Source organism: Xenopus laevis, chromosome 5L, assembly GCF_017654675.1.
Source record: "Xenopus laevis strain J_2021 chromosome 5L, Xenopus_laevis_v10.1, whole genome shotgun sequence".
NCBI lineage: Eukaryota > Metazoa > Chordata > Amphibia > Anura > Pipidae > Xenopus > Xenopus laevis.
In genome coordinates, this window is record NC_054379.1 from 126,262,617 (window position 1) to 126,326,299 (window position 63,683).

At 37.4% G+C, this 63,683-nt stretch overlaps 2 protein-coding genes across 2 annotated transcripts; both read left to right on the top strand.

The window, feature by feature from the left end:
• The first annotated feature begins 18,459 nt into the window (after nt 1-18,459).
• Nucleotides 18,460-25,305, top strand: clrn1.L (clarin 1 L homeolog). Its single transcript, XM_018263799.2, has 3 exons — nt 18,460-19,118; nt 21,936-22,115; nt 24,278-25,305. Exons 1-3 carry the CDS (start codon nt 18,866-18,868, stop codon nt 24,541-24,543), a joined length of 699 nt encoding a protein of 232 aa, XP_018119288.1. The 5' UTR covers nt 18,460-18,865; the 3' UTR covers nt 24,544-25,305.
• A 10,878-nt stretch (nt 25,306-36,183) lies between these two features.
• LOC108717059 (inactive ubiquitin carboxyl-terminal hydrolase MINDY-4B) lies at nt 36,184-60,420 on the top strand. The gene is made up of 13 exons (XM_018263800.2): nt 36,184-36,392; nt 40,624-40,736; nt 40,848-40,875; nt 45,445-45,612; nt 47,355-47,474; nt 48,130-48,224; nt 49,812-49,977; nt 52,164-52,229; nt 53,072-53,142; nt 56,002-56,074; nt 58,577-58,747; nt 58,831-59,011; nt 59,843-60,420. Exons 2-13 carry the CDS (start codon nt 40,624-40,626, stop codon nt 59,983-59,985), a joined length of 1,395 nt encoding a protein of 464 aa, XP_018119289.1. The 5' UTR covers nt 36,184-36,392; the 3' UTR covers nt 59,986-60,420.
• Nucleotides 60,421-63,683: the final 3,263 nt, after the last annotated feature.

The following is a 63,683-nucleotide window of genomic DNA, read 5'->3' on the forward strand; positions in this document are numbered from 1 at the left end:
ATAAAGCACATCTCTATGGGTTTCTAAACTGATATATTTTTTTGGCTTTTGCATGTTGGGGTTTTAGAAACAATGTTAAAGAATGTAACCATTTCCTGGCATAATCATTAGCTGTATAAATATGTTTCCAAACTGTAACAATTTTAGCTAAATCAAATCACTCGTCAACTGGGTGAATTTACAGGAAAGCTGTTACATTGATATCTACATTAAGGGCCTTAGGGTAAGTCCACACTGGGCGTTTTGGGGAGATTTTGTCGCCTGGCGACTAATTGCCTCGTCTTTGCGGCGACCAATCTCCCCAAACGCCTTCCCTCACTCTGCGCCGACTTAAATGAAAAAACGCCGGCACTAATCACACACGGCGATTCATTTTCCGAAGTCGCCTCACGAGTAAACTTCGGATGACTTTGGAAAACGAACCGCCGCGTGTGATTAGCGCCAATGTTTTTTTCATTTTAACCGGCGCAGAGTGAGGGAAGGCATTTGGGTCGCCACAAAGACGAGGCAATTAGTCGCCAGTCGACCAAATCTCCCCAAAACGCCCAGTGTGGACTTACCCTTAGGTGCAGATGTTTCTAACCTACGTATCCATTGTTTCTAAAACCCCAACATACAAAAGCGAAAATAATATAGCCATCAGTTTAGAAACCCATAGAGATGTGCTTTATTTGTAATTTTAAGATGTTTTAATGCGTAGTAATAAGATAACAGAGTCGAGTTGCCGTGGAGACATATGCGATCCGAAACCAGGAAGCACACTTGCGCAAGAGAGACTCTAAAGCCTTGAGAAAGTCTTGCGAGACGAAACGCATCGGCTGTGACGTCATCCAAGGGAGCCCAGCATCGCACGCACACAACGCCGGCTACTACCATCGACTTTTGCGAAGCGAAAACATTGGAGCTGGAAACACCCATGGACTGACTTTTACACGCTAATTTCAAGCATATTTATGTGAGTGCAATTTTCTCTTTTAAATTATTTTTAAGGTTTTTTATACAACGTTGAACACATCTTTTTACAAATCGATGGATGTTAACAACGCTTTAAAAAGGGGACAACAACTATTTACTACGCAAGCAATACTCCTAAACGTCTGTAAGTACAAAATCTCAAAACACAGACGGTGCCACTTAAAGGAATAGTTCAGTGTGAAAATAAAAAGTGGGTAAATAGATAGGCTGTGCAAAATAAAAAATGTTTCTAATATAGTTAGTTAGCCAAAAATATAATATATAAAGGCTGGAGTGATGTCTAATAAAACAGCCAGAATCCAACTTCCTGCTTTTCAGCTCTATAACTCTGAGCTAGTCAGCGACTTGAAGGGGGGCCACATGGTACATTTCTTTTAAGTGAGTTTGTAATTGATCCTCAGCATTCAGCTCAGATTCAAAAGCAACAGATATGACCCATGTGGCCCCCCCTAAAGTCTCTGATTGGTTACTGTCTGGTTGCCAGGGTAACCAGTCAGTGTAAACCAAGAGAGCTGAAAAGCAGGAAGTAGTGTTCTGACTGACATATTATACATCAAATCACTCCAGCCTTTATACATTACAATTTTGGCTAACTAACTATATTAGAAACATTTTTTATTTTGCACAGCCCATCTATTTACCCAGTTTTTATTTTTACACTGAACAATTCCTTTAAAGTTTGGTTAAAGGGCAAGCTGATCCCACAGGTAAAGGGAAATAGACACTTTGCCTAATGATAATTAACCCCAACCTCACTGCAGGTGTAACAATTAATTAAGAAATACTATACTATATATATCATCATTTCTCTGTCTATCCCGAGCTTATAGCGATGGTTGATCTACACTCATTTTACTGCTGTTTATCCGAAGGAGAACGGATCATCCGAACCGGCAAAGGGAGTGAACTACAAAAACCTTGGATTTTCTTTCCTTATTTTTTAATAGATAGTAGCAGAAAGCCTGAACCTCACTATAATAACAGAGGCTCAGGCAGAATTAACCTCTACTCCTTCCCATTATCTTTCAGTTTGTTTTCTTCATGGTGTCATGGCTCAGGGAAATTCCAGGCAGATATAGCATTGTTATAAACATCCAGTTATTAAAAGTCTGAAGGAATATGAAATGTGTTAAAGGTGTATATGTGGGTATTAATAATTGCTGGTTGTACTGGTGTTAAGAAAGACTGATGGAACCACTGATGGGTTTTGTCAAATGGGGGCCAAGGAAGTTGCAATAATTCCCCGCATTTCAGCCATGTAAAAATCTTAGCCCAATGAATAAATTAATTATCTGTCTAAATATATAAATCAAGTTAAAAATACAACAGAAAACATTCTGGAATTTGCTACATGTAACTACAATCCAGGGGTGGACTTTTCTAAAGAAATGTAGAATTTAAGCCCAGTAGGACATCAGTAGGATATCAGAATCAAAGCATGCAAGGTCCCAAATATTTATACTTTTAAACTGTTTCCGTTTGAGCTCTGCTGCCCCCACATAACTGTAAGTGAAGTATCTGATTCCTAAGTACCATGTTATTTGGAAAATGTTACCAGAGCTGAGTTAAGAAAGAAAACAGCAAGCTCAAAATCTGACCTTGTTTTAAACGACTTTAGGACCTTTATGAGCTTCAATATCAGTGTGAAAAAGAACATTTGCCTAATATGGTGCTACTATAATGATGAAGAACAGATGTGATACAGTGCACAGAATGGAAGCATGAATTTTCTAGCAAGAGACACAATGATACTACACACGGATCTTTATAAGAAGTGTCTGATTTACAATACAGACCTTGGCATGTGACAGAGTGGAGCTATACTGGCTGTATTTCATAGAAGCCAAAGATCCCAGTGACATTTGCACACTTACAGCAAGACAAAAAAAGCTCCCAGATAAAGCAAAGAAACCCATATTTTAACTTTTACAGAGTTGGAATGGGAGTTGGAGTACATGCATCATCAAGTTACAGAGGTGGTGTCTACCTTAACTGCTGAGACAATCAGGGCTGTAATGCTATTCACCTTACTGCTACATAACAGGGGTTATTTACTAAACCACAAAGTTATCTGGTCAGACTTTTTGGGACAAAAACTCACAAGGACTAAGTATTTCATTGCTACATAACGCAAAACTAACAAAAACTAAGCTGATCACCTTGCCCAAACCTGTCCCTACTACCCCTTTTACTATTACCACTGATGATAGGATCATTAACCCTGTTAACTCAGCATGCTACCTGAGGGTCTTTTCTTCTCTCTTTTTCTCTGAAAAGACTGGACGAGGATATTCTTCTGTGGAATTCAGAGTCAAAATTCCATAATAAAAGAGTGCATCGGATATAAGGATGTGTAAGCTGTTGCTTGCCAATCTTAAGGCTACAGCATTTGGCTAAAGCTGTCCATAGACATCTAGATATATCCTTATACATCCTTATTTCCGATGCACTCCTTCACCAAACCAAACTTAAAGCAAAACTATACCCCCAAACAATGGAGTTCTCTATAAAATTCCTTGTTCCTTGAAATTCCTTGTTGCTTAGCAACCCTTCTAAGCTATTTTCAAATCAGCCAAACCTCTGTGTTAGCTGCTGTACAGTAGTGCTGCCACTTGCTGGAAGTTAGTGTGTGCCCTTCATTTGCATAATAACATCACCAGCAGGGCACAAGATAGGGAAATCTTCTGATACTTCTAGTGGAGGAGTTTACTAAAACAAGGCATTCTGGGTAGAATACTCAAAGCAGTGTTACAATCTGAGCATGCTCCTGAAATTTGCATATTATAGTCTTTGTTATAGTCTCAGTATGGCCTCCCTCAGTGAAAGAACCCATTTGACAAAGTAAGGGATTTTTTAAAACCTGCAGTTTTTTTCAAAAAACTATATATGTAGTTTGATTAAACGTGTTTATGTTGTACTGGTCAGATTGTTAATATGTGTTTGATTTTGGCTGTGATAGGTGCCCTTTAAGTACTGTAAATAGACATTTGTATTGCATACTCTGTTCTAACACATATTATAAGCCACAACTAGACAAGGGGCTCTACATACAGTATTATAAGCTACAACAAAATTTTTCACAGACTATGAAAAACAAAGGAAACTTCATTAGGGAGTACATGATTTTCCACAATTTGTTTTTCGCAGTTCATTATTTGGATATGGATGAAATAAGAGTAAAACCCACACACACCTATTCCCATGATTTGAGGCAACATTCCCTCCAAACTTTATTTTGGAGGAAAACAGGAAAGACTAAAGGCTAAAGAGTCTTAAGCAGTACCAAGAAGATGTCCATCTGATGAAAGGAATAAACATTGTTCCTCTTGTCACACTCTGAGGCTGACAATAAATACATGAAGCACCCGGCATCTTATGAGTGTGGGACTCCTTTTGTGTAGTCTTTCTCACAAGTATATGGCTTATATCCCTCCAGTCATCCAAAGAGAATAGGAACCACTTAAGTAAGATATAACATCTGGTTATATCACTCCTACAGACATAATAGCATAATTTTTATTAAAGTGGAGGTCAAGGAACAGCTGCATTTTTAATATACTTAAAAACATTCATATTTTTAAACCTTGGAAATGTATGAAATACTGTATGTATTTAAATGCTTATTGGGAAACTGATGCTGACATAGGGTGCTAGGGCACAACTCACATTCAATTTAACAAAGTAGCATGGAAACCAAAGTTATATTTAAATTAATTTCTGGATATTTCCAAACAAGTATCAGGAAAACATCTATTGACACTCTTTTCCTTATAATTTTCTTTTCCTCTGTACAAATCATGATTCTGCTACAAATTATGAGGGTGTATTGATCCTTTGAGAACTTATTTAACTGAGTCATCTGTTGAAAATTAGAATACGGTCTTAAACAGATTTGGGTCATTTTCTGCTGATGATACAGTCTCTGAGAATATCTGAGTTGGGATTTCAGGTGTATCTAAGAGATCAAATATAAATAATAGCAGATCTCACCCTAACTTGCATTCAAGGATGGTATTCTATCCTAAATCTGTTCCCCGCCTCATGCCCTGGAAACTGGAATCTTCAGAGCTAATATCCAACTGGAAAGATTTGGGAGGTGAGTACTTATTTACTGTCCTGGTTATTTCTGTAGCAAGGTAAATGTTTTATCTGTGGCCTTGCTATGAGTCAAAGTGGTCCAACCCTATCTTGGACCACAAATGGGGCTTGAATCTCAAAAGTCTGAAAGCATCTGCCCTAAGAAACACATGTTGTTGTTTATAAAGTGATCGGCAAAGTCATATGTGTCTATACGAAACACACGTTAAGACAAGGGAAGGGCAACAGGTGGAATGCCCGTGTGCCACATCCCACTCTCTCCCCACATATATACATGCTAGGAAATACATATATACACAACAAGTGGGACTATACTCCCCGCCCATGTGACCCCCAACTACTCAATTATACATGAATGCTTCAAATATGTAAAAGGCAATATTTATTGTTCAACACTATGCCATATCTCAAAATAAAAACAATTAAAACCAAACTAAGCAGCGCTGCATGTACAAAGGGATCCCTTGTAAATATTCCCTAAGTGTGACCCAGCATGGGTAATGGTTGATATGCTGTAATGTAGAAGTGGCGTATCTGGAGCCAACTGTAGCGCTCCGATCCTGTGCCACAATCTTAGGCAATTGAAGAAAATGAAAAGTTCCAAAACATCCGATGCTGGTATTTGATTAAATATAATCAAAGTATGATGCTGAAATGTCCCCAGGTCTCAAAAGTGCCAAAGTCAACAAATATCAATGAGGCACCCCTCCAGCGTAAGTCTCCTCAAGGTGACAACCCCGTTCAGTATTCAAGGGGGAGGAGGAGGTTTTGTGCACCTGCCGTGCGGCTAGAACCCTGTGGGTAAGTGCAAATGTGTGGAATAGCCAAAGGACGCCTCCGTGGGGTGTCTACAGGTATAGATGTTTCCCACCGCAGCCCCGCTCAATTAAGGTAAAAAATATATTACCGACCATGCGGAAGTCCGTGAGTGACTGTGAGTCCTTGAAGAGACGTATAACAACGTCTCCGTTGCGGTTCCGTGATAAGCGGTGTTCGGCAGTCCTGGCGCTTGTGGACCTGTATGGAGGGATCCTCACTTGTACAGCGCGCGCTGCACCTAGGAAATACATCAGATGTGGGGTTGGCAGGAGGAAACCTGTGTGCTAAGTAACCCAGGTTATGCCTGTTGCAAGATAGATTGATATTGGAAGCCATGTAAAGTGAAGCATGGTGATTTAATAAAAGAAATTATCAATTATTAGTAATAAAAAGTAAATACCAAAACAAAGTGGAATGCAGTGGCAAGACCAAAAACAACCAGTGGTTAAGCAGGAAGGTAAACTGTAGCAAGTCCTTAGGCAGGCGAGAGGTCTGGGGCAAGCAGAGTTCAATTGTAGTTGGGGACAGGCCAAGGTCAGAGGCAAGCGGAGTTCAATCATAGTTGGGGACGGGCAATGGTCAGAGGCAGGCAGGATTCAATCATCCGGGAATTTCTTTTCAGAAGTCAGTAGTAGCATAGCAACAAAGGAACATGAGCACAGCTTCAGGGTGGAGGCTGGAGCCAGAACAAGAAGGGGCAAGACCACCAAACAAATTTAATGATCCAACACCACAAGGCAAGAAGGGACTGGCATAAATAGGCCCATAATTACCGAATTATTAAGACCTGGTGTGACTGAGGGTGGAGACTGAAAAATTAGCAGAGGCAGCAGGTGTCTATGTGGAAAGCTGGGACCTGTGAAGGCTCAGAAGGATACTATATCTGCTGCAAACCATGAAGGCCAGCATCTGAATCCCCATGAGTCCTGCCAAAATAGTACTTCTGAACACAGAAATCTGTGTATTAATGGGGGGTGGAGCGCAGGTCAACCTTGGTGCAGAATGTCAAGTGCAAAACATGAATTATTGTGCTTTTTTATCCCCTGTTCATAATTACTGTCCCCATTGATTTAGAAGTCATGGGTGAAGCATATTACCCTTCAGTATCCAGTGCTTTTGCCATGTGTCATTATCAGAAGCCAAAATCCAGCTAGGACAGACTTTTGGCACATATCATCTGGAAATGTATAAACAGTGCTGACCTTTCCTTCTTGATGAGAGGATTAATGAGGACAAGCACAATACACTATACTTAATGCTCATTTATGTTCTCTTTAGCCTTTTCTCTCCATGAACCTTATACGAAGATATTAAAGATGATTGTTTATTTATTTGTGACAAACTCTTTTGGCCAGAAATCCATATTTCCCATGGTTTAAGATTTTATAAAAAGAAATATTTGCTCATTTTCTCATTGGATTTTCCCACATTAAAATGATCAACTTTGTGGGCACAATTTTTTTCTCTACTTTCTCAGTGACCTGGCATGTAGTTGATCAATGCACATCCCCTGGTCCAATTTTACTAGTAATTTGTTATCTATGCAAGAGTGTATACTTTCAAAAGCAGGGGTTTATAGTTACAAAATTACAATCATAAAACTGACAAGCCACAATACCACGTCAAGGTAAATCCCATATGGTGGTCCTTAACTGTTCATTTTTCATTGGCTGGAACTTCCCTTCATGGTAGCATTTCTTGGGTTAAGTGTCTCCTGACTAAAGGACTGCTGTCACACGGCTTAATGCTTTCCCGCCACTAGCTTTTAAAGGAGAGATACACTGCCATGACCAAAACACAGGCTTTGCCTCCCCCACTTGCTGCTTTTAAGTGAGAGGACTGCTTAGATTATTGCCCATTTTTAAAGGCATAACCACAAGGAAATTTGGCCATTTGTCCTGCAGTAGCACTCCAAGGCTAAGTACAATGGAAGTGCGACTGATCTGGCCAAGTTAGCTACAAACTACAAAAGAGAGGGATTTGATCAATGCACATTCCCTGGTCCCCTGTTTCACTAGTAATTTGGAAACTATACAAGTGTGTGTCTATTTTCAAAAACAGAGGTTTTTAGTTCCAAAATTATGACAAGCCACCATACAGGGAGATACCAGCCTTTGAATACTATGACTGGAGGTAAATATTTAGGACCACCATATGGGGTTTACCTTGATGTGGTATGGCGGCTTGTTAAGTTTACGATTATCAACTTTGTAACTAAAAATTCCAGTAATAATCCTGCTCACTTTCATACCTATTGCCTATGTAGGGTTATGTGAAATGTGGCCCTTGTATAAGACTATTCACATCACACAGCCTTTACATCTATAAGAACATTGAAGCAGGCTTAAAAATTTTTGACTGAGTGACACCTACTGATCACATATGTAAATTGCATGTTGAGATTTTCAATAGATATTGCATTGCTTTGTTTAAATTAACTTTATTAGGTTAAATATTGCCTATTTTACATCATTGTGGTGCCATTTTCACATGGATTTATGGGTATTTAAGTTTTGCAAAGTGACTGTTATCTTTGATTAATGTCCAAATTGTAAGGACCAAATTGTATGTGATTGAATAAAGAGTTTTGTTTCTCATTCCCACTGGCCCCGTAAACAGATGTATTTATTTTACTGACTGCACCTCAAAAAAAGAAAACGTGGTAAGAGTGCAGACACTTTACAAGGCAGTTTCACCTATATTTTTGGACACCTACCGTAAGTGGTCCTTTGATCTATGCAGGCAGCTTTTTCCTGGGTCCCTTGTAAGTTAATCTAGTTATGGCTTGCCCTGCAAGTGGCAGGGTTTAAAAGTATAAAAAGGTATATCACATAGACCTCGAAAAGAAAATAGACGGCACTCCGAATGTACTGGAATATACTTTTATTCCAGGTTAAAACAAGGATCCAACGCCCTACGCGTTTCGGGAATCACTCCCTTAATCATAGGCATCCATCCTGATCCAAACAGACAGGTTATATACAAAATGTAAATAGCGACCCCTACTGGGCGCAATATAGTAATTCAATTAAGACAATCATATTTTATTAATGTAGTAAAACCAATTAACCAAAGGTAAAAAACCTCGTTTTCATATAAAAACCTTTCTATAATCAGAACAAAAATCCTTGCATAGATGTGTGAATCTAACTTAAAATGTTGGAGAATAAGTAACTAGTAATTGATTTATTAATAGTTGGTAACTAGCTACCTGGGATAGACCTTGGTTCAAATATAAATAGATGAATAAATATAGATCTTCAATTATTCAAACATACAAATGTAAATATAAATATGTTTAAAAGAGTAGAAAAATATGGAAAATTGTAGAAAAATAGTAAATTGAGAATCCTCAAAAATTCTATATGAATCAAATAAGGTAAAATGAGGGACAATGAGATAGAGATTGAGGGAAGATAGAAGGGAAAGCCGGGCTTCTATTGAACATAACTCATTTTAAGGCCCTTACTAGCTAATATAGATATAACAAGTCATGCCTGGTATTCAGGCCACTGGGTATCCTAGTCTCCAATTTTAGGATCCAGAACGCCTCTCTCAAATTTAGTAAACATTCTGCATCCCCACCCCTAAGGGGCAACCTCACCTGTTCGATGACTTTCACCAACAAGTCTCGGACCCCTCTTTTTGAGCATAAAGTAAAATGTTTGCCCATGGGAGTCCCCTCATCCCTATTCTCAATCGATCTTAGATGTTCCCGTATTCTTTCTTTTAGACAACGAGTAGTTCGACCCACATATTGCTTATTACAAACTGAGCATTCCAACAGATACACCACATTCCTGGTGTTACAATTGTAAAAACCACTATTTTGGAACACCCTGCCCGTGGCACTGGATCTGAAGGTTGCCCCTGTAGAGATGACTTTGCAAGTCTTGCAAATGTTGGCCCCACATCTATAGCTCCCCTTAGTGGACAACCAGTTGTCCCTGTGTCTCTCACTAACTGTGCCCACTAAACTTGGCGCCAGCATTTTCCCCAAAGTGGGTGCTTTCCTCGAGACACATTTAACATTTGTAGCTGATAAAACTCCTGATAGTTTTTCATCATTGTACAGTACTGGGAGATATCTTCTAATGACATTGCATATTTTTCCATACTCCTCGCTATACTCTGTGATGAAAAATATATCATTATTCTTATTAGTACTTACATCTCTACCTGAACCTTCAAAAGTATTGGATCGCCCATTGGTGCGGTTTCTACTAGCTTTCCCACATGACATTTCTATCATTTCCTTAGTATATCCACGCTTCAATAGTCTTTGTCCCAGGAGCCCTGATTGCTCCTTAAAAGTGTTATCCCTGCTGCAGTTTCTCCTATACCTGACAAATTGACTGTAAGGTATACCTCGTATAGTATGCTTTGGGTGACAACTGTTGGCCCTTAAAATAGTGTTCCCCGCAGTGGGTTTTCTAAAAATATTCGATTCAATTTTACCTGTGAGTAAATCCCCTTCCAAAGTGAGATCTAAAAAATTGATAACCGATTTATTGTGGTCAAGTGAGAATTGAAGGTTACAACGATTCGTGTTTAGGTATTCGTGAAAGTCATTTATCCGTTCCTCTGGTCCATTCCAAATGAACAGAAGGTCGTCTATATAGCGACCATACCAGATAATGTGCTCACGGTAAGGATTTTTACATCCATAGATGTTGGACCGCTCCCACCAACCCATATAGAGGTTGGCATAGGTGGGGGCAAAGGATGCCCCCATCGCGGTCCCCCGTCTCTGGAGGTAAAAATCCCCATCGAAAAAGAAAAAATTGTGCGTGAGAAGAAATTCCAACACCAAAAGGATGTAGTAAGTTAAATCCCTTGTGAAAAGTTGTGTGTCCTCCAGAATCTCCGAAATCGCGTGCGTGCCCAAATCATGTGATATGGTTGTGTACAATGATTTGACATCCATAGATATCCATCTATAGGTGTCAAGCCATGTTAACCCAGACAGTCTGTCCAGTAAGTGCCCCGAGTCCCGGATATAAGAATCCAGTCGGGGGACAAGGGGTTTAAGGCATGTGTCAACCCAATCAGCAAGGCCCTCATTGATGGACCCTATACTCGCAACTATTGGCCTACCTTCAGGGGAGGTGCAGGATTTGTGAATTTTCGGGAGGTGGTGGAAGATCGGGACCACCGGCTGGTGTCTGACTAAATAGTCAGAGTCCCGAGGATCCACCACCCCCAGAGACACCCCATGGGTGACCAATCTCTCGATTGCTTTATTGTATTCCGATTGTGGATTCGAAGGTAATTTGAAATATGTCTCTTGATCATTCAACTGTCTTCTGGCCTCGCGTAGGTAATCGGTGGTGTCCATCACCACCACACATCCACCCTTATCCGCCTGCCTGATCGTTAACCCAGTATTTTCTCTAAGTGTGTTGAGAGCTTGCCTCTCCTCCTTGGACACATTTCCGGGACCCCTAAGAAGGTATATCACCATGTGCTCAGGGTCTTCCCTGGGGCCTCACCTCTCTGGGAAGTTGTTACAGGCCCAGGGTTACAGCTATGTTAAATTATAGATAAGGTTAGTCGTGGTGCGTCAGTTTCTAGTGCAGGGATTTACAGATACAAGACCCCAGACTGAGGATCCCAAAAAACATTTAAACTGCTTTTAGGGAGGAGTTGCCTCAGGATTGTGATAACTTATACTATGTCTAGAGGTTGACTTATTTTATTAATATTTATTGAAATTGTATATGAATTAAGGCCTTATGGGCCCCCTATACCTCCTGGGGCCCCCTGCAGTCGAATAGTCTGCTTCCTCTGTAGTTACACCCCTGCTCTGGGTCTATATATTACAGTGGTTTTAAGTAACACCAAATTGTGTTTATTGGTTCAAAAACCCAACATTTCGTTCGCAGACCTTTCCCGAGGGAATAAAAACAATAATTTTTTTGGTTTGTTCCCTTGAGAAAGGTCACAGTCCGCATCCAAAACATTTGGCTTTATAGGATCTATTGTCAAGGTTTCTTAGGACCTGAGGTTTTTTTTAAAGGGTCTTCGAATAATTTTGATCACTATACCTTAAGTCTGCTATAAAATATTAAAACATTAAATAAACCCATTATGATTTTTTGCCACTAATATGGGTTCATGCAGTTTGTCACCATCAAGTACAATGTACTGTTTTATTATTACAGAGAAAAAACAAAATATGGAATGATGTTGTGATGGCTGATTCTGTTAATACCTTTTAAGAGGAGCTTGGATGATTTCTTGGACAGACATAATATCGAAGGCTATTGTGATACTAAACTCTATAGTTAGTATAGATATGGGTATATATACTGTAGTTTATGTGAAGGTATGGAGGCCTCAGTGTGTATATGTATGGATGCTGGGTTTCATTTGGAGGGGTTGAATTTGATGGACTTTGGTCTTTTTTCAACCCGATTTAACTATGTAACTATATTTTATAGAAATTAACTCTATATGGGAGATGGCCTTCCTGTAAATTGAAATTACAGGTTTCTGGAGAGGGGGTGCTATATTTGTGATGCCATATCGCATGTATCTTATCCCTTATATCCCATCCAAAACGTTCCTACCGACAGTGTCTAACTAACTAACAGGCCTATAGTTTTCAAGCTGAGAACGAGATCCCTTTTTGAAAAGTGGCACCACATTAGCAATTTGCAAATCTCTCAGCACAATGACAAATATGAAATAAACCTAGAAATAAAGTGAGCGCAATCTTAGAGCTGAGCTCTTCTATTTCCCTGGGCTGAATACCTTCAGGTCCTGGACATATGTTCATTTTCACATGTTCTGTTCTTTAGTCTTTAAAACTTCTTCAGCCATCAAGTAGTTAAATTATTAACATTGCACAAAGGCAGCAGTGTTTCAAGGGCTGCTGCCACCTGTGGGGGTTAATGCTTGAAGGGGCTTAGAGGGCCTCAGAGATGGCAGCTCCAATGGGCCCTGGACATTGCAGTCCAACACGGAAGAGCACCATTATAACTCAGTTATTATATGCTATTTTTCTAATTCTTCATTATCTAATCCTTTTGCCAGTACCGAAAACTACACAGACACTTTTGTCCCCTTTTACCATACTTGAGTAAACAGCTCTAGACACTGTCTCTGTTTTTTTAGGATAGAAGCTGCCATATAAACTTGGTGTGACATCACTTCCTGCCTGAGTCTCTCCCTGCTCACTTACAGCTCTAAACTCAGATTACAGCATGGATGGGAGGAGGGAGGGGGAGAGGAGCACACTGAGCATGCTCAAGCCCTGCCCTGGAGGCTTATGCTGAAAACAGGAAGTCTGATACAGAAGTCCATGTGTGCACAATAAAAGGAAAGAAATGTGGTGTTTCTTTTGACAGGACTCAGAACAGCATTACTTTGAGGGTTTACTGGTGTATTGATATAGACCTTTCTGATAAAGCTTACTTAATTTTAGCCTTTCCTTCTCCTTTAATTTGCGTTTCTCGATTCCTGTACTGTTTGGCTACTCCACTTTATTCTTTAATAACATAACACACATACTTGCATCCTGGATGGTATTATTGTTTCTATGAAATTGTCTGCATCCGTAGCCTCTCTGTTTGGCCACTCACCCAGGACTGATTTCCCTCACTTACTGTGACATTTTATCCCTTCTATACCATACTATACCATTTTTATTAGAAGACTGTAGATCATTTACGCTTCTCAGCATTAATAGAAATATTGTTCTCCCATATTAGCCCCTATACTAGGTCAAAGTTAGAAGAAGTGTTGCCATGATTCTCTTTTATCAGTTGCTACCAGTCTCTTTAAACATTCAAAATCTCTAAAAATATATATATATACCTTTCTAACACAACTAGAACCTAGTCACCATAATACTTCATCTAATTCAGTTTACACAAACCGTTACACTTCAAGCAGGAAAGTCAGATTATCCAATTTTATTCTGCAGCCCCTGCACACTAAAATATAATTAGCAAGTGCAGCATAATTAGTTGGCACTATATAGTTAAATGATAATGAGGGTGTCAATTGCTGCCAAAAGGCAGAGCCAACATATTTTGGGCTTACTTGTAAATCAAACTAGTAATCCTGCAGGTTTCCTGACTGATGACTGATTTGGTATAAAATACCTTTAATGCTGCGGGTTGGGTTGTGATCTGTGCTGCAGACTAAACAGTTTGGAATGAAATGAAAGGGGTGGTTCACCTTTAAGTTAATTTTTAGTCAGAATGTGAATGGGCAGTTCTAAGCAACTTTTCAAATGATCTTCATTCTTGATTTATTATAGATTTTAAATTATTTGCTTTCTTCTCATTCTTTCCAGCTTTCAGATGGGGTCACTGACATTATCTTAAAAAAACATCATACTAACCCAACTCAAAGGTGAAGCACCCCTTTAAATTGCTACTTAACTCAACTGAAGAAAAGTCCTTCCAGTTTAACGACTCTGCTATAGCTAGGGACAAGTTGATTAACTCGATGTGCCACTCCTGATCCCTCTGTACATTCATTAAAATGTTAGTGTCATAGGAACATCCCTGTGGAATGGACTGTTAAGGACCTCACAAATTCACTAAACTACATAAACCGAATGCTATTTAAAGGCACATTTCAAATCTTTATTTGAGTTACTTTATTGTGACCATGGAATACATAATAATGTACCTGTAAACCAAGAGGCAACAACATTTTCAGAAGTTCGTCATCAAGTACTCATAAATACAACTTTCCAACAGCTCTTTCTGAGGACACCTAAGAACCCAATTAAAGGATCGGTAAAATCACGTTGAATTCTTCATTCTTGCAGTCCCCCTAGTATAACATGTTTTTGAAGATTCTCATTCCTCCAGGTCATTGTATATCTGTAGAAATAAGTCAAATCAGCTGGACTTGCTGTGTTTTTCTTGAAGACATTTCACCAGTCATCCAACTGGCTTTCTCAGTTGGATGTAGTGTACATTCTGTATAATGTCTTTAAGTGACAAACATATAATTTGTGAATTACTCAGGCAGTGTAATTAGAGGAAAGAGAAAATGAAAAGAAAGGTGCTGCTGCATGGAACAAAGAGTAAACAAAACACCTAAAATACAGGAATATTTGGCAAGGTAAGGCGTCTCTTATGTTTATACTGTTTATACTGTACCTAAAGCGACAATGTGCAAAATGCTGTGCTAAATACTGCAAGGTAACTGGGTGTCATCTGTAGGTCTATCATAGCTATAGGCAATGCTGAATCTAATCTTTACATAATTCAACCCATTATAGTGTGTTTGGAGCATTCCTTCTTCATATTCCTGGTGTAAAGTGAGATGCAGGCCCACTGAGAAAGATTTTACCATGACAAATTCAAATTCAACCCCTCCAAATGACCACTACTAGGACCTTAATCAAAGATAACAAAGAGTGATTTGTGCAAAACTGAAATACACATATATCCTTGTGAAAATTACACCACAATGACATTTACACAAGCAATACATACTCTAATAAAGTTAATTTAAACTTGTGCAATAATCATTAAAAATCCCAAAAAGCAATTTACATTTGTGACCAGTAGGTGTCACTCACATATATATCACTAGAGACAAGGCACAAAATGCTGTGCTACATTCAAGCAACATTTTAAAATATTAAGATACTTACATTGTAACATTAAAATGACTGCATTGATATCATCATGGATATCTGCTCAATGTTTGGCCACTGGTTGTTGGGCTATATCTTGTTTTCCCTCTACAAACGTTTGTGTCTCTCTGGATCCAATAGTGCTCTTATAGCTGCCCTAGGAATTCTAATCTTCTCTTTCTATTGTTGCCCCACTATATATTAGTTTGCATGGACATTTTGTAATGTAGACAACCTGTCACGATCGGCACCCAAAATCCAGAACCAATGCTAGGCTCCCTGGTCTCGGCTCTTGCTTCCACCTTTAACAGCTGCCTTTCACCTCGGGAGGAGCCCTTGGCTAATTGGATGCTGCCAGGTCTTATAAAGAGAGGAGCCAAGCTAAGGGTTCTGGACAAGCAGAGGGCACGATTGTTAGCAAAGTCTTTTTGGACAGAAGGTCATAGTTCAAGGAGCAGACAGAAAACGTAGTCAAAACAGGCTGGGTAGTGCAAGTGAAGTCAAACAGGCAAGGTTCAAAACTAGGATATCAATCAAGAATCAAGAGTCAGACAGGCAGGGGTTGGAATACAGATTTCAGAATAGTTGGTTACCAGGCAGGGTTGGGATCACAGAAGTCAGATTAGTCAGACAGGCAGGGGTCAAAAGAGGAATCAGATACAAGACAAAAGCAGGAACTCACGAAGACGAACCAACGTCCCCACCGACCCCCTCGCACCGCTAGACCACCAGGGTGAGTAGTTGTTACACAACCATGGTGTAGACACACACAGGTCTAAGAGTATTTACATCACACAGCCTTTACATCTATAAGATCATTGACGCAGGCTTACAATTTGTTTGGTTTTGAGTGACACCTACTGATCACATATGTAAACTGCATGTTGAGATTTTCAATGGATCTTGCATTGCTTTGTTTAAATTAACTTTATTAGGGTATTATTGCCTATTTTACATGATTGTTGTGCTATTTTCACATGGATTTATGGGTATTAAAGTCTTGCAAAGTAACTGTCATCTTTGATTAAGGTCCTAATAAGGACCGAAACATTGGACACAAAGGGAATGTGATTGAATAAAGAGTTTTGTTTCTCATCCCCACTGGCCCCATTAACAGATGTATTTAATGTACTGACTGTGCACCTCAAAAAAAGAAAACGTGGTAAGATTGCAGACACTTTATCCGATATACAGTATATAAATAAATATATATAGTATAGTACATAAATACTGTATATATATATATATATATATATATATATATATATATATATATATATATATATTATAACAGTACTTTGCAGGTCTTTTCAATAACACCAAAGTGTGTTTATTGGTTCAAAAACTGAACTTTTTGGTCGCTGACCTTTCCAAAGATCACAGTCATCAGTCAAAACATTTGGGGTTTTGAGCGCTGTACTATGTAAAACAATACATATACAGGTATAGGATAGTTTTTTTAAAAAAATATCTTTCTATAATTTTGATCACTATACATTAAGTCTGCTATAAAACATTTAAACATTAAATAAAGCCAATAGGATTTTTGGCACCAAAATGGACTCATGCAGTTTGTTACCATCAATGCTAAAGATGGCCCCAGTGACCCCGCACAGGTGTTCACACAAGTAAATGCCCCTAAGCTGGTAATTACCCTCATTGCAGAGTCAGCGCAGCGGAACTCACGGGGGCCATCTTCAGCGCTTCGGGAATCTTCGCTAATTAATCGGCGCATGCGCAGCTGTAGCAATATCCCAGTCCTGAACAACTGTGCATGAGCCGAAAGCCACTGAAATTGCTGAAAGGACCAGAAGCACCGCAAGATAGACCCGTGAGCTCCGCTGCGCTGACTCTGCAATAATCGGTAATTACCAGCTTAGGGGCATTTATTTGTGTGAGCACCTGTGCGAGAGGGAGCAGGTAGGGAAGAGATGGGAGTATCCGGTCCCGAGCATTCTGGATAACAGGTCCCATACCTATACAGAGAAAAAGGAAATGTTTTTTAAAAATGTGAAGTATTTGATTACAATGGAGTCAATTGCCTTGATTTCTGGATAACGAATCCCATGCCCGTATATATATATATATATATATATATATATATAACTTCAAAGCGGAACTCACGTAAAGCGATTAATCAATGAGTTATCAATGCTCTCTATACATCGTCCAAATCCATGGAGGAAAAAAGAGGAATTGCCACGTAGCAATAGCTCCTATTCCACTCCATCGCTGCTTCACTTCCTCTTTGGAACCCTAGTCCCTGTAGTCACTTACAGGAATATATTCATTTCTCATAGACTCCTTCTCTGTCTAGGCTTCTGCCAGAATCCAAGGAAAAAAGGAACCTCAACAATATAAGCCTAAGGAGTCCTAAAATATCTACTGTAGTTAATGACCTGACACTCATTTTCATCAGGAGTCTAGTTTATCTGTAATCTTGTTATTAGCCTGGTGATTAATATGGACCCTTACAATTGAAACCTCCCTAGAGAAGCACATTCTTATCCTAGTCTTTATCCAGTTTCTCTACCATTAGGCTTTGCTGTGGCTTTACCTGCAATCTAAGCCAAACCCCTAGACCTATATAGCTCATGAAAGATTACTAATAAAAATTATTAAGGTTCACCTTAAAACCAACATTCAGTATGATACGATATTTTTGTTTCCCTGTTGTAATGTTATATTGTATGAGAATGCTGTGCAAGATGAAGTTATCCATCACCCATTGTATGGAGGAACCAGTCTCTGGCAGAAACACTCAATTTGGCCTAGTTATTTCAGAAAGAATAAGGTGATATTGTAATTTGCATCAAGTTTTTGTATTTATAATTATAGTGGTGATGAAATTAGGGGGAAAAAGCGAGGAATTCAATAAATCAATCCTCTTATGCAAGTAATTGAAATGCCTCTGTGTCTGTTGACAGGCCAATCTCCTGTATAAGATGTATGGATCCCTAGGGAAAATCACAATGGGAAATCCATTCAGCCAATAGATATCTAATTGAAATGGAAGCCGTGCCTGTTTCTAGAAGTTTCAGCTGATCCAGCCCTGCAGAAGGTGACTCAGAAGAGAGCCGAGTTCATCAAGTTACACACAGGTTCCATCTGTTACTTAGAGCCTTTGTCAGAGGAGAGGGGAGGGCATCAACAGCTTGAGCACTTGTTTCATTTGTCGTGTTTAAGATGGAGAGAAATATAGCCGCTCCACTAAGCTCGAATGAATTGTTGATACTGTGTTCAAGAGGTAAAATCTAAATTATAGGCTGGTCTGCTTCTGGAATTGTGCTAAAATGCTAGTGGTATTTTAGACAGATCGTGAGGGTTATCATCGCTTGGTGTGGATGGAAGAATTTCTGGGCAGTCATGCCAAAGTTACAGAAGAAAATCCTCTTTTGCCTGGCTGGTGTGTTAAGCTTTGCCTGTGCTCTCGGAATTGCAGCAGCTCTAGGGAAGCAGCTCTGGGTCAAAGGGACAATCCTATGTAAAACTGGAGCCCTGCTGGTCAATGCAACAGAGGAAGAGCTGCAGAAGTTTGTTGGGGAAATACAGTATGGACTTTTCTATGGCCAAAGAGTAAAGCAATGTGGGCTCGGGGGGAGACCCACTACATTTTCATGTAAGTATCCTGCACCTTAGTTACTTATGTCAGTTGTAGCTTTGGCTTTTGTGGAAATAACATTACTCTTCCTGTATAAAAATGTACATTTGTATAAAAGTTTATTTATAATGTCTATTTATAAAAGAGACGTCTATATGTAAATGTATTACTTTTCTATTCAGGCAGGGACATGAACCAACTGCAGGTAAATGAGGAACTAAGTTGAGAAACCTTTAATTAGATGCATTCTCTATTATTCATAAGAAGGAAATGATCACACACCATCCAAGACTTATGTAACACATTACTTTGTGTGAGGCAGACGCTCCTCTCTGGCAGATCCTTATTTGCATTATTCAGGAGAAGGCAATGATCGGACTAAGCCCAGGACTTTTGCAAACAGTTGCTTCATGTATGCCACACACTCCTCTTTCTAACTGATCCTTATCAGTATTGAGAGTACAACAAATAATCTTATAAGTGATGAATACAAAGGAATAACTATTGTTGAGATACAAAATAATGAACCAACAAAGAAAAGGAGTTGCCATTGGCATCTTGGCATCCTACCATAGCAAGCTCACAGTAACACTCTGATCTTGTAATAAATGCCATTATACTTATCTTCAAATATATGTGAATTATTCATTAGCATGCTTGGTAACATACTCTATTCGGTAACTTTATATACCGGAGAGTTTGATGTAATCAGATATGCCATAAATAGAAGTAACATGCCCATCCTAATAAGGATAAACTGACATGGGAGCCAGCTGTGAATCCAGCAAAAGAAAAAGAACATGCCAGTAGCAGGGTGCATAAGTGCAAGAAGCGCTGTCAATTTAAGTAAGCTTTTGATGATATACTGGTGGACATAAAAGATATGCTCTCTGCTGTCTAGCATGCATCTTTTAATTATAAAGGAATCTGTGCAGCCTGCAAACGTCCTTGTTATAAAGCTATCTGCTTCTGCTACTCTTGTTAATTCCCATCCGTTTCTGGGTCAGCAGTTTATTTGCAGAAAGGTTACTGGCATAGATACACAGAACAAAATTATTCATTAACGTGGACCACATTTTTTTACTTTCATTTTTCTTTGTCACTTCATTAAAGCATTAAACAGTAAAGCTGAACATATTCCAATATGTCACATGTGAAAGCTTAATGATTTGCCAACAAATAAAAAAGCATGTGGTGGGCTGCCAATAAAAGGCAACGGAAGCCAGTGTAAATGAGGAAATTCAATTTCCAATACAATGATCCACTGGCCCACAGAGAGTCATGTTTATGTCATGTAATTTAGCTCAGTGTTCTGAAATGCTACAGTGCAATCTATACATTATAGACATAAATTGGCAATACCCACAAATCAACATTACAGTAGAAGAAAAAACTTTACAGAGATTATAAAATATGCAAGAAGTGATTTTAAAGAATACACAAGGGATTTGTTAGTAAAGGACAATGAACAGAAATTGTAGCATATATATTAGTCCTGGATTTATCTGCATAATGTAGTTTTCCATTAACAAATTTGTTTGGCTGTGAACAGAGGTAAATGCACCTTTCTCGACATCCCTGGACCTAACTGCTCTGTAAACTCTCCTCACCAAGCTTGGACAAGAAAAGGTTCACCCATCCATTGGCCTCCAGAGTATTTGGGTGGCCTGCTGCCCTAGGTCTATGTGTGGACATTCCACAAATCTGAGTCTGGGTGTTAACATTGTGGACCTACTTAAATTTTATTTAGCAGTGCCCTTTTCCATGGCATAGAAACATAGCTCTAGTGTTCACAAATGTGATCCCTCGGACCCTGCTCACATCTTCCCTCAGTCATTATAATTTATGGCCAGCGGCAGGTAATACACACTCATCCAGCATGGCATTCCTAGTTAGGCTACTATTTTGATTTCTGTGTGGTATATACCTTGAGCTCCAATAGTCTTAGCAATTTTAGATGCAGCTTGCATATTGCATACGCTCTCCTGAGCACTGCAGATTTGACCCTCTCTGTGCCTGTTTTGTTCATTTTGCCTTTGATGCCCAGATATTCTTTTTGTATTAATGCTATACAAACTCTGCCTGGAGTCAACTTCCTGAAATAGTAACATTGTCTGATGGTAAATGCTGCTAAAAGCAAGTTAAGATAGCCTTAGACACAAAGATACTATCGTACCAAATGAAAATTTGTACAACTTTCAGACCATGTGTGGATTGTCCCGACATTTTTCGTGGCATGGCGATTGGTCGTTCAGTCGATTGGATAGTTAAAAGATTTATATTGGCTATCTCTGCAAGTATTGCCTACCTGACAATATCAATGGGAGATTTGTCTATTTGTTTGAAAAAACTTTCTTACAATTGCTGCCTGTCAATTAATGGCCTGAGCATCATGTGATTTGTTCACTTTACCACTTTATATAAATCTGATTGTTTAGTTGCAGGTTAGAAGATTGGAATGGATGATCGTTTGTCTGATATAGTCTAATAATCTGCACGTCTTTGCTTTACAGCAAAGACTTAATTAGGCCAGACACTAGACTCTTCTCTTGAAATTGCCAGTGCTTTGTAGAGTTCCTTAGGAGACCTGATGTCATTCCATTGATGCACTCTGTGGCTAATGATTCTTAGAATTCTCCATGTTTACACCTTTGCCCACATGAAAAAAAAAAACTGTTTCAGTTTTATCTTTGTCCAGCTATGATTATTTAACTTCATGATATAACTTCAGCATAAGTTGTAGGATGACCATCTCCCTAGAAACAGTATAAACCAAAATGTATTTACTAACTGATTGGCACAGGGAGAATGCATTTTAATTTTATTTTCTTTCAGTTTTTCCAGATTTGTTGAATGTCATTCCTGCCAGTATGCACGTCAGCGTCATCATATTCTCCACAGCGCTCATTGTATTTGCCCTGGTGGGAACAGGCTTCTTCATGTTCAATGCCTTTGGTAATCCATATGAGACTTTGCATGGTCCCGTTGGACTCTATCTTTGGTGCTTTGTTTCATGTAAGTATTCTTTGGGTGCGGCTCATCTGTTTGAAAAGATACTAATTGAAAACTACTAATAAAATGGAAAAAACATGAATCAGATTTTGTACGTTCCAGGTTAAAAAATGTATAGCTGATATTAACACTACCGTATACAGGTACAGGACCTGTTATCCAGAATGCTCAGGACCTATGGTCTATGGGAGATACCATTCCTGTAATTTGAAGCTTTTTGGCAAATGGGTTTCCAGATAATGTATCCTATACCTGTAAACATATTTTTTTTGTGGGTAAGTGCTTGTTGGGTATGACCAACCTTGGCACCATAAAATACAAACAACTTTATTGTACATCAATTTACAGCAGCTATTTAAAAAATATCAGTACCTTAAGTCCGTTAACATGTGCCCATATCAGGAGAGTATACAGTTTCACATTTACAGACTGCTGATTTATGAAATAAATGTCACAGTTTTGCAATGTATACATAGATAATATATAATATAGATAAGATAAAATAACAGTTTAACAGTGCCAGTGGCTGCTGTGTGAGGACAGTGAGGCAGTTCAATGTTTTCAGGTTTTCAGGATGATAGCTTATGAGATAAATAACACAATGGGGCAGATTTATCAAAGTGTACAGTTAGAGATGGCTGCAGTCCGCTTGAGTGAAATCCCACCACTCTCCATTCATTTCTATGGGATTTTTCAATGGGTGAAAGTGAAAATTCAATCTTTGATAAATTTGCCTTTCAAAAGACCATAGAAATGAATGGAGAGTGGTCGAATTTCACTCTAGTGGACTGCAGCCATCTCTAACTGTACACTATCTATCTGTATCTACCCCATTGTGTTATTTATCTTATAAGCTATCATCCTGAAAACCTAAAAACATTGAACTGCCTCACTGTCCTCACACACCAGCCACTGGCACTGTTATGCCATTTCTTACGTCACTCTTTGATAAATATACCCCTATGACAATAACACCATTTGTAAGAAACAAGGAAGTTTAAAGGGATCCTGTCATCGGAAAACATGTTTTTTTCAAAACGCATCAGTTAATAGTGCTACTCCAGCAGAATTCTGCACTGAAATCCATTTCTCAAAAGAGCAAACGCATTTTTTTATATTCAATTTTGATATCTGACATGGGGCTAGGCATTTTGTCAATTTCCCAGCTGCCCCTGGTCATGTGACTTGTGCCTGCACTTTAGGAGAGAAATGCTTTCTGGCAGGCTGCTGTTTTTCCTTCTCAATGTAACTCAATGTGTCTCAGTGAGACATGGGTTTTTACTATTGAGTGTTGTTCTTAGATCTACCAGGCAGCTGTTATCTTGTGTTAGGGAACTGTTATCTGGTTACCTTCCCTTTGTTCTTTTGTTTGGCTGCTGGGGGGAAAAGGGAGGGGGGTGATATCACTCCAATTTGCAGTACAGCAGTAAAGAGTGATTGAAGTTTATCAGAGCACAAGTCACATGACTTGGGGCAGCTGGGAAATTGACAATATGTCTAGGCCCATGTCAGATTTCAAAACTGAATATAAAAAAAATCTGTTTGCTCTTTTGAGAAATGGATTTCAGTGCAGAATTCTGCTGGAGCAGCACTATTAACTGATTAATTTTGGAAAAAAATCCCATGACAGTATCCCTTTAATGTTTGTATAGCATGATAATTCTAATATCCATCTTGCAGCATGCAAAATGTTAATGAGCTACAATAACCCTCCAACAATGTTTGGCTAACAATTGATCAGGTGTAGTGATGGGCGAATCTGTGGTGTTTCGTTTTGCCAAAAAACTCGGGAATTTACTGCAAAATTCGCAAATTTACTGCAAAATTCGAAAGGCATTGAAGTCAATGGGCGTCAAAATAATTTTTGACGCGCGCCAATTTTGTCCAAATGCATTAAAGTCAATGGGTGTCCGAATAATTTTGACATGCGACAATTTTATGCGTGCGACAATTCTGAAGCACAACAAATATTTTTTTGTTGCGGTGGATTTTAGCCTCAGTTTTGCTGGCGGCATAACATGGAAATTCGTAGCGAATCCAGGCGTGGTTCAACCAAACAGCTGTATGTCACAGGCTGGAAATGTTATATCACAGTATACCTGCCAATTAGAGACTGCTATCGTATGGTAAGATAGTAACAGAATTTCCTGTTCCTTTTTTTTCAGGTTCTTGTGGCTGTCTTGTGTTAATCCTCTTTTCTTCTGAAGTGAAAATGCACCATTTATCTGAAAAAATTGCTAATTACAAAGAAGGAAGCTTTGCTTTTCAAACCCAAAGTGAACAATTCCAGACCTCTTACTGGATTATCCTGGTTTGCACTATTACGCATATAGTCAATGTTTTCCTGATTCGAGTTACAGGTTTTGATTTCCCATTTGCAAAGTCTAAGGATCTTGAGACAAATTCGGGGGCAATCGATCTAATGTACTGAAAAAAGCAGAGGTCATACCATTTTAGGCAGGCCTAGCGAGGGACCGGTTTGATTTCATACACAAGGTTAATTACCATTTGTTGTGTAGTTTAGTATTCTGTGCAGACTATATTCAAACTCGCAATGATCACTCACTTAGTCTAAGAACCTTTCATAATATTGCGAATACATATTGTATTTTCAATCTAGTCAGTCATCTAAATACATGAATCAAGGAAAGCTGTCCCTTCAGGTAAAGTTGCAATGGGCTCCATCATACTTGGCACAAAGTTGAAATAAAGTGTTAGCACTTTAGTTACTTTGGACACTGAAACTGTTAAGTGTACAGCTCTCCAAACAACCACGTGAGTTTCTGAAGCTGGACCTGCTGCAAAGGTTTATGGGATATATGATGTTGCTGAACTGGGGAAAGTTATCTTTGACAACAGAATATATTTATCAACTGTTTGTACATCAAAACGCATGATAATTTTGCACCCACTTTTAGACTCCAATGTTGGGTTGGGAACTTTTTGCATCCTGTATCAGTATTTGAAATAGTTTGTATATTTCATGTATAATCCATTCTATTGTACAGAGCTGAGGAATATCTTGAACCTATATAAATGTGTTAATAATAGTATGGCTAAAGTTAAATGTCCTACTTATTATACCTATTTATAAAATAAGGAAGTTAGACTTTAAGAGATTCTGTCACTGCAAAATATGTTTTTTTACAAAAATGCATCAGTAAATAGTTCTCCTCCAGCAGAATCCTGCACTTGAAATCTGTTTTTCAATAGCCCAAACAGATTTTTGTTATATTTAATTTTGAAATCTGACATGGGGCAGACATGTTATCAGTTTCCCAGGTGCCCCCAGTCATGTGACTTGTGACCAGATAATAGCTCCCTGACCAGGGCCGGAACTATGGGTAGGCAGAGTAGGCACGTGCCTAGGGTGCAAAGCTGGGGGGGGGCGCCAGGCACGTACTTGCTCTGTCGCCTACCCCATGTCCGGTCCCCTCTCTCCCAGACATTTCAGTATCTTCTTGCGCTACCACGCATGTGTGCACATAGAATTGCCAAATGTTAGGCACCCCCAAGTGATTGTATTGACTTACCTGAAACCACGAAAACCAGCCCAGATCACAACATCTTTAAATTATAAAAAGAACATCTGCCATTGACTTCTACATGACCTCAACAGGTTTTTAACTGGATTATTTCCAAATTTGGATTTTTAGCAGCTTTGGGTTGATCTCTAAAAATTAAAAACATGTTTTTCCTCTACAAATTCGAGTTTCCCCTTTTAAAAATATGACCATATTAAAAAATATTAAATACACAGTTTAATAAATAGGCCCTTTAACCTTACACGTTATATTTGTTAATGGAGAAGGAAAGGCATCGTACACTTGGGGGTGCCAAATGTTAGGCACCCCCAAGTGATTGTATTGACTTACCTGAAATCCCGGGCCAGTGCTCCTATCAGCAGAAAACTGCACCGGCCGCGGTTATACTAGTGAGCACCACGGAGCAATCTTCTTCCGTCTTCCTCCTTCTTGGCGTGGCTGCGTATGCACAGTAGAACGATAAGTCGAACTTTAACGAAAAAGTTGGCTATTTCCTTAAACTGCACATGAGTTTGCCCCGAGAAATTCGAATAAAGAAGAAGAGGGAAGTGGATCGCTCTGTGGTGCTCACTGGTATAACCCCGGGCCGGTGCCGTTTTCTACCCCCTAAATGTCCTAATTAGTAGAACTATTTATAAAGTAAGAATGTTAAAATTAACAAATAGAAAGATCTAAACATATATCAAAAAGCAAAAAAAAAAAATATTTAAGAAAAAAGAAACAGCACTTTATGGGGCAAATTCACTAAAATCCGAAGTTGCGCACAGGGGTAGCGTAAGGTTGCGGAGTTGCGCTAGCGTTGATTCGCTATATAAAGCGAAGTTACGCTAGCGAAGGCTAATTTGCATACGGCGCGAAATTCAAATTTCAATGGAGGAACACGTATCTGCACTACAAATGCCTAGAAAACCTTCAAATCAGCAAATAAAAATTTTATTTTGCCCTACACATGTGCCCACTGTCTAGGTAAGTTGCCATGAGTCAGGAAATGTAGGGGGGAGGAAGGGGAGCCCCAAAAAATTTTCGATCTTTTTCAGGCTATCAGCCATCATGTAGAAAACACGCCAGCGTTTTTTGGGACTTAGAAAAATTTTTGACTTTTTTTTAAACAATCCCTATCTACTCTATTGCGCTTCGCCAGGTCTGAGGTGGCGAAGGAAGTCTAGCGTAAAAGGTAGCGTTCAGTACACTGCGCAAGTTAGTGAATTTGCGTAGTTTCGTCACTAGCGAAGATTCGCCTGGCGTAAGGTTGCGAAGTAACACTAGCGAAACTACGCCAGCGTTCGTTAGTGAATTTGCACAGTAGCGAAAATGCCAAACGCTAGCGAATTAACGCTAGCGTTCGGCGCTTCGCGGCTTAGTGAATTTGCCCCTATATATTTATAATTATATAATGTAGCGTGTGTGTTTTATACTGCCTGGCAAATGACCTTTTCCTAACTGAAAAGGCTGACATTAGTTGTATATCTAAGCACAAATACAAACTTTTTTTTCAGTAAGTAAAACACTGTAGATGGCTGGGCCTTTGGATGAAACACACCAAAACATTGGAGTGAAATTATGATTTAGTGCATGAGGTGTACTGTTAGAGGGTCTTGTACCTAACATGAAGATCTGAAGATCTTTTCCTCTAATACACTGAACACGTCTACACCACACTTTTCCTTCAATTGTACATTATAGAGTAATAAAGATTTTAGTAACTGATAATGTTATGCTTATATCTACATAAATGAACAGCAATGGAATGGGCAGGTTGAAGAAGTCTTTTTAGCCTACCTCTCTTAGGTTTTGCTTAAAAGATTTCCTAATGAATATGTGTAGAAGGCTTGGAGTTGTATTTTAGTGAAGAGATCCCTCCCTGCCTCTCTTCACAGTGCTATTATTACCTAAGCTAGTAAATGACATTTACAATTTTCATTTAAGATCCCCACCCTTCACATTGTTTCCTATGAAAATAAATGTATGAATTTTTTTTATAAATTGTCATGTACTGTTTTACCATTAGAGTACATACAGTATAAAAATGTCTTGTTGGGTTCATATTCATTTTTTGTAAAATGTAAAACTTTATTAAAGAAATTCACAATCTAAAAAATTAAAAACTAACTCGATTTCTTTTATTTCATGTTCATCTCTTAAAGTTCAGCTGTTCAGGATTGTTCTGTTTTATAAACTGTTGTTATGTACAGATTATTTATTACAAACAGAATTTTCACCCGATATTGTCTAAAAGAGGAAAATAGACAAGAGCCACAGAGAAGGCTGATCCTTTTGCAGAGAAGAGAAAACACAAACTTGAATTCTGAATTAAAACTTCATATAGTTGGATTTTACTGTATTACTTGTCTCTGTTACCTCGTACCTGGCTTTATTTTTGCAAGACAGTCCTGAGCTCTAAAACCAGAGACTGAAGGGGATTACAAAATCATGTGGGATGTTATAGAGTGAATGTGAGAAAAGACTGAGGGTGTGATCTGTGCAAATTGCTGATGAGCAAATACCTCATTATGTAGTAAGTCCACCAGGTACAAAATGGGACCATTCAGAAGAAGTCTGAATATTTGAAAAACTATAAAAACTATAAAAAATGAAGACCAATTGAAAAGATGCATTAGTCATTCTATCACATACTAAAAGTTAACCTAAAGGTCAACCACCCCTTTAAAACATGTACTCATCACAACATATGTAAACATATGTTGTAGCCTTAAGAACTGGCTATAAGGTATACTTTTTATTAAGTGCTGAGGGTGGGCTGATTTAACATATAAAATGGTGTTCCCTGCTCATTTTTTCTCTACAGAAGGGCTGTCTCAGACCCAACATGAAGGGGCAGATTTATTAAGGGTCGAATTGAAAAATAACATGGTTACATACCTGTAAAATTCAACTAGGGAATTATCCAAACTCAATTCAAGTTTTTTAAATCTCGAATTCAATTTTCGAGATTTATCATAGTCTGGCCCTTTAAAAATTCAAATTTGATTATTCGCCACCTAAAACCTTCAGAATTATTTAAGTCAATGGGAGAGGTCCAGAGATCCATTTGGAGATTTTTGCCGGCTTCCTGACATTCAAGTTTTTTTTGAAAAAACTAGAATGGAGTTTGATCGAATTCAAATCGAATTAAATTTGATTTATTTGGGTCGTTTAAATTTGTTCAAGTTTTAAAAATTAAATTTTAATAAATTTCAGCCAGTCGGGTTTTGAATTCATTTGAATTTGAGGGAGTTTAAAAAAAACTCACATAAATTCAAAATTCAACCCTCTATAAATGTGCCTCGAAGTATATAATGAATGTATCCAACATAATATATTCTGCAAGGAATCCAGGGAAGTATTTTACATAACCCTTTTACTCACTAGGGGTCACTAATGCACTGCACGGGAATCCTGAAAGTACTACCTTTCTACAATCAGTTTACGTGAGCTCTTTCTATCTATATTCATGGGTGAGTTTTGCTTTCAAATCTTAAGTAAGTAAAAAAAAAGTGAGGCATATTTAGGGATTAGCAATAAGCTGTGATGAATTGCACTTTACATACAGTAGCTATATTGATTGTTAAATGTTTGTAATTAACTTAAAGATGTAGTAATTGATTGGTTTAAATTCAATATTCTTGTAACAAATGTAAGAGATTGATTGGTTTTGATGATGGGTTCCCTGTACCTTTTAAATGGATTGGTGACTATGGTTACACATCAGCCAAATGCAATATGGAATAAAGATTTGTTTTTGCATTTGAATGGCATCCTGGAGTGTACAATCTGTTTGAAATAGGTTTTGCCTTTACTCATAGGGGGATACTTAGTAAACATCAAATTTTTCTGATCGAGTTTTTTTTGCCATAAACTCGAATTTTTTGTGGAAAAAAAACCCTTAAATTTTTGGAGATTTATTATGCTGCAAAAATTCAAAAATCCGCCATCTCAGACCTGTCGAGGTCCTGTAGGAGAGACACCTATCCCAATTTGAAGTTATCGTGGTCTGCGCTGGGTTTAGCCGAAAATCTGACTTTTTCAGGGTTTTCAGGCAAAAATCGAGCGATTTGAGAAGAACGCCCGAAAAATTTGTATGATTTGAGTTGTCGCCAATTTTAGCAACTTTTTTTCACAATCTCATTAAATCAATGTTTTTTTATTAATAAATAAGCTAAAGTTGATCATGGGAGCTTTTTTTATTTAATATTTTGAGATAAATTCGGATTTAAGTAAATAACCCCCATAATCAAAATTAGCAGACACTCACGTTGTAAAAAAAAATCTAAGTGCCTGGGTGCAGTCATAAAATAAAGAATAATCGAACAACAATGTCCACACTCTCAGGTCTTAAAAAGTGAAAAAGTTATTAATTAAATAGAAATGACGTTTCAACCAACATTCGAGCCTTTATTTATTTGATAAATGCTCAAGTCCTAGTCGAAACGTCAGTTCTCTTTAATAAATAACTATATTATAAATATATATATATATATATATATATATATATATATATATATATATATATATATATATATAAACAGATGCTTCACCGGCACTCACCCTCAATCAATCGATTCCCGGGTGCTCCTCAAAGGAGAATTAAATAGATGCAAATAGGAGCACTCACGGTTGTGTTGAAAAAAGAATGTCTTTTATTGGAGTGTTACAAACTACCCCACATCAACGCGTTTCGGTTCTCTCTGAACCGTCGTCAGGATACACCCAGTGGTCATCACATGATGTATAAATACAAAACTCCACCAATCAGTATAGAGTGTCAATTAGATATTCATATCAGTGAACAAGCTCATCATTTAAGTGTTTAGCGACAATTACAATACTCAATAGTAGCATATAAATATGTGATAAAATCGCGTGTAACAAAGTGTAAAGAAGTGTAAAAATGTTAACCACATTCTTAAAAGTGAAATGTATAATAATAGACCATCAAGGCATTATCCGCATACAAGTGTTTGTACAAAAGGCTCTTTGCATAAAAGGAAGTTTTTAATAAGCTGGGTTGTCGTGGATGCCATTAAGGTATAGCCCCAAACTGGAATAAAAATTTATCCAGAACATTAAAACTTAAAGAAACCCAAACATCAATGAGGTTTCTATTGCAACCAGTACTGTATATAAAACACTGCCAGCCTGCTAGTGTCAATTTAAAATATGGGTCTATCACCGTGCGTGTAGGTGTCAGGCTGTAATTCCACTGTACCAAGTATCAGAGGTCTGGGATAATCACATCCCTCAATTGTGTCCAACTGTCACAGGATCTCAGTCAAAATATTTCACATACCTATCAATACTACCTACAAAATGCCGGGGATCAATGTTCACCGAGGACCATATAAGTCCATGTTTAAGGTAGTTATTTATAATGATGATTTTAACTCATTGGCTTGAATAGGGCAATTCCCGAGGTCATCCCAGAAACCCAGTTTATAGTTAAACATTTCAAGTGTGGTCAACATGTGTATTAAAACAATTTTCAGATATTGTGACACTGTGTCACCATTACCATTACACCCGAATCTTGTAAAACCATCTACTATCCCTGATCCCTGCAGGGTCAAAGTAGAAATAAAAAAAGGAAAAAGAACCAAAATGAAAACATTAGAAAAATTGAAAAAATTAAAGAGATTGAAAAAATTGAAAAAAGTTGTGCTGACAATCCTCAAAAGGATGTACAGCATTGGTAGGATCTGTATAAAAGGATGGACAAACATATCATCTAGATGAAGCAAGCCAAGGAATACATCTCATTGAGGCCCCTAGGGGCTACTGTATCTAGAGTCCGGATCCACTTAGCCTCTTTTTGCAGTAGTACTCTCCCCCTGTCACCCCCACGTTTAAGTGGAGGAACATGGTCTATTAATACACATTTAATGGAGGGGAGTGAGTGTCCAAAACTTAAACAGTGTCTGGCAAGTGGAGTATCGGCTCTCCCAGAGGTCAGGGCAGTACGTATAGTGGATCTATGATTGTTCATGCGGATCCGAAACGCTGTGGTGCATTTCCCAACCGCGGTGCGCTTACCGCAAAGGTCGGGCCCTGCGTGACATATTGATGGTCACAGACTTACAGAATGATCGAAATACTAGTCCATCACAGTCTTGGCTGAAATTCAATAAGTTGGGCTGTTTTAGGTGTAGTGGATGTATTACATGCGGGTTTTTGTTAACAGGTTCTCATTTTTCCCATCCACACAGTGGCAGGAGATATGAAATCAGGCACAGGCTAAACTGTTTGTCAGAATTTGTGGTGTATTGCATTATTTGCCCGTGTGGCTTACATTATGTTGGGAAATGCACCACAGCGTTTCGGATCCGCATGAACAATCATAGATCCACTATACGTACTGCCCTGACCTCTGGGAGAGCCGATACTCCACTTGCCAGACACTGTTTAAGTTTTGGACACTCACTCCCCTCCATTAAATGTGTATTAATAGACCATGTTCCTCCACTTAAACGTGGGGGTGACAGGGGGAGAGTACTACTGCAAAAAGAGGCTAAGTGGATCCGGACTCTAGATACAGTAGCCCCTAGGGGCCTCAATGAGATGTATTCCTTGGCTTGCTTCATCTAGATGATATGTTTGTCCATCCTTTTATACAGATCCTACCAATGCTGTACATCCTTTTGAGGATTGTCAGCACAACTTTTTTCAATTTTTTCAATCTCTTTAATTTTTTCAATTTTTCTAATGTTTTCATTTTGGTTCTTTTTTCCTTTTTTTATTTCTACTTTGACCCTGCAGGGATCAGGGATAGTAGATGGTTTTACAAGATTCGGGTGTAATGGTAATGGTGACACAGTGTCACAATATCTGAAAATTGTTTTAATACACATGTTGACCACACTTGAAATGTTTAACTATAAACTGGGTTTCTGGGATGACCTCGGGAATTGCCCTATTCAAGCCAATGAGTTAAAATCATCATTATAAATAACTACCTTAAACATGGACTTATATGGTCCTCGGTGAACATTGATCCCCGGCATTTTGTAGGTAGTATTGATAGGTATGTGAAATATTTTGACTGAGATCCTGTGACAGTTGGACACAATTGAGGGATGTGATTATCCCAGACCTCTGATACTTGGTACAGTGGAATTACAGCCTGACACCTACACGCACGGTGATAGACCCATATTTTAAATTGACACTAGCAGGCTGGCAGTGTTTTATATACAGTACTGGTTGCAATAGAAACCTCATTGATGTTTGGGTTTCTTTAAGTTTTAATGTTCTGGATAAATTTTTATTCCAGTTTGGGGCTATACCTTAATGGCATCCACGACAACCCAGCTTATTAAAAACTTCCTTTTATGCAAAGAGCCTTTTGTACAAACACTTGTATGCGGATAATGCCTTGATGGTCTATTATTATACATTTCACTTTTAAGAATGTGGTTAACATTTTTACACTTCTTTACACTTTGTTACACGCGATTTTATCACATACTTATATGCTACTATTGAGTATTGTAATTGTCGCTAAACACTTAAATGATGAGCTTGTTCACTGATATGAATATCTAATTGACACTCTATACTGATTGGTGGAGTTTTGTATTTATACATCATGTGATGACCACTGGGTGTATCCTGACGACGGTTCAGAGAGAACCGAAACGCGTTGATGTGGGGTAGTTTGTAACACTCCAATAAAAGACATTCTTTTTTCAACACAACCGTGAGTGCTCCTATTTGCATCTATATATATATATATATATATATATATATATATATATATATATATATATATACAGGCCAATCAATATATATCAATTCTTATTCTATTATGTACCCTATTTATTTCCTGCCTTATATAAAAACCTTTCTATACAAACAAATATCCAAACTATAATAAATGTCTTGTTTGCAGCTTATAAGTAAAACAATCACTCCCAACTTTCTAATTGACTGAGGAAAACTATGAAGAAAGTACAGGTAATGCTGATATAATTGCTAAATTTAGGAAAGGATTATGGCACTTAACCTGGCAATTATATATCATTTTAACACGTGTGGTAGGCAAGTTATTTGAAAGTATGGCTTTTGATGACAGATCACGTCAAAGAAATCTGGCTACAAGCTCATGTACTGTGAGAATGTAATTTAATGGATACAGAAAGAGGTACACCTCATAGTTTCAGCTTTCTCAGATTGGGCAGCAATACATAGTAACATAATAATTTAAAGGGGTTGTTTACCTTTCTGTTAACTTTTACTATGATATACAATAGCTCATTCTAAGCAACTTTTTAATTGTCCTTAATTTTTTCTTCTTTTTATAGTTTTTGAATTATTTGCCTTTTTTTCTGTTTCTTTCCAGCTTTCAAATGGAGGTCACTGGTCCCATGTAAAAAAATAAATGCTCTGTAAGGCTACAAATGTTTTGTTATTGCTACTTTTTAGTACTCATCTTTCTATTCAGGCCTCTCCTATTCATATTCCATTTTTTTATTCAAATGAATACATGGTTGCTAGGGTAATTTGGACCCTAGCAACCAGACTACTTAAATGGCAAACTGGAGAGCTGCTGAATAAAAAGCTAAATAACAAAAAAACACAAATAAGAAAAAATAAAAACCAGTTGCAAATTGTCTCAGAATATCACTCTCTACATCATACTAAGGGGCAGATTTACATATGGTTGAATATCTAGAGTTAATTAACCCTCGATATTCGACTGCCGAATGTAAATCCTTCGAATATTGAAGTCGAAGGATTTCCCACAAATAGTTCCATCGATCGAACGATTTTTCTTTGACCAAAAAATTGTTAGAAAGCCTTCCCCATAGGCTAACATTGCACCTCGGTAGGTTTTAGGTGACGAAGTAGGGGGTCAAAGTTTTTTTTAAAGAGACAGTACTTCGACTATCAATTGGTCGAATATTGGAACGATTTTTATTTAGAATCGTTCGATTCAAAGTCGTAGTCGAAGGTCGAAGTAGCCAATTCGATGGTCGAAGTAGCCAACAAAAACATTCGAAATTCGTTTTTTTTTATTCTATCTATTACTTCACTCAAGCTAATTAAATGGGCGCTTAAAAGTTAAGTCAAAGGTGAACAACCCTTTTAAGTTAAAAAGAAACACTTCCATCAAGTAAAACCTTTTGCTGCCACTTACCACTTTCCTGATTTGTCATTAAATATTGCATCACATGTTTTATTTTCATAACTCACTTTAGAGGATTTTGTATTATTTAGCAATCAGTTATGCAGGCAAGAGCTTTTCTAGCTATTCCAAAGCTGGAAAAGAGCAGGGTTGCCACCTGGTGGGGAGGAATGATATTTAATTATAATATTAAAAGTGTAAAACGATGACAGTATTAAAGTGGACCCGTTACCCAGACACAAAAATCTGAATAATAAAAGTCCTTTTCAAATTAAAGATGAAATCCAATTTCTATTTTTTATTAAAGCATTCATAGCTGTTGTAAACTCATTTAAAAATCTCAGCTGTCAATCAAATATTGTCTGCCCCGCCTCTATGCCTAGGCATAGAGGCGGGGCAGACAATTGCTTTCACTTTCCATTCAGCACTTCCTAGATGTCACTGCTCTCCCCACATTCCCCCGTTCTCTTCACCATTTAATTGTGTAACCAGGGCATGGGGATGGAATTCAGGTCCTCCATTCTGGCGCAGAAACAATATTCTGAGATGATGGAAGGCTTGTCTTAATAACAGTGTCCACAAAATGGCTCCTGCCTGCTTGCTATAATTATGAGTTTCCACTCTGAAGGAAACAAGATTCAAATAATTTATATAGGGTAATTAAAGTTCATTTTGCTTGACTAATGTGATAAAATAGGATTTTGAATAATTTTTTTGGGTGACGGGTCCACTTTAAGAACAACTAAGTTAATTTTAGGTTTAGAAGTCTGGCACCCCAGGGAGATGTTTATACCTTCTCTGGCATGCAGGGGAAGTGTGCAGTATATAAAGACATGTACAAGCATTTATAACAGGGGGGGCTCCTTTATACATGAATTAAAGTTTATTTTTGAAAAACAAATTTTCTGTATTTCTAATCAAAATTAATTGTACCTAGGGGCTAAGGCATGTTCAAATCTTGCAGTTATTTGTGACTTGTTCATTAAATCATAGTTTAAATAAACAGCTACAATGTCACTTAGTGAACAAGGACACTATAATAATTTCTGCATGTATGAAAATTAGGAAACAATAGGTTTGACTTACTACTGCTACATGGTACATAATAACCTATTCAGTGTTGCAGTTCCCATGTATACAGTATGCTCTGTTCTTTTTCTTTCTAACCCTGAAGCCTGTCTGCATTTATCTCGACAATCATTTATCCATGCCTCATAATATAGAATCAATATACTATAATGATATATAACTGTAGGATTTAAGCAGGTTGTTTTTAAACACAGTGTTTTATTTTTATTCTCTAGTTAGACAATGGTATAATCCAACATTAAAAGAACCAAAAGGAAAATGAATGTTGACATTGCCATGGAGACTTCGGGAGAGTCAGTGTGCCGGTAAACCACATAGCTTTATTAGTGTTCCGCATTTCTAGAAAAGTTTGCTGTAGTGGTATAAACAGTGTCTACACTGGCACAAGTTTCATTTGTATATTTGTAAGATGGGAGGGATTACATAACTCAAATAAAGACCAAGCACAGGGCAGAAAAGTTGCCAGAAAGGAAATCTTTCCCTCCTGATGTAGAACGTAGAAACTCAGCCACCTGCAACAGGATTCGTGTGAGTTAAGTGTTTATTCTCATTGCTGTTTTTTTCACTTTACTGATTAAAGTGTATGATCCACTGCTTCCACTCTCTGCCAGGATGTAACATTTATTTGCATGTGTTACAGAGTGGAAAATGTATTGTTCACTTAATAAAATGTAATTATGGGGAATATTTGTATTACCGAATGTACAGCATCTGCAAATAGTATATAGTATATGCAAGGGCAGGGGTGTTTTTGCCATGAGGGATAGGTGAGAACCTCGGCTCAGGTGGCACTTTAATATGGTGTCTGGTAAATTTAAGAGCTGTTGCGATATTACTGGAGGTGCAGTTTCAAATCCGTGTCATGGGGTGGGGGGCCTGGCTGCACAACCTACACCCAGGCCCAGCAATGTATAGTAACGTTATTGTTTAAGAGCTGAATTTCTGATTATTTCCAATATATTTGCTTGTATTGGTCCATAAAAGAGCAATTTACCTTTCTGCACTAGTATTGCGCCCCTTCTTTCCCAGTACAAGCACAAAAGATGCAGGGGGCAATGAGGGGAGCGGCATGAGAATGGACCCTGTCCATCTGTATTTCCCAATACACTTATGTTTGGTATATAATTATTTCAAGTCAGTATATTACAGGTGAGTAAAACTGCACCCATTCTGTTACAGCAGATGCAGTGCTTTTCATTTCTTTTTGTCCATTGTTATCTTCCTGTGTTCAGTAGCCCCTAAATCTTCTCCCAAGGTCCCATGGCTTGCCTACCTTTTGATGGACAAGTTAAGGAACATCCTGTGTAGTTACTGTGCTGCACTACAGCTCCTGAAGGGAGGACCACTAGCTTCCTCTTACTGAGAATTTAGCCCGGATTTGGGCAGGCAGCAGGTCAGGCCTAATGTCATTCTTAAAGGAGAAGGAAAGGCATCCTGCACTTGGGGGTGGCAAATGTTAGGCACCCCCAAGTGATTGTATTGACTTACTTGAAACTCCAGGCCGGTGCTCCTATCAGCAGAAAACTGCACCAGTCCAGGGTTATACCAGTGAGCACCACGGATCAATCCTCTTCCATCTTCTTTTTTCTTCAAATTTCCCAGGGCAAACGCATGCGCAGTGAATGAAATAGGCGACTTTTTAGATAAAGTTCGGCTTTTCTTTCAACTGCGCATGCACAGCCGCGTAAAGAAAGAGAAAGACGGAAGAAGATTGCTCTGTGGTGCTCACTGGAATAACCCAGGCAGTTTTCTGCCGATAAGAGAACTGGCACGGGGTTTCAGGTAAGTCAATACAATAACTTGGGGGTGCCTAACATTTGGCACCCCAAGTGCAGGATGCCTTTACTTCTCCTGATACCTCTGTTGTCTTGCATTGTATATAATCATATACTACTACATGACAAAGAGAAAATATCCTTTAACATGATATGGCCAGAGTAGGCTGTTACATGGCAAAGACAGAGCCTTAGATCAAGGGCAGATGGAGTATTGGCTCCACTGCTCTCAGCCTGCAAATTTTTTTCAGGTTGAGAGAAGCAGATCTGTCCGTGCCCCATTTCCATTTGAACTACTTTCGCTTGTGTGCGGTAACACGCATCAGAGCCGAGCAGAGGTTGACCTGAAAATGCCTGCTTTTGCATATTTGGGCCTACCTCTCTTCTGCTGCATGTGACTGCACACAAGTAAATCTTATTCAAATCTGTGGAGATGGGGTATGGGGCACTATATATATGTAAGTCTTATCCCCAAACATATATGGAATTCAACTCTAGAAATGTCTTAGAACCAGAAAATACACTATATGAATACACATAAAAGTAACAGTAGCAGCCAAAAATGTAACTGTTTTAAAATATTTTAAATATAATGTACTGCTGCCCTGAACTTGTGAAAGTTATGTGTTTGCTTTAGATAGACTACTATAGTTTATATAAATAAGCTGCTGTGTAGCCATGGGGGCAGCCATTCAAGCTGAAAACAGTGAAAAGGCACAAGCTACTTAGCAGATAACAGGCAAGCTCTGTAATAGAATGCAATGGTATTCTGCAGTGTGTATCTGTTATCTGCTATATAACATGTCTTTAATGGCTGCCCCCACGGCTACATAGCAGCTTATTTATATAAACTATAGCAGTGTTTCTAAAGCAACACATCATTTTTATCAATGTAGAGCAATAGTACATTATCTTTGAATTACTTTAAAACACTTTAATTTGTTGATGTTACTGTTCTGTTAAAACTGCACTTCTCGTGAACGCTCTCCTGCATGAAATAACATATAGCATTTAGATATGTTTGCCACATTTAGGTGCTCTGCTAAATATAGGGCATACTTGCATGTCATTAACACAAACATTTGTAAAAATGTGTACAAAAGTTGAGTGTACCAACAGCAGACTTTGGCCGGCTTCCATTATGAATGACTGCACAGTCCTCAAGTAGTGTAAATACAGTAACTGCAACCATTAGATTTCAACAAAGATAAAATAATGTTACCAGGTAACAGAACTGCAAAGTTTAAGCCAATGCCTTTGTTGATAGTATCAGCAGATACAATAATTAATAATGAACCCTCTCCACATCTTTAAACTATGACAAAAAGTACCTGGACACATGCCATGTCTCATGATCTTGTCAGTTTTGAAAATCTAAATGAAGAGTTACAGAAAAACAAATAATGAGCTTTAAACAAACACCAAAACAATAACTAAGGGAAGGGGCTTGGAATTGCTAAAAATACAGTAAGAGATGTAACAAAAAGGCAAAAGCAGTGCCAAAGAGGCCAAAGGACTTAATGATTTCCACTGGACACAACAATATTTAAACCAGCTGCTTTCAGCACATATTACAACACAGAGAACTAGACTCTTGGACACTGTGTCATATGGATCCATGCAGACCATTTGTGAGAGGAAAGTATTATCTGCCCAATGAAGTCCTTGCCCGATGGAATTTTCAAACTGAAACCTGCCTACCAATCCTCAAACTGATATTGGTCTTACAGGCAACTGAGATCAGAAATCACACATTTTCCTGTTCATAATGTTGGCAAATCCACCTTCTTTGCCCATATGTACTCATCTTTGAAAGATGGTGCAAACCTGGGCATAAATCCAATAATTTTATGACTTATTAGTGCAACTGCCTGTGTATTTTAAGCTTAAGAAAGGATACTGATGTAAGAAAATGTAATGTACTGTAGAGGAATAGTACTAAGCTCAAATTAATATACCACTAAATGCCACAGGCACTCAGTCCAGTGTTCTCTTATGGCCCCTCCATGTGGATTGTTGACTGTAATCTATCTGGCTAAGCACAATCCCAAGGATGAAGGAAGTCCCAATGCAGCATGGGAGCCACCAGAAGAATGCTAGAACTGGAGGCCCAGCAGGTAGTCAGAGAAGGAGTCAAATAGAGTTGAGGTGCTTTGGGGCATATTGATACAGAGGACCTTAAAATACAGTAGATGGTTCAGTTTATTATTTTTGCATCAATTCTAACACATATATTAGTTAAGGCAGTTGTTGTTTTGGCCCCATATATGGGCCAATAAGCTGCTGACTAATTTAGGTGTAGCAGCCAAAGTAAGCCCTTGCATGGCTAATTGCTTTGGCTTCTTGTTTAAAGGAAAACAATAACTTTAAGCAGAATTCCCCATTACAAATGAATAAATATTAAACAGTTATTGTAACATTTAGTAATAAAATCTTGTTTATTAATATTATGTTCTCGGGTAGGGGTCATACAAAACAAAAAAAGCTCATTATATTGTGCTATTGTAACTAGATTTGATACTCTAAATACCTGTTATAAAATCCGGTCTTGTTTGAGGAGGTGAATGTGTTCCTTCTGTTATCAAACATCTCAATCCTCAGCTTCATTTTGTTACATAATAAAAAAGTGCTACAATATTTGTTCCGTTAATCCGGCACAATGTACACGATTAAATAATTCAAGCGCTGTGGAAACAGATATGTAACTTCAGACAAAATCTAAATATGTGTATTTTGTTAAAAATTGATGATGAACTCTATAAACAGCACAGAAAAAGCAAAAGCAACAAACAAGTAATGTCCAACTATGATTAAAGTTTAATCGTGATGTGACGGTGTGAGCTTACAGCAAAGTCAGGATGGTAACACGTTGTCACTGCACTGCATGTTTGCCATGGGGGTGAAATATTGACCTCATACTGTATGTCCATAATACAATCAGCAGCAATCGTCTTGTCTGATCCAGCTTTCCTTTGTGCCTTCAGATGGACAAGAATCAGAAGGGAGAACTAACTAGCCCACCAACGATGGAACTAGAAGAGATTACAAGTAAAATTAATGACCTGGACAAGTGGAGATCAATTTTCAGCTCCCAAGGGTGAGTCTTTTGTTACTTTTATGCTGATTTACAGTAAAGCTCTTAGTTATACATTCCCTGTTTCAGTTTAAAAAAAAAGTTTATTTTTTATCACTTTTTTAATACTTGCAGGTTGGAAGTCAGCACAGAGATGATACAGGTAATGTACTAAATAACTAAACATCCAGGTAGTCTGATTTCACTTTTTGTCTTTGTCAGAACGTATAAGGTTTTTTACATATCCTGTTACTATAACAAGAGTGGGAAATTTGAGACACCTCATAAAGAACTAGTACCTGTGAATGCAACTATTTAGGCTACAGGCTGAAGGTTCCGGCTGTTGTGAGCCTGCGTATTTTTTCAGATTGAGAGAAGCAGATCTGCTCAGTGCCCCCGCTCCATTGATTTGAATCCAATCAACCTATGTGCACTCACACACAGTGGAGCTTAAGCTGAGGTCAGTCCAAATATGTAAAAGGAAACATCTCCAGCTGACCTCAGCTTCAGTGAGCGCAGAAAGGCTGATTGGATTCAAATCAATGGGGTAGGGAGCAGATATGCTTTTCTCAGCCTGAAAAAGTATGCAGGCTAACAACAGCCAGAGCCATCAGCCTGTGTGCCTATAGCCTTAAAGGGAACTTTGACCTTCAATTTACTTTAAGCATGTTATGTTGTTCTATTCTAAGCAACTTTTCTGCCTTCCATGGCTGCCTCTTTCCACCCTTCAACTTATAATGTTGTTGTTGGAGTCACTGACTGCTAATCTTTTTGTCTGCCCATTCTGTTGCCTGGTTGGTAGGGTAATTAAGACATAGCAACCTTAAAAAAAGTTGGAATTCTAAGTCTAACTGATGCTAAGCAAATGTAAATAATTTAAAAAGCATATACTAGAATGAATGAATGAATGAACGAATGAATGAATGAATGAATGAATGAATGAAGAGTAGCAGTTTAAGGCAAACAACCATATAAACATATATTTTATGGATGTAAAATAGTTTAGCTAGAATATCCAATAAACACTCATAGGTATGAATTAAAAAGTTACAGGGACAGGAAAAGTTGACGGTCACATGGACATTCTACAAGTAATTAAATCCCACAACATATCCCCCAAATGTGACAGATAACCGATTAGGCCAAATGGGGTGATTCCAAGTGTTTTGTTGCCTACGTGTATTCCAGAATCACCCTCCATTCATTCCTATGGCAATTGCCTACATTTCCACGGTCAGGTGATTTTTGTTGAAAAGAACAGAGTGATTCCAAGTTGTTCATGTTAAGCTGACAGTTTTTATGACAATTTGATAACAGTCAAATATTTATAGATCAACTGTTCAATGGGTTAAAACATTTACTACTGATTATTACATTCTATGGGCCAAAAACCTGATCAGTATTAAAAGCATTGACAACAAGTTAAGTTACTAGACCCAATAATAGATGCAAAACATGATTCTCAGCTAACAATTTATTTAATATATAAATGAATAAACCCATAAAGACATGTTTAATGTCTTTGTGGTTTTATATATGGTATAATGGAAATAAATTAGCTGAGAACCTGTTTTTATGTTAGCGGACCAATACAAGGTGATACTCCTGGGTATACGACTACAAGCCATATATGTGGAGCATGGAGTGGACCCCTAGTCAAATGCTCAGCTGTGATCTGAAGTGGGAGCATATTTTTTTTGGTGTATTGCTAGACACAAGGGATATTTATAATGATTATTAAATGCATGTTTGTGCAAATAGGAAATTGAATGGTACATGAATGTTTGAAATGTCTTTTTGGTCATTTAAAATTCAAAGTCATTGCATTTTTTCAAGTGTCGCTGATAAATCTGCCCCATATCTTAACATTCATATCCTAAAATAAATAACATTTTATTAATTTAACATGCTTTTATTGTTCTCGGACTTGGAATACTACCCAGACATGCTTAATAAAGGTGACAACAAAAAATGGCCACACTTTTATATATAATATAGTCTCTTGGTATTACTAGTGCAGTATTGGCAGACATTTTACACTTGAAAAGGAAAATAGCCAGCAATATGATGCAAGCATGTTAAATAAGACTCTCTAAAAATCAACAGCATGGAATATCTGCATCCAATCATGAAGAAATATCATTTAAATTCAAGAAGTAAACATCATAATAGATCACTCTGTTCCCACAGAAATAAAAAGATGAGCAGAGTGGGACTTCTGTGCATATGATTACAGCCCTTTTACAGACTGTACATTCCGTACTTAATTGCCAGTACAGACCTTATAACTACTAATTCCCTATAACAGGGAATGCGCACTTGAAAGCTCAGTGATGCCTTTTTCAAATTACCTGATTGCAAATAATCTATCGTGTTTTTGTTGCTTTATATTAAAACATAACAAATGTAGTCTGGTTTAGATACAAGTTCTTGTTTTTTTCAACTGCCTGATGACATACATGGCGCTTTCCAACCTGGTATATATTTTTTTACCAGCAGAAACAAGCAAGATGTTGCCTTTTGCTGCTTCCATTGACTTAAAGGGAAACTAACTAAAAGTGACAGTAGTGGAAATTTTCAGCCTGAATATTTCCTAGAAAGCATTATTTGTCTGACAAGCACCAGTGCCACCATTTTAGGTGATTTTGTGCGATTTTTAGGCATCTAAATAAATGCCCATGTGCCATAAATCTAGACTAGATATATCATAGCTTTAACCAGAATATTATAGCACACATCCCAGTCCATTATCTGTTACAGTCATATGAAACCTGTAGTTCTGCAATTGACTTTCAGGAAATTCTGAGAGATGTAGTGTTGTCAAAGGGCTGGTCCCTTGTATAGGCTTATCCATTGGAAAGGAGAGAACAAGTATGTAACAGTAACTGAGAATGGCACAGAAGGCAGTATCTTGAGAGACACTCGGGCAGAGAGGCGGCACTTAAATTGTCAATCATCAGATGCCTCCGTCCCCAGCTTCTATCATTACATTAACAACCAACTATTATGAATGTTTGTGTGCTGCCAAGGAAAGACATTTCAAAGTTGAGTTACATTGAATTACTGCAGGAAGACTTTCAGAAGAAACCAACAGTAAGTGATTCCTGTGCACATTTTTCTGCTATTTATATGTTGGGTAAAGAGTGGTAAAAAAAGATGTTTTCTCAGGTAACTAATCATTAAACCCTAAATTACAGGTTGCCTATGCAAACACCGATTCCCAAGGCTGCTAGGAATGTGTTTGAACTTTGTTATGCATTACAGTGGCAATCTTATGTGGAGCTTTCATCAGATGACTATGTTGTATTTTACCACATACATTTTTACATATAATGAGATGAATTATAATAAAGATCATTCTCTTTTTAGCCTGTGCATGTATTTGTTGTGTGTATGTTTATTATAGGTGCCCCTATGATCCCTGGAGGGACCTAAATAATTACAAAGCTAGGCTGGCTATATGAGTCATTTCTCAGTAAGAGCAGTTTCCCTCCCAGCAAAACAATTTTGTTAAACCTGCGAGTGCTGTGTGCATGCCCCTTTTTATTTAATAGCACTTATATGTTAATTGTTCTGCTGAAGACAATCAGTCAAAGATGTCAGAGATGACTCGTAAAGAAAGCCTAAGTTTCCAGCTGCTCAGGTTCCTGAAAGAACTTACACAGTGCTGTGCATCTGTTTTTGTAAAATACCCAATGTGAAGGCACCCATATGTCATATAAAAACTTTATTTTCATTCTGTTGCATTAAGGTGAAATGTACATTGAAGTGGTAAAAATATTAAGTATTAAATCAGTAACATTTGAAGTCTTCAAATTTTGTTCTCCAATTTCCACTTCTAAGTAAACAGGAATCTAATATCTGATACATTTTTCATGCATTTCCACAATGTTTTCTTTATTTCCTCCTATACATAAAGAATATCCATTCAAAAAATGAATATTATAGTTCTCTCGAAAAACCTTCAAAGAAAGGTCAAAGAGCTTGTTAAGATAGAATAAAAACCAACAAAGTTATCTTGCTTGTTTTATTAAAATTTTACAGACTTAATAGGATTTTTTTTTATGTTACTGTTTAAATTTAATTTCCATTTTGGCACTGACAACTATTGCACTTTCCATCTATTTTAACAGAATGCTTTTAATGCTTTATAGCAGTGCAGTGGTTTATTGGTTTTGATGATAAATAAGTATCCAAGTTAACAAGACTCTTATTATAAAAAATAAAGTTGAATAATGTAAAAAATAGTGAGTAATGTTTACAAGAATGTTTACAATTGCCCAAACTGTCCTTCTTTGGTTGGTAAACCAACTCTAGAGGCCAAGGAAGGGTGATTTCGGGGGCTTTGGCCCAATATTTTAGTAATGGATGTCAAATATGTTGCATAAAATATTTTTTAACATATTACACAGATCCTTTTATATGAGCAATAGTATGTATAGATTATAAAATGTGCCACAACCACAAATATGCTCTTTTTCTCTGGAGCTTTTTACACACATTGTTGTGTAAAAGACAAGATATCTAAAAAGTCTGCTGTAAAGATGTGAATAAAAACAAGTCAAGTAAAATTGTGCGGCTAGTAAAAATATGTGTATAAGAATAAGTTATGAATAGGTATTACATTTTTCTCTAAGATTTACACTTTAATTGGTGTAGCCTTATATGATCCTATACACTGTATAGCCCCTGTCTTTCTATCATATTCACTCACTGACTTGATGTCACTTAGAAGTCCCAAGAGAATCAGAATCCAGATGAAGAAAGTGAAGAAAGGTCAGACACTTTGAACATCAAGAAGCATGGATACTTTCCATCCAACATTTTATATTCAATCCCAAAAGAGTTTATTGTGGCAGCAGACCTTGGTGGCCAGCCTATCTCAATAGAAATGGCAATGGTAAGTATACCTTGTTAATAAAACAAAAGCAGAAACCTAATCTGAAACGAACAAACAGTCTGGGAAATATTATCTGTTGCTTTGGGGGATTGGGATACTTGAATTCCAGAGCTGTCAGCAATGTCTGACAGGCAGAATAGTCTAATTTATTTGCTGACAATGAAATACATTATACATAAAAATCAATAAGAATGCCAAAGCAAACATATACAGTATAGGAGCCATTATCCAGAAACCCGTTATCCAGAAAGCTCCGAATTACAGGATGGCCATCTCCCATAGACTCAATTTTATACAAATAATCCAAACTTTTAAAATGATTTCCTTTTTCTCTGTAATATTTTGTTATTACAATTGATCCCAGCTACTATATAATTAATCCTTATCGTACCTTTACTTCCCAGGCATCCCTTGCTAGACAGTTCTGTTTGTCTCATATAATAAAGGGGTTATTTACTAAACTCCAGTCTGGCTTTTTGGGACAAAACTCAAAATTTTCATTTTTTTTTAAAACTCAACTTTTTCAAGATTTATTAAAGCCCAGATGAAGGAAAAAGCACCAATCTGAAAATCTGCCATCTCAGACCTGCCGAGGTTGTGTATAATTTAATGGCAGAGGTCCATATCCTATTTTGAAGTTTCTGTAGTCTGCGCTGGAATTAGACCAAATATCTAATCTTTTTGGCCTCCCAAAAAGTTCATGCTTTTCAGGAAAAAAAATCAGCGATTCGGGAAAGAACCCTGGAAAAAATCGTACGATGCAAGCTTTTTTAATAATAAATAAGGTCAAATCGGGTATAAGATTAGATTCGATTTCATTAATTTTATTTAATAAAAAAATCAATTTGGGTTTTTAGTAAATACAGTAACCCTCTAAATGTTCCTGATTTTATTATGCTGCGCAAGTCATGGGGCAGATTTATCAAAAAATGCCTAAAAAATGCGTGTTCATTTTCCATTTTTTTTCCCTTACACGCTATCTTATTTATGAAGAAACTCAAAACAAATAGTGGAGTTTTCATCGAAAAAAATGTTGTACACCAGTGAGATTCACATTATTTCATATTCAACGTAGCTGAAAATCTTGAATGTTTTAGTAAACTGGGAAAATAAAATTTTAGGAGGCAAATCCCATTGATTTTTATAGAAACTCACCAGCTTTTCCCAAGCCTTTTCTGGCTGTTTTTTTCTTTAATAAATCCAGACTGAAAAAAACGTGCAAGTCCTTTTCCCATTCGCTTTTTCACCATTTTTTTTTTTAATTGAGAAAAAAATGGGAAACTCTGTTTTGATAAATCTGCCCCAAATCTAAGCGAGGGATACATGGAAAGTACAGGCTACATGGCAGTGGTGCTGCTATAGAAACTGCGTGAGCTGGCACAATTTTTCCCAGAGGAGTGCCAGTTTAAAATAAAAGTAGAAGGATTTTCTATAATTTGTTATGAAGGTCTTTGATAAAGATCTGTTGCTAAACACACTGACCACTGACTGCTAAATAGAGATGTAATTTTATTTCCCTAATCCAGTTGAGTATGAGCTCAAAGTGCTCTTGGTACACAGGAACAAATCCTTCACAGTATATATCTATTCTCTATTTAATAAGGAAACAAAAGTAAATTTTAAAACAAGTACTTCAAAAACTATTTTTTATATTAAGATACATTATTTCAAGTTAATATTAACATTTCTGTAGTCCGTTTATGAAGGAGTGCTGAATAATATCAAAAGATTTTCTTTTGCAGGAGTTAAGAAAAATTATCTTTGGAAACACACTTTATACATTTAATTATGAATGGAAAAAATCATTCTTTAAATTCCGCGAACCCTTTACAGATATGGCATATACACTGGAAGCAGACAAAGTAAGGAAAATTATGATTGTTTACAAAGGATTGTTCATAAAGCATTTACTCACTATGGTATCATGGTATATGGAGGTACCGTTATGCAAAATGCAATTCCAGGCCTGTATTAATGGGGTGGTACACCTTCAAATTAACTTTTAGTATGTTTTAGAATGGCTAGTTCTAAGCAACTTTTCAATTGGCCTTCATTTTCTATTTTTTATAGTTTTTTTAAAAATTTGCCTTCTTCTTTTGACTTTTCCCAACTTTCAAATAGGGGTCACTGACCCCTTCTAAAAGACAAACGCTCTATAAGGCTATGTATTGTTAATGTTACTTTTTATCACTATTTTCTATTCAGGCCCTCTCCTATTCATATTCCAGTCTGTTATTCTATTCAGTGCATGATTGCTAGGGTAATTTGGACTCTAGCAACCAGATTTCTGAGATTGCAAACTGGAGAGCTGCTGAATAAAAAGGTAAATAACTCAAAAACCACAAATAATAAAAAATGAAAATAATGGCAAATTGGCTCAGAATACATCTCTACATCATACTAAAAGTTCATGTAAAGGTGAACAAGGCCTTTAAAAGAATTGTAAGATAATAGGGCCTTAAGTTGACACCAAAACAATAATGTAATATATACTATAAATGTTTTTGTCTTTTAAAGAGTGGGACAAGAGCGATACAGATGGCTGTGCAGGGCCATATCATTAAGTACCTTCTGTTTACAAAGAATGGAGATGAACACAGCTCTCTTCAAAAGTAAGTGGACAGAGCTGTCCTACAGTAAATACATGTTATCAACAATATCAACTTTTTGAATGCTAATCATTTAGCCAGTCTTGTGTGTCTATGAAACTGATTGTGCTATAGTCTCCCAAAGGGCACACTGTATTTACACTATGCAAGATAGCTTGCATTCTCTGGCTTATCTCTCCAACTCTGTGATTTATGCTATGAATGTTTGCCATGGTTTAGCAAATAACAGAATCTTTTCCAAAGAGTACTTTGTCTTTCCCTGGGGGATCTGTTATCAAACATGCTTGATAACAGGCAAAACTATAAAATGATATGTAACAGTCCATCAAATGAACCCTCCAAAACCCTGTCTGTGTTAATCAAAATAGAGGCTCCCCTGTACATAAAGAACATTTTCCATAGAGACAGACTTACAAACACAGGTACTAAATTGCACCAGAGCAGTTGCCTATAGCATTTTTTTTGTTTGTTTTAATTAGTCTACTTCAATTTTGAAAATAGATGCAAAGATCTGATTGGATAAAGTCATGATTTAAAATGTTAGTAAATCTGCCTTAGTCTTTCCCTGGTCTAATTAATCTCTCTTAACTGTTGCCAAATGCACAGGTTTTGTTTGACAGGTTTTAACATGTATTTTGATGTAGCTATATGACCATCTGTGCATATATGTGCAGCTTGGAGGGGGGTCACAGTGTGACTTCAGTATATTAAAGTCACTAATATTTGTTCCCTCAATATCCTTTCTGTCAATACCCCTTGTCATGTTTCTGCCAACTCTTTGTCACTCCTGCTAGAATTAGTATCTTATTGGCACATATAAGGGGCAATAATAATGACCTACCGAATTGACATCTCTGTGAAAATTCTACCAGTGTTTCATCAGGCCATGAATGTTGCCTTTTCTCAACATGCCTGCATCACACCCAGGTTATCCAATTATTGCCATGGAGGCCAAACTATCACATAAGATTAATTTGGTCACTAAGTGAAGGTCAAATCAGACAAAGATGTGTTTGTTTAGTGCCTCTCACTTAGCAGGTATGGCCAACTTGGCTTATTTAGTGTAAAATAAACAGGATAATTGTATTTCTTTTAAAGGGGTGGTTCACGGTTAAATTAACTTTTAGTAAAAAGTAGAGAATGATATTCTTAGACAATTTGCAATTGGTTTTCATGATGTAGCTTTTTATTCAGCAGCTCTCCAGTTTGGGATTTCAGCAATCTGGTTGCTAGGGTCCAAATAACTCTAGCAATCATGGTTTGGTTTGAATAGGGAACTGCAATATGAATGCTGGAGTAATAAACAGTAGCAATAACAATAAACGTGTAGCATTTGTTTTTAGATAGGGTAATTTCAAAGCTGGAGAGAGTCAGAAGAAGACAAATAATTAAAAACTACAAAAATGAAGGCCAATTGAAAAATTGCTTAAAATTTGCCAGTTATATCATCTAAAAGTTAACTTAAAGGTGAACAACCCCAGTAGGTATATCTGCATGGGCATTCAGTCTTATATGGTTTATATATATTATGTGTCTGGCAACTGCAATCTAGTTCTTGCAGTGATAAGCAGTATGGCTTTCTTTTATTAGCTTATATGAACATAGCCAAAAACAGCAAGAGAAGGCATTGGCTGCAGCTTTAGCAGATATCCTCTGGACAGCAGGCGCAGGGAAAAAAGCAACAATCTGCCTCTTCACAAATGATCCCTATTTCACACAGGGTACTGACTACAAAGCAGATAATTTTACAGAAAGGGTATGTACTCTACCATAAATATAGTTTGACCAAATGTTGATTATAAAATATTTAGAATTAAAATATGTTTAACAGCATCATTATTTTGTAATAAAGGATAGCAATGATAGCACACAAACATGGAATTGCAGCTGGAGTAGAAGTGAAGATTTGTTCCAGCTATACTGCCTGACCACCTGGGCATGTATGTCACCTTGGGGATAAGGAGGGAACTTCATAGAGCATCCTGCAACCCTATCACATCCTTTGGCCCAAACAAATAAAATAACAGAATGTGATAACCAATCCCAATGCATGACCATGTGGCATAATATCCGCCCATTCAGTCAGAAGCTGTTGGTCAGGTACCTGTAAATTTAGTTATTATATGATATACCTTAAAGTGATTCTGACGCTAAAAAGCTACTTTTAAAATATGAATGTGCATTAAAAGTTACCTATAGGTCATGTTGATCTTTTTTGCCAACAGACTTCTGCTGCACAAATATGGCAGCCCCCCCCCCAAAGACAAGCATGGGGACAGCTGGGTAATGAAAAAGCTTTGAGCAAATACTTTATGGCAAAATTATAAGTAGCAAATAAAGACAATACTATGATAGCTGTAAAAATGGATTCATTTCTGGTGTCAGTATCTCTTTAAGGATGGGGTCTACAGGATATCAGTAGAACAGGGGTCCCCAAATTTTTTTACCTGAGAGCCACATGTTTGGAGATCAACATAATCATGCACACAAAATACCTGCAACTAAAGCTTGCCTCCAAGCCAGGAAATTAAAAAGAAGCACCTGCTTTGAGGCCACTGGGAGCAACATCCTAGGGGTTGGTGAGTAACATGTTGTTCACAAGCCACTGCTGGGGGATCAGTGCAATAGAGAATGGTCATGCAATAAGATCATAATGGTATAATAGAGTATTTAATGAGTGGTAAACAGTACTTGTATCAGAATAAAATAGAGTCATTTCTTAAAAATGTAACTGTTGGTTTAACTTACCATGAAAAGATTTGTAGAGCCACAGTAATTTTACTTGCACCTCTTTTAGAATTGCATTAAAATGGGATTAAAAAGTAATCAGAAGACACGTACTCAATAATTTAAATTTGTAAAAAAAATTCTTCAAATAAAAAGCATAAAAAGTAATTAGAAATAAACTTTAGACACATTATGGGGCAGATTTTTCAAGGGTCGAATAGTAAATTCGAATTTGAATTTTCGAGTGTCAAAATTCACACATTCAAATTTGAATCCCCCTGTGAGATTTATCATACCATGGAAACAGTCCTAATTCAAATATTCACCACCTAAAACCTGCTGAGTTCATGTACAAGTCAATGGCAGAGGTCCATTGAGCCTTTTGGAGATGTAAATAGCCTTCCAGACATTCAAGGTATTTTTTGAGAAAAAACTAGATTTGTACGAATCGAATATGAATTGAATACGATTCTAATTTTTTCTTAAATAACCTCCCAGTCGAATTGTGAGTTTATTCGAATTTTAAAAAATTCACATGATTTGAAATTCAACCTTTGATAAATGGGCCTCCCAATTATAACTAATTAGATGAAAAATGTTTTTTTCTTTAAATGGTTTTGTAAACTACTTTAAGGGGGTTATTTCTCAAAGGTCGAGTTTGTGAGGTTTTTTCTACCTCATATAAACTCACAACTTGAATGTTTGCTTGTTTATCAAAAACCAGAATGTAAAAATCTCGATTCAATGCAATCGGGGTGAAAAACCCGAAAACTCAAATTTATCTGTAAAAAAAAAAACATAACTACCTCGAATTGATCAGTTATCCAGCACAAACTACCGAAAAAAAACGAAAATCATGTAGGCTAAAAACATCTTCAAATGATTCAAAGGACCTCTGTCAAGTGACCTCGACAGGTTTTAGCTGGAGTATTTTCGGATTCTGACTTTTTGCAGCTTCTGGGCATAATAAATGTAAAAAAAAAAAAATTTTCACCCAACAAATTCGAGTTTTTACTGAACTACCCTTGAAAAACTCAAATTGTTCAGAAAAACACAACTCAACCTTTCATAAATAAGCCCCTAAGTGTTGTCTCTGCTGTTTCACTTTTTCTTTATGACTGAAACTCGTTGGCACTGATATGTCTCTAAAACTTCAAAGGTCTACTGCCCAGTCTGTGGCAAGTCAAAATTAAATCTGTTTTTCTTATTTGCCAGCTCCAGCTTTTTGAATTTGTGAACAAAGAAATTCTTGAGAAGTTCATCTGTGCCCACATACACTGTGTGAGTGCCCATTTATTTCTGTATATTTATCCTTCAGAACTATTAACCACTTTCTACTATTGTATAATAATATTTTTATATGTATGGCACAAAATGTGCATTTTGTTATGCGTTCTTGTATGGAAGCCAGCTTTTTACATTTATGGCTCACACATTAATAACACATCTTAATCAGTGATGGGCGAATAAATTCGCCAGACACAAATTTGCAGCAAATTTCCACGTTTTGCCTCAAGCAAATTCATTTGTGAAACTACGGCGACAATTCACCAGTGAAAAATCAGCTGCATCAAAAAAATATTACTGCATGCATAAAAATTTTGCACGTCAAAATTATTCGGAAGCCAACTGACTTTAGTGCATTTGGACAAAATAGGCGCGCATATAAAAATTGTCGCTGACATAAAAAGTTATTTTGACGCCTGTTGACTTCAATGTGTTTTCGCAAATTTTTTGCGGTTTTGCAAATTTTGCGGTAAATTAACAAATTTTTCGGCAAAACGCCACCGATTCGCCCATCACTAATCTTCATATATAGTAATAATATATAAATTTCACTCTCCCTTCTTCCTCTCTCTTTTCCGTAAACATTTCTCTTCTCTCTGCTCTCAATAAAGAACCTGCTGTTTTTGTTACATTTTCTTTCCTAAAGAATATACTGTAACAGAGATGCTGTTAAAGATGTGAAAAATAATCCTACCTCTTTTTGTTTCGAAGTTGTGATAAGAAATTCACACCTCTCAAAGGAGATAAGTTGTTTTTTAAGAGAAAAATGAAAAATCCAAGGCCATCTTATATAAAATAAAATGTAACTGAATAATTTTTTGTTGTTTTGCTTTTAGTTCAAAAATGAGGGGTGCCATGGAGTGATACTGTTTCTGTACAGTTTGTTATTCTCTAGGACACTTGCAAGGTAAATCATGTGAGGCCAGGGGGTTGGATTTTCTTTCTTTTTAAATAAAGCTTCAGAAAGTGAAATAAACATTTCTGATTAATCAGATTAAAGGAGAAGGAAAGACAAAAGTTATGCACTACCTACATCAAAAGTTCTAATACAGAAGCCTTAAATCACAATAGTTTTAGCTCAACTATGTGTATATAAAAGCAGAAAATCATACATCATGTTCAGCTTTCGTTCAGTAAAACGTGTCCGCCATCTTGAGAAAGGATTACAGGCTTCCTTTTCCTCTTCTTCGCTTTTGGCCATGCGCAAAAAAACACTCCCTCTCTCCCCAGGCTAATCGCGCACACTACTTACAGTGACAATGCTCTGTGCACAACAAGGGAGGAAAGCTGCTCTACAGAAGCATGCGTAATAGTAGCTAATGTGATCCAACGCGACTCAAGGCAGCCTCGGGCAGCCTGGAGGAAGCTTGATAAAAAATCAGTGGCGTCACTGGAGTCCTGCGCTCACACTCTCATCAGAGCGTGTTTACTACTGCTAGACATCAGGAAAACAGGATTAACTCCGCTCTGTAAGTGATTAGTCTAACAGACTTGTCATACAGGCTTAAGGTGGCCCTACACGGGCCGATAAAGCACCCGACAGACCGAAAGTCGGCCAGATCTCGATCGGATGGGACTAAAAATCCCGTCGGATCCCAGCCGCATCTGACCGCCCGTTAAAATTTATTAGGATCCAATCGTTGGGCCAAACGACATTGCCAAATGAGCGGATCTCTCTGTGTATGGCCACCTTTACCCATGTTTTATCTTTCGTTGTTCTTTAAAGTGGACCTGTCACCTACACATAAAAAGCTGCATAATGAAAGTCCTTTGCAAATTAAATATGAAACCCCAAAAAATGTTTTCATTAAAACATCCATACCTGTTATAAAGGTGTTTAAATATCTAAACTGTCAATCAAATATTACCTGCCCCGCCTCTATGCCCGTGGCATAGAGGAGGGGCAGTCAATTACTTTCACTTTCCATTCAGCACTTCCTACATGTCACTGCTCTCCCCACATTCCCCCTTCCCTCCTCAGGCTCTATAATTGTGTAGGGCACTGCAAATGGACATTAGGTCCCCCATTCTGGTTCATACACAAGATTTTGGGGTGATACACAATTTCCCTTAATAACCGTGTCCACAAAATGGCTGCTGCCTGCTTGCTGTGATTGTATAATTCCAAGACAGAAGGAAACAAAATTTAAATAATAAATACAGTGTAAATAAAGTTTATTTTTCTAAACTAACATGATAGAAAAGAATTCGAAATTATTTCTTAGGGTGACAGGTCCCCTTTAAGGGGCAGATCAAAGGTCGAGGTGAATTTTTGAATGAAAACAATTTAAAATTCAAGCTATTTTTTGTGTACTTTGACTAGGGAATAGTCCAAATTCGATTTGAATTTGAAGAAAAATTAACTTTAAAAATTAGACTTCGACCATTCACCATCTAAAACCTGCCGAATTTCTGTTTTAGCCTATGGGGGACATCCTAGGGGACCTATTTGGAGTCAATTGGTGGACTTTGAAAAATCTAAGTTTTTTGGGGGGGAAAACTTTGAATTGAATTCGATCGAATGCGCTATTACTTCGATCTGAATGATTTGAATTTGGCCGAATATATTCGATCGAAACGGACCTATTCAACCAATAAAAAACTTTGACTTAGTTTCGGGTTGATCTTTTTGAATTTCAATTTTATTTGTTTTTTATCACTATTTTTATTTTAATTCACATTATTAAAGGGGCTTGTCACCTTTGAGTACAGGTATGGGACCTTTTATCCAGAATGCTTCCGGATAATAAATCTTTCCATAATTTAGAAAATCATGTATATAAACCCAATAAGATGTTTTTGCTTCCATTTTAATTATATCTTAGTTTGGATCAGGTACAAGGTACGGTTTTATTATTACAGAGAAAAAGGAAATACTTTTTAAAAGTTTGGATTATTTGGATAAAATGGAGTCTATGAGAGACATCCTTTCCATAAAGCTTTCTTAATAACAGGTTTACGGATATCAGATACCTGTATGATGACAATTTGCAATTGGTTTTCATTTTTTATTATCTGTTTTTAAGTTATTTCGCTTTTTAATCAGCAGCTCTCTGGTTTGCAATTTCAGAAATCTGGTTGCTAGGGTTCAAATTACAGACTGGAATATAAATAGGAGAGGGCCTGAACAGAAAGATTAGTAGGAGTTAGTAGGAGTCAGAAAAAGACAGCAAATAATTTAAAAACTATGAAAAAAAATAATGAAGACCATTGAACAGTTTCTTAGCATTGACCATTCTATAACATACTGAGGGGCACATTTACTAAGCTCGAGTGAAGGATTAGAAGGGAAAAAAACATTGAATTTCGAAGGTTTTTTTTTGACAACTTCGACCATCGAATTGGCTACTTCGCCCTTCGACTGCGACTTCGAATCGAACGATTCAAACTAAAAATCGTTCGACTATTCGACGATGCGATAGTCGAAGTACAAAAAAAAAAAACTTTTACTACATACTCTGCCACCTAAAACCTACCGAGCAGCAATGTTAGCCTATGGGGACCTTCCCCATAGCCTTTCTAAGTAATTTCTGATCGAAGGAAAATCGTTCGATCAATGGATTAAAATTCGATCGAACGAACGAAATGCAGTAAATCCTTCGACTTCAATATTCGAAGTCGAAGGATTTTACTTCGATGGACGAACGATATTCGACCGATAGTAAATGTGCCCCTAAAAGTTAATTTAATGAGAGGTGGATCATGGGGACCTATTTTTGTAGGTGTATCCCACTAACAGTGTGATTATTTCTCTATTCATCTACAGGCTTCAGGATGACTTGGACTTCACCACACAACATCTGTTGCAGTTCAGTCTTGGAAACTTCTCAGCCAGACAGGTACAGTGACCCTTCAGATTAACTGTGTTTCTTTGACTAGGTGTAATCACAAGAAACTTGCCACAAGAAACACTTTGTTTGTGTGAAATTGTAATCAGTATCTGTCTGAGTTTTTCTGACTAGAAAAGATACTCGAAAAAGAACAGCTGATAATTTGCAGGCCGTTCTCTAGTCATGCTATAAAGCTGGTCGATACAAACCTCCAACACTGCCCTACCAGCAAGTCAGGAGCTTTTTAGCTTGTGTAGCAGCTTTGTTAGCAGATGTTTCTGTGCTGAAATAACACCTAGTAACTTACAATTAGCATAAATACCCCTATTAATTAACCCAATATAGGTATATTACTAGAAGTCAAGGATTGTGCAGCCCTCTAAATCAATCTAAATCAAGCAACCAATTCACTAAAGCAGTTCAGTATGATTTTTGACTTTGTTCTCATAATTATTCTTATCTGTTCTGTTGTGGCAATTCGATCTTTGGCCTGGTATTCTATATTGTTGGTCTTTGTCTGGTTTAACTCTTAACCCAGTATTAAAGGACAAGTCAACCAAAATAAGAATTTGCCTAATCAAAAAAACTTTGTAAAGCAACTTTCCAATACACATTTATTGAAAATTGTCAGTGCTTTTAAAGGGGTGGTTAACCTTTCAGTTAAAGAGGAGGTTTGCCTTTATGTTAACTTTTAGTATGTTATAGAATGGCGAATTCTAAGCTACTTTTCAATTGGTCTCTATTATTTATTATTTATAATGCTTTAATTATTTGTATTCTTCTTCTGACTCTTTCCAGCTTTTAAATAAGAGTCACTGACCCCATCTAAAAACAAATGCTCTGTAAGGCTACAAATGTATTGTTAGTGCTACTTTTATTACACATCTTTCAATTGAGGCCCTCTCCTATTCATATTCCAATCCCTTATGGTTGCTTGTGCAATTTGGACCCTAGCAACCAGATTGCTGAAATCTCAAACTGTAGAGCTGCTCAATAAAAAGCTAAATAACTCAAACCCCACAAATAATAAAAAATAGAAACCAAATTTCACGCTCTATATCATCCTAAAAGTTAACTTAAAGGTGAACAATTCCTTTAACTTTTAGTATGTTACAGAATGCCTAATTCTATGAAACTTTTCAACTGTCTTTTTTTTTCTTTTAATAGTTTTTGAGTTATTAGCTGCATTCTTCTGACTTCCAGCTTCCAAATTGGTGTTACTGGTCATTGGGGATAATTTGGACCGTAGCAACCAGATTTCTGAAATTGAAAACTGATTGACTGAAGAGCTAAAAAAGCTAAATAACTCAAAAAACACAAATAATAAAAAATGAAAACCAATTGCAAATGGCTTCATAATATCACTCTCTATATCATAAGTGTATTATTTAGTAAACCTCGATTTTTTCTGGTTGAGGTTTTTTAGTCAAAAACTCGAATTTTTAGAGGGTAAAAAAATCATAAATCGTGGATGGGAGTTTGGTCAAGCTTGTATAAATAAAAATTAGAGATACATTTGAGTTTTACTAAATAACCCCCTACAAGTTAACTCAAAGATGAGCAACCCCTTTATAGTTATTGTTAAAAACCATTGCTATTGAAAGCAGCATTTGCTTAACTCCTGGTTGTTACTTTTTGAACAATGTTGCAAAAGTTTGAGCTCCCAAGCAAAGACAGGTCTAGGTTAGGGCCAGAGGATGCATACGATTGCAGATTTTCTGCAGGCGGAGAATCTGCTGCACTGCTGCTCACCTCGGGGCAGATTCCCTAAATGCTAAAAGTCGCCAGCGTTCGGCACTTTAGTGAATTTGCGTTGTCCTAGCGAATTTACACCTGGCGAAGTGTTGCAGTGGCTCCGAAGCCGTCGCTGACGAATTTTCACCGGTTAGGGAATTTGCCCCCTTGTCTTCTGAACTGCGGGCAGATTTCATCGCAATATGCAAAATGTTTCTGAATCTACCTGCACAATGCTTCTGGGTGCAGGCATAGCAGGAGCGGAGAAGCAGCGGGTGAGCGGATTTCTCTGCAGGCCGACATCTGCAGTCATCTGGCCTTAATCTTCTGCCTTGTCTTACATTGTTTCAACAGTCTGAGTTATCAATGCAGAGAATAGAAAGGGACAAACACTGTTTTCAATAGCAATACATATACAAATAACTTGAAAACCATATAAAAAAATGTAATGAAAGTATATTGCAAAGTTACTTAGAATTATGTTTTCTTTTATTAGGCAAAAAAATATTTTTTGGGTTGACATTCCCTTTAACTGTGTTTCTTCTTTTTGAACCTGCTTTTGCCCTGGCCTACCAGTTCTGTTCTTTTGCAGTAACTTTCAGGTCCTAGTGTTGTCCTTCTCTGTTTTAGCACTGTATTGGTAATTATGGCTGGTTGCAAATCTGGCCAAGAACTATTGAATTTTTACTCGAAATAGCCTTGTATATTCTTCCAGGTGTACCAGGTACCCCCCTCCCTATAAATTAGGAAAGACTAAGGTGACTATTTGATTTACAGGCTTTAATTAACTTGATGCTCACAGGAAGAGCAAGCCCTCAGGTGTTCAATGGAGATCAGGTGTTGGAAGAGAACACAGATCTTCAGGTACAGCATGGAGTCCTTGTGCGCACTGATGTAGGTTTCTTGCACTGGAGCAGAGAGGAAATGCAACAGGACAGACTCCCACAGGCAAGTATCATAGACTGTCGTTTGTGGCTTGGTACCATTAAAAGGTATTCTCTGACTATGTTAAACTTGCTTTTTGATTTTAGGTTGGAAGTATGCTGAAAACACCTAAATTCCCCATTTGGCTATGTAACGTTAATGGAACATACAGTGTGCTATTTGGCATAAACACCTCTCTCTTATGTAACTGGAAAATGGAACATTTCTTTGATCTCTATTTCTACAATGGACAGCTTTCTCAGAGCAAAACAGTGAATCTGACTATTGGTAGGTGCTGATTGTAAAGCTGATGTGCTGACAAGTGAATGTGTGTATATTTTCATTTATATAGCAATACTTATGTATGCTACTGTACAGTAGAACAAAAAATGAATAGAACAAACAGGAGTCATTGCAATGATAAATATAAATACATACATACAATACAAGTAGAGTTGCATTAAAATTTAAGAGATAACATTGAGCATACAAGAGGAAAGAGGTCCCTGCCCTGTAGAGCTAACAATCTAATGCAAGTGAAGTCCACTTGATAATTTGACATCTGTGTCAGCTTTAATACAACTTAACTAAGTATAAACAATTGAAAATTCTGTACTGTTTCTAAAATTACTCTAACGTTACTCTTCACTGTCCCCCTCTCAGCATCTGACTCTTCATTCATGGAAGTCTGCGTTTCACTGACAGTTATATCTACTATAAACATTGGGAGAGCTCCCTTTGCTAGCAGATGTATTGGAGCTAATTCAAATAACAGCCTTTAGAATCCTGCTTTTTGAGAGAAGAATGTTGGTGGTTTTGAATGAGTTAGCTCTAATACATCTACTAGGCAAAATGAGCCCACGGAGGCTATATTGGACCGAACTGTATATCAAAATTAGACTCCTACATGAAGAGAGAAAGATGTTGAGAGGGGAATAGTGAAGAAGAAGTAACTTGATTATTCCAGAAATAGTACAGAATGTGTAACTGGTTGTATTTAGAACATTTCTTATTTCAGTATGATGAAAGTATATTACATTTTCATGTTAGCAATAGTTCCCCCGTTAAATTCTCTTTTTCTCTTGCCATAAAATTACATGAATCTGTTTTCTATTTCAGATACTCACTCGCATCATTGGGAGGAGCGGTCCAAAGCAGATGAAGGGGATATGGAAAAGAGATTCCCTTCTGTGGAGATGACAGTCAGGACCAAATGGGAGGGAGCAGCAATTAATTGGCATGGGGCAGTTCCATTCTACTGAGGGAAATCAGATTACAGTGCAATTTAAGTCCAATTTTAAGCCCTTTTCCGGTATTTTTGTCGTATCGCATAGATTTTCGATACACAACAGTCCAATGTTGTGCATATTGTATAATGCTGTACAATTTCCTGTGTACAGCATTCCTAAAGTAAGAAAAAAAGGGACTAAAACTTGCTGTATATGAAAAAATCTACAGCAGCCTTATGCACTGAGGCAGTCTTAGGGTAAGGGCACACCTGGCAATTCGGGGAGATTTAGTCGCCTGCCGACTAATCGCCTCTTCTTTGGGGCGACTAATCTGCCCGAACTTCGGCCGACTTTGGAATACGAAGCGCCGTGTGTGCCATGCAGCAGGCTACTTTTCATTATAGCCGGCACAAGACAGAAGGAAGGCATTCAGGGAGATTAGTCGCCCCAAAGAAGAGGCGATTAGTCGACAGGCAACTAAATCTCCCCGAATCGCCAGGTGTGCCCTTACCCTTAGGAGCAAATATACTTTGGGGATATTACTTGCACATAACATAAGAGCAATCAGAGCAGCAGTCATTATTTGCTGTTTTAGGAAGTGTTACACCAAAATCATGATTTCGATTCAGTACTGGAATTTCTTCTGTCATCACATCACTGACTAACACTGACTGACTACACTACATGCACATAGCTGAAATGTGTGAAATTTAGCTGGAAGTTAAAGTGACTTGCTTGGGCCTTTAATGGACATATCACTGTAGATCCAAAACTTACATTATGGATTTGGTGCATTCCTGGGATTTATTTGCCATCCTATAACACTGTTAAATAACAAAATATATAGCAACCAGTGTACGATTTACCACCAATATAAATTTCTATATTAGGGACAGATTTTTTTAAAACATCCCTGTGTGAGGGATTAGCAGCAATTTGATATTTTTCTGGATTTTAACATTTTCTTAACAGTCAGAAAAGTGTTTAATGGTCAGTTTGTCAGTGTATCAGAATATGTTCAACTGCATTCATTATGTGCTATGGGTTGTTAGAATGCTTGAGCTCTAAAGGTGGCCAGAGATGTAACAATTACGATCTTTCTTGGAAAAGATCTTTCCAAGAAAAATCGTTAGTTTCAATACACACGTGTAGAGCTGAATCGTCAGATATACAGGTAGAAACAACAGAATTCTACCTGTATCTGACGATTCAGCACTAACATTGGCCGATGTTTGGTTGTCTTCAAAGGCACCCAATTAAAATTTTCCGTCCAGCCCGATCAACGAGCTGACCGATATCCAAGTCTTCTGCCTATAACAGTCGGCTCTTTTCCCACCATACATGCGGCGAATATCGTATGAAAATCCGTTTTGTACGATATTATCTGTGCATTTTTGGCCACCTTAACACCCCAACAAATTGTAAAGCCTTCTGAAGGAAATGAACAAGTACTACCTTAAACTTAAAGCAATGTAATTTTATGAGGGCTTAATGATTTGGTGAAAATTAGTAATAATTGGTAGTAGAAAATGATTAGTAAATTAGAGAAATTAGTAAATTGTTGAAAAAGAGAAGCAAGCTGACTGATATAGATACTGTTACTCCTTGACCTGTTTGTTTAAATCATAATGTGTGGATAGTGTAATGAAAGTGATTTCATTTTTAAAATCTTAAATGTGTTTTTTACAGGTTATTAGCAATACACGTTGTACATTCAGCAATGCTTGGTGCGTCTTTATTTACATTATTAACCATACATACCATTGTCTTTAATGTGGACCTGTCACCCAGACACAGAAATCCAATTTCTATTTTTTTATTAAAGCATTCATAGCTGTTGTAAGTTTTTACAATTTTCACCTTGCTCCCACCCCTTGGGTGAGCACCCACAGGCACAGCTCGTTGCACTCCATGAACCTTCTGCATTAATACATAAAGTTCTGTGTTTGACAGGTGGAAGCATGTAAGCACCCTTCTTCAGCTCCTTCCCTTGTGCATCATTCAGATGTGCAAATTAGGCATTGCTTTACCTCAAGCTGAAATTTTAAGGTGCAGGACACTGCAAGTTCCTTTAAAGGGGACTCGTCACACAAAAAAAATATTCCAAATCCTATTTTATCCTATCATGTTAGTCAAGCAAAAAGAACTTTAATTACACTGTATAAATTATTTGAATCTTATTTCCATCAATCTGGGAATTCATAATTATAGCAGGCAGGCAGGAGCCATTTTGTGGACACTGTTATTATGGCAAGCCTTCCATCTTCTCAGAATCTTGTTTGTGCACCAGAATGAGGGACCTGATGTCCATCCCCATGAACTGGCTACACAATTAAATGGTGAAGAGAACTGGGGGAATGTATGGAGAGCGGTGACATCTAGGAAGTGCTGAATGGAAAGTGAAAGCAATTGCTTGCCCCGCCTCTAAGGCATAGAGCAGGGGCAGCCAATATTTTATTGACAGCTGGCATTTTTAAATGAGTTTACAGCAATGAACGCTTTTATAGAATAAACAATATGGATTTCATGTTTAATTTGAAAAGGACTTTTATAATACAGCTTTATATATTATTATTAGAGGATCTCTTTAGTCTTATTTTTGCTTCCTTGGACATTTGTAATAATAAGTGTCCACTTCAAGCATTTGCACCAACATCTCTAATAAAGACGCATATATAACCAATATGTACCTGCCCTATTCAAATTGTCCTAAGAGTAAAAGTACTAACAAAGTTTAGCTAGGCAGAATTGAATGCAAACGAAAGATCGCTATGAAATACTTGTGCTGACAAAATAATGATAGTGAAACTTCGCCATTGTTCGGCTACTGAGCCGCAACTTCACATTTTCATGAATTAGCATAATGGGCAAAGCTCCAGGAAAATGCATTGGCCATTAGAGAAGATGGACAAGAGCATACACTTTATTTTTAAGGCAACATTTAAGCTGAACATTATCAATTCTGGGGGTTTACTTGTGCTTTAACCGTTATCTAACAGGACCATAATAAAGTCTGCAAAGCGGCTCAGTGACTCACCAATGTCTTGTTGTATGGCTCTCCTTTTATTTACTATTTGCTATCGTAGAAGGGCGTTACCCCATATTCCAGGGAAACCTAGTGACCTATTTTTGAGTCTCAGCCCACTGGTTAAGAACACATGTTCTGCAGTAAACAATATTAATACAATATACAATAATACATTTATACAGGTACTGGAATTATTGCTGACTTACTGCATCCACCTGCTGCTGTCAGTAACAAGCAAGAGCAACTTGCACTTGCCATGTAAGGGGCAGCATGTGAGAAGTCCATAGACATTTACATACATACCAAATAATACATATGTGCCCAGACTACAGATATGCACTCTGCAATAAGTAAAGCTAACTATATCAGGGTTCTTGAAATGTACCCACTCGCCCTCCATTGAACAGCATTCCCCCTACCTTTCATAACATCATCTGGAAATATACCCACTTGGGCCCTCCATTGAATAGCATCTTTCCTCCCTTTGATAGAATCATCTTAAAATGTACCCACTCTCCCCTCACCCCTTCTAAAAATGTACCCACTCGACCCTCTATTGAAATATTGAAATAATCTTCTTCTTCTTTTCTGTCTCCCAACCACACCATGTCTTGTTCCTTTCAAAAACCAACAATGTCTCCTCTTTAAAAATCTATAATTACACCTCAGCACTGACTTTTCATTATATTATTGGTTACTCTTC

Excerpts from the sequence above, each read along its gene's own strand:
- clrn1.L (XM_018263799.2), top strand. The coding sequence starts at position 18,866 with ATGCCAAAGTTACAGAAGAAAATCCTCTTTTGCCTGGCTGGTGTGTTA. Across the intron at positions 19,119-21,935 it reads GAGACCCACTACATTTTCAT|TTTTTCCAGATTTGTTGAAT; the intron begins GTAAGTATCCTG and ends ATTTTCTTTCAG. Across the intron at positions 22,116-24,277 it reads TCTTTGGTGCTTTGTTTCAT|GTTCTTGTGGCTGTCTTGTG; the intron begins GTAAGTATTCTT and ends CTTTTTTTTCAG.
- LOC108717059 (XM_018263800.2), top strand. The coding sequence starts at position 40,624 with ATGGACAAGAATCAGAAGGGAGAACTAACTAGCCCACCAACGATGGAA. Across the intron at positions 52,230-53,071 it reads TCTGTGCCCACATACACTGT|TTCAAAAATGAGGGGTGCCA; the intron begins GTGAGTGCCCAT and ends TTTTGCTTTTAG. Across the intron at positions 56,075-58,576 it reads GAAACTTCTCAGCCAGACAG|GCTTTAATTAACTTGATGCT; the intron begins GTACAGTGACCC and ends TTTGATTTACAG.